We start from the raw sequence: 72,089 nt of genomic DNA, 5'->3' as shown, positions 1-72,089 counted from the left end.
ACAAATGCTAGCTCAAGAAGAGGGTAGAAACAATGTCAGTGGATGTAATAATGGAAGTCATTGGAGGGATTTCGGTAGAGAGATTGGGATGACAGCCAGAGAGGTGAACTAGGTGAAGGAGAAAGTGAGAGATGAGAACATGGGAAACAAGTGTAGACAACTCCACTGAGAAGTTTGGCTGAGAAGATAGAGATGGGGTAGTAGCTAGAAAGTAAAGTAGAGCTGAAGGAGGCAGAACAGTATTTTCACCACCAAAAAAAATTGATATATCAATTCATACAGCTACCTGCTCTGTCCTGGAAATGATCTTTTTCACTTCCAAGGTAGGAAGAACCTGATTGCTTCTGTTAGTTTCAGAAATTCTGCCACTCTGAGCATCTCCTTCATGTCCTTTATAACAATTAATTCAAAATGGAACAAGACACCAAAGACAGTAAACTTTCATTCCTTCCCAGTAGAGACACTGCAGTAAGCTGTAGTTAAACATTAGAGGTTCTGGAATAGCGTTCGTGTAGTTCTCTCTGGAGGAGTATATTAAATACCCTGGGGCTAGGCCATTTACTTTCACTTTTCTAGAATTTAACCATCCAAAAGCCCTAAATGCTTTTTCGTTTTACTTGTAGTAGATAGGCTATAAACCAATATATTTGAGATTGTTTTACATCCTCTAATAGTTTTACATTAAAAGACTCAATAAATTGGAAGGTAATTGATTATAATTATGTGAATAATTTCCATGAGTCTCAAGCAGAAATCATCGCTATAACTACAGTAAGGGGGAAAGGAGACTGTCTCAGAGTTACTTTCTTTTTCTGTTGGAATGTCTCACTAATTTTGAAGCTAAAATCTATTTTGTGATTTCCTTGGTTGTTAAGCATTCAGTATGAGACACTTTTAAGGGTGCAAGAAATTAACTCTGGAGCTATAGGAACACGCGAACGTAACTAATACCTCATCAGGTATGAAGTCTGTGTCTGCACTAGTTATAAATCAAGCAGGTAGGACCTAGATGCAATAGTATCTGACCTGTTTGGCATGAATCAAATTCTTCCTTGAGGATCATAAGAATTTTATATTCCAATAATCTGAATCATCTTTAGCTCTCTTTGGAGTTTCTTCACCTTCGCCACTTTTTCAAAGGATATATTCTTCAAACATTTTCCTCCGTAATTAATCAAGACTAGCAAACTTTAAGATGAATACCATAATAGCTGTATGCTCAGGCTGGTTTTAACCTCAGTTAAATTATTTTCTGAATTGCTTGTGTCTTGTCAGCCATGACTGTTCTCCTTCAGATACCATTACTATTAGACTTTCTGCTTTCAGGGGATGGAGATATTAAAGCTATAGATACTATTATAACAACAATTTTAGCAAACACATTTAACCTTCATTTCCAGATCTGTCAACGATGAATCTGAATTTTATCATTTTATTTTTTTCTTCTACTTTCTCTGATGTTGTACGGTTCAAAGACAGAGATTATACTACTCACTACATGTATGTCCTTGAATGAGTTATTCTAATGAATCGCATTCTAAAAATTAAGAGAGATAATATGAACTTCATGGAATTTCTAAATGAAATAATGTATACAAAATAATTAGAACTTGGCTCCTAAAAAGTATCAGGAATTTCATAAACACTTAACATGGATTATTTCTTGGGAAATAAAAAACATGTACTCAACAGTTTTACTGATCCTAAAATAGTATACACTCAATGGAGAAAACTTGATATATAAAAAAGCATAAATTAGGACCATCTGTAGAACCACCAGACAGATAAAATCATTAATATATGGGTGTGTTAGGTTAAAAAAATAGGTAAAGTCCTAAGATCCAGAATCTAGCACTTAAGTGTTCAAAATATTAAAAAATAAAATAAATAATAAAAATTTAATAAATTTAATTTATAATAAATAAAATAAAATAAAAAAGAGTGGATATATGTATCTGTATAACTGATTCACTTAGCTGTTCACCTGAAACTAACACAATATTGTAAATCAACTATACTCCAATGAAAATTAATTTAAAAAAACAAAAAATACATATCTATCCATATCTCTCTCTCTCTCTCTCTCGATAACACATATATATACACACACAGTAGAATATGGTGATAAAATCAGCCCTTTAAAATATCTACACATTATATATACATCTCTATAACTATAAATACATCTATATCTCTACCTACATCTTGAGGGATAATACGGTTTAAACTGCCAGGCAAGCCTTTTTGTGGAGACTGAAGGTTTGCTACTATCAGGAGTACTGATTTATTCAAGCTACCGTCGGCAGGTACTACTCATAGCAACATGCAAGGCAACTAGTGGGCCAACATCTGAGTAACAGACATATTCCTCTCTCCTGTGTTCTTGACAATTTAGAGAAATGAAAGGGCTATCTTATGGTAGTGTTTTTATCTAAAAGTGTTTTTGTAGAGCCTGTAATACTGGAGGTAGGCAGGATAGTGTGAGGAGTATATCTGCTGGGGGACCTCAAGTTTGCAGTGGTGTAAAGAAAGCATCAACAGGAAATGGATCTCAGCACTGTAGGCAGCACTGTATTTCCCACATCCAGTGGGCTTGCTTTGACCAGTAGTAATTGCACAGGCTCCTGCTGTGTGTAGGAACCTTGAGTCTCAATAATCTGTTCAGGGGCACCAAACTCATAACATCAATCATTTGGGTTTATAGATATACCTCCCACTCATTTTGCTGTATGATCTCAGGCAGGTCATGTCACCTCTCTGGGCTGCAGTTTCTTTAAATTAAGACTCTTGCTTGCAAGCAATGGCAATTTAATATAAAGATGTGTTTAAAAAAAGGAAATGTATTGCCTCTAGGATAATATGAGGATAACTAACATCTGTTGAGACCCTTCTGTTTGCTGAAGCCTTTTTCAAGTATATTTGCTTATTTAATATGTCCACAGTTTAAGGAATACTCCCAAACTCATTCTATGAGACTATCATCACCCTGATACCAAAACCAGACAAAAGATTCCACAGAAAATTACAGGTCAGTATCACTGATGAACATAAACGGAAAAATCCTCAACAAAACAGTAGCAAACCGAATCCAGCAATACATTAAAAGGATCATACACCATGATCAAGTGGCATTCATCCCAGGGATGCAAGGATTTTTGAGTCTCCGCAAATCAATCAGTGTAATACACCACATCAACAAACTGAAGAATAAAAACCATATGATCATCTCAATAGATGCAGAAAAAGCTTTTGACAAAATTCAACACCCATTCTTGATAAAAACTCTCCAGAAAGTGGGCATAGAGGGAACATACCTCAACACAATAAAGGCCATGTATGAGAAACCTACAGCCAACATCATACTCAACGGTGAAAAGCTAGTATGTCCACAGTTTTACATAGCAGGTACTATTATTATTTCCATATGCAGTTACTAAGTATGAAGCTGGGACTCAAATTGATAGCAGATGCTCAACAAATAGGAGCTGTTGAATAAATACATGAAGAGCCAGAAAGTGACGAGTGTAAGTAGATCAGCTGGCTGGAAGTAATAAAACATTTATGAAGCCCAAAGCATGATTTTATTTCCATATGATTCACTTAGTTTATTTCTCTTTCATGGTAATAGTGGCATCCTTATCCTCACCTATCTCTGGCTTCTGGTCACCTGACAAGCCAATGCGTGAAGAGTTCTGTATCATCACTGGGATTAACACCTTTAGCAGGCTCTACACATGGGGGATGGACAGCCTAATCTCATACATGAGATGATCAGCACAGGAATTATCCAATCACTATGTAATTGCTTTCCAAAATGTATTCTAGTCCAAAGCCTGTCAATAATGACAAAAATATGTACTGAGTTCAAAATAGCCAGGAGGATCTGCCTCTACCCATAAAACGATCTTTGTATTTCACTCAACATATTCTTACCTATTTCTGCTTTGCCTTCTTTCAAAAGGAATTTGAAGTGATTGAGACATCTTTTTAAAGTTCCAAGTCTTCTCTAAGAAGTCCACCTTGTAGATACCCCATCTAGAATACAAAACAGCAGCTGGTTACTATAAAATCAAGCTAAAAAGTGTACATACTAAAAGTACAAAAGAGAAACAATAAAAAGCAACCACAGTAAAAAAAACATAAAATGGCAAAAAAATGAGATTAAACTACCCCAAGGGGAGAGAGAAACTTCTTACCTATATTATAATAATTAACAAGAGTATAGAATTCCCTGAGGTTCAGTACTGCTATAATTTATTGAATGACTCTCGTATATTAGGTACTTTTCATTTACTCATTCAACTAATGTTTGTTTGTTTTTTTAAGTGTCTTTTATGTGCCAGGCCCAGTTCTAGGTGCTAGGGACACGACAGTGAACTAAAAAGGTAAAATATCTCATCCTCATAGAACTTACGTTTTAGTGGGGATGCAGAAAATAAACAAGTTAAGGAGGTGAGATAAACAGTATATTAGATAGCAGTAATCATCACAACACTCATAAGAAGAGGTTTTTAAAAATTTTTATTGGATATAGTTGATAACAATGTGGTGTTAGTTTCAGGTGTACAGCAAAGTGATTCAGCTAAACGTATACATCTATTCTTTTTCAAATTATTTTTCCATTTAGGTTATTACAGAATACCGAGCAAAGTTCCCTGCCGCTATACAGTAGGTCCTTGTTGGTTATCCATTTTAAATATAACAGTGTGTATCTGTCAGTCCAAAACTCCCAATCTATCCCTCCCCTCCACCCTTACCCTCTGGTAACCATAAGTTTGTTCTCTAAGTCTGTGAGTCTGTTTCTGTTTTGTAAATAAGTTCATTTGTATCATTTTTTTAGATTCCACATATAAGTGATATCATATGATATCTTTGTCTGACTTAAGAAGTGAGAATTATTACATCACATTTCGGAAGAGGAACATATGAACAAGGTTAGCTATAATTTTTGTCATCTCTTCCCTTCCCCAAAGGCTCTGCTCACCACTTTGTCAATGCTGTGAGTATATAACACGTCCCATCGGGAGGATTAGGGCTGCCACATGGCTGTGGTGGGCCATGACGTTGTGGCACCTTCTACCCACCCGTGGAAGAACAACTTATGGCCCAGCGAGTAGACCCGACGTCCAAATGTTGTGAAATAGCAAGTCTGAAACTGAGTCCTCCTTCAAAGGGCTGGGCAGAAGATGGGAAGAGAAGCTTTAAATGAGGGAATGGTAAGAGTATCATAGGGACTGAAAAAATTTCTGCTGGATTTGGCAAGTCAGAGAAGGTATTTTTTGAAGGTCAGCCTCAGTGGTGTGGAAGAGGCAGAAACCAGAACGCAGCAGCTTGAGCACTGACAGAAAAGCATGTAAAGCTAGGTAACATATAACGGAAGAGTAAATACATAGAGTTACAGAGTGAAAAAAAAAAAAAGGAAATTTAATTATGACTGAAGGAACCAGGGAACCCTCTGTGAAAGAGTAGGCACTGAAAAACTGTGAGGATTCAAATGATTAGAGGAGGAAAAGAGGGGGAAAAAATGAGACGACATTAGAGGAGGAAAAGAGGGGGAAAAAATGAGACGACAGGAACAGTCTGCAAAGATGAAGAAGTAGGAAGTGAAAAGAGAGGCAGTATTTTAATTTGACTGTAGGGTAGAGAATACATTTGGGATTAGAGGTCAGTAAGAATGGGAAAGTAGGCTAGGGACAGGTCCTGAAGCTCCTAAAATACCACAGAAATTTTCCCAAAATAATTACATTTAGTCCTGAAGAATTATACTGTAGCAAATTTTATATATTTTGAAAATATTATTACTTAAAAATGTTAATATGTTTTAACAAAACATTTTAGCTTTGTGGTAATAAGTATTTGGTTAGTCATCCCCGAAATAATAATCACATTTCAATGGAAAAATTGATGAATTTTAAAGCACGTTTACAGGGCACATGAAGTATCTGGTGGGGTTATAAGAACCAATTATACTGTCTATCATAAGATATCACTCTATATGTTTCTGTGACTCTGGCTTTCAATTTTATTTTAAATTACAGTATTTTAACACATACATATTATTCCTTCAACATTTCGTTGGAACTTAAATGAAAGGTGGCCCTATTTATATTGGAAATGTCACCTCTACAGCATTCAATAGGATTTTCTTTTCCAAAGGGCACTGAGAGCTAAGTAACTAATCAAGCATAGTTCATTAAGTAGTAAACCAGTAGTACATCGTATCTTATGCAGGATCTCACCTTGATCTAACAACAGTATTGACCCTTAATACCTAGAAAGCGTAGCTCTCAAATGGAACAACTGCTAGATTTCTTGTAAGTTCTAAAAAGTTAAATAACTTTTTTATATTCTTTCAAACATCCTGCGGCTTTATTCAATTTTAATTATATTTATGGAAAAGATCACTGTAAACATAGGTCATAACATTAACTTGAATGGTACTTAAGGTCTGAAAATATTTCCTAACACCATTCTTGATGTTTTACTATGGCAAATACTACTGCTTGCCTACCCAATACCCACTCCCTTCCCCAGTGTTCCTTGATGGCAAAGCACGACTCATGTAACAGAGGCTGAGAGAGGCCATTAAAGCAATTTATTGACCTGAGTCTCAGGCCCTGCTTCTTGCCATTTTGCCTATATTCTAGCCATGATGAACCTTTTGAACTTCTTGAGATATGTCATCTTCTCTCATGTCTCTTTGTGCTTTCTGATGCTGTTCCCTCTACATGGAACACGTTTCTTCCACATCTTAACTTGGCTAAATCTTAACTGTCTTCAACACGCAGCTCAGGCTTTCAGTACTTCAGGTTGGGATGGGTGGTCTTAGTATGTGCTCCTACAGCCCCCAGGGCATAACCCTCTTCTGGCATGTAAATTATTTAATAACATACATTTAATGATTATGTACCAGGCACTGTTCTAAGTGCTTCACAATTATTAACTCTCTTAATTTTCCTAGCAACCCTTGACATATATGCTACCTCATTATTATCACACTGTTTTATAACCACTGGACTTTTGTTGATCTTCTCCATTCTACCACAGGGCTTGGATCATGTTATAGTCATCTACGAGCCTAGCACAGTGCCTGACCCATAGTAAGTACTCAACAGAGGCTTATAGAATGAATTATCAGCTATGGAAAAAGTTGTTCAGAGTTAAGGTAAGTTTAGATGGGACTGGAGTAGACGATCAAGAGAAGGCTAGCATATCTGGTTCTGAGGGGAATAGGAAGAGTAGGATCCATGCCAGAAGACCCTTTGTAAACAGGGGGCCTCGTGCAGGCACTGGCTCCCCAAAGGGCAACAAACAGGATGAGGAAGCAGCAAATAAGAACAACAAAAGAAACACAAGCATTACCTACTTTATAGTTTTGTCCAGCTTCATCTCTGAGGACAAGGCTGAGGAATTCAAGGCCTGGGAGTTATATTTCCTAGGTTGCCAGGGAATCCAAAGACCTTCAGTCTGTAACAAGCAAAGAATTATTAGGCGGAGGGAACTAGATGCCACGTTCACCCTTTGGTAAGATGGTAGCTTACTTGCTGAAAAGCTGCAAGTCTCTCCCATCATTAAAGACTGCTGCAAAGGACAGTATACCACCTCCCTTAATAGACTGTTTCAGAGTTTTTTCTTACTAGTAGCTAACTTACGTTTCTGATAAACTTTTGAGCTAATGTCTTTAAATAACTTTTGTAGAGATGGAAAACAGCTGATCAATATGTTCAATAAATCCTTCATATTTGCAGAGGATGTTTTCTCAAGCTCTTACAATAGGTAAAACCTCTGCTATTTTCACCTGTAAATTAGTAGTAGCTAACATTTATTTTCAGTTAGGCACTGAATTTTACATGGAAAAAGATTTCATTTAATCCTTACATGATGGTGTGAGTTAACTACTATTATTAAGCTCGTTTTTGTAGATGAGAAAACTTAGCCACAGAGAAGATAAACAACTTGTACAACTTGTCAAATGAATACACAACTAATTTCTCCCTAATTGTTACCACCTCTACCCTTAGTAAAAACTAAATCATTGATTAGGGTTAAAGCTGGAACTGGCTCTGGGAAGTTAATTATTTAAAATGATGATTTCTGAATCCTAAACCAAGATATTCTCTTCTGTAACAAAAGGTCTTCCTATAAAGACTGATAATTAGTCAGCTATTTTAAAAAATGTTAGCAGCCTCTCCAGACATGGTCTATCCAGGAATTAATTGAACTTAAATATTCACTTTTTACATGGGAGTGAGTTAGAGATATTTTAAGAATGCTTATTCTTGGAAATGCAAATCAAAACCACAGTGACGTACCACTTCAAACCCACTAGCATGGCTATAATTAAAGGACAGATAATACCAAGTGTTGGTGAGAACGTGGAGAAATGGGAACGCTCATATATTGCTGCTGGGGATGTAAAATTGTGCAGCCACTGTGGAAAACAGCTTGGTGGCTGCTCAAACAGTTAAGCATAGAGTTACCATATGACCAATCAGTTTCACTACTAGGTATATACTGAAGAGAATTGAAAACACATGTGTACACAAACATGAGTACATGATCATCACAGGATTATTCAAAATAGCCAAAGGGTGGAAACTGAAGTGTCTATCAACTAATGAATGGACAAACAAAATTTGGAATATCTATACAACAGAATATTATTCAGCTACAAAAAGGAATAAAGTACTGATGCATGCTACCATACATGGATAAACATTGAAAATATTATGCTAAATGCAAGAAGCCTGCCACAAAAGACCACATATTGTATGAATCCATTTATATGAAATGTCCAGAATAGGCAAATCTACATAGACGGAAAGTAGATTAGTGCTTGCCTAGGGATGGAAGGATGGGAGAAATGGTAGGAGACTACTAATGGGTATGGGGTTTCTTTTTGAGGTGATGAAAATATTCAAAAATTGATTGTGATTATGGAGGCACAACTCTGTGAGTATACTAAAAACCAAAGAATTGAACAATTTAGTGAATTTGTGGTATGTCAATAAAACTGTTTTTTTAAAAAAGAGTGTTCGTTTACAGACAGTTCTGGGTGTGCTCTGATGCTTTCACAAAAATGTTCCTATAAAAGGGTTGCAAAATAAATAAATAAATAAATAAAATTAAAAAAAAGTGTTCATCTACCTTTACTCCCAACAAAACTTATTAACATCAGGTCATCTGATAGGTTACTATGGCAATGATATGAGAGTTTAGTTGTATTGTGTTTTCAGTACCACTCACCTCAGTTGTTGGACATGAAGCAAAACAATAAAAATAATTCTCCATGGGGAGCAGAGGGCCTGATGTCCTGCTTGGATTGTATAAGTATCAACTCTTCCCCCAGTAATGCAGAGGGCTGCCCTGTCTATAACTAGATTGTTATTAAGAATTCACACAAAGAGGAAGAAGTTGGGAAATGTTCTTTCTTCCATCTTCCTGCTCACGAGACAGCCCCACGCCTTAGACTCTAAAGCTTAGAAGTTTAAATTGTTTTTCCTCGACCCAATGGCAGCAAAGTAATAAGTAATGCCAGGAACTGATTTTAAGAAGGAAACTTCACCTGCAGGGAATTAGATCACAGAACTGGCCTGACAACTCCCTTAACCCCTCAACATACATCCCAGACATTTCCCAAAGAATGGGAAACTATCCTCACGACTTTATCTTATCAGCCCAGAGACATCCCCTTGAATACCAAGTCCTCTTCTTGTTCTTAAGGATACAAGCGATTCTGAATGTCAAAAAGATATGGGAAATATGTATGTTTATACTCACACTTGTATGTAACCCAACTTCAATCAGTGGAGTCTCAAAGGAGAATATGCATCAGCCCAGGGCCAATTCTCAATTACATTTTACATCACAGCTGGATGATCGAGTGGCCTTTCTCCAGGTCAACAGCTGACACAGTGGGAGGCACACTTTGAAATGAACAGTGAGAACAGTTATCCAGCTCCAGGTGGGCAAAATGGAAAGCATGAGAAAAGAAATATTCATTGCATCTTGAATGTGTGTAGAATATTCCAAATTTTCCAGAGAGAGGAGTCAGAAGCCAGGGAGGTAGGCAATTGCTTGACAAGCAATGGGTGGTAGCAGGATACCCTAGGTGGTGCCCCTTTGAGCATTACTGCCTCTTGAGGTCAAAACAATAGCACTTTATTAACAGTATGTACCCAGAACTGTCATTTTTTTCTTCCAGAATGTGGCTTAAGCGTCTCATTAAATGAACATAGTGAATGTTGAATTTTTTGCCATGACTTTCTATGTTTATTGACCATTCCTTCCTTGTCCTAGGATTGCTGGATGCTAATTTGAGAAATACTTAATTGGAGGAATATCTGGAATGTAAATTCATCAGAATTGTTGACTGTTTAGGCGTAGAGTGAGAGAGAAGGTGACGATTCACAAAGATTCCTCTATTTTCAGACGAGAGACTGCCCTGTGCAAAGAAGCTTAAGTTGATTAATTGTACAAGAAGATCAGCTCATCAGAAGATAGTCTGATGCCAGTGCATGGCGCTTATGTGGGAAAGAAAAGGGACTTATCACTTGTGGAATGTTGTTTCTGTGCTGGTCTCCAAGTTGACACTTTACATGCCAATTTCCACTTCATATAACAAAAGTCTTTCTGTAAAACACTATTGTTTGAAAATAAGATGTGTCATTTGGGGAGGAAGAAAATATCTAAGCAATGAAGGGGTTCAAGGAAAGCCTTACTATTAGACTGCCCTTGGGGATGATGCAGACAATGCTTCTCAAACTTTAAGGTGCTGGGAATCACCTGGGGATCTTGTTAAAATGCATATATTGATTCGGTAGTTCTGGGCTGGGGTCTGAGACTACATTTCTAAAAAACTCCTAAGTAATGCTGCTGCTGTTGGTCTATGGGCCATACTTTGTATAGCAAGGATGTAGAGCAAATCTCAATCTATTTGTGGTCATGAAATCAATTTAATGGGTTGTTATGAAGATTAAAAACGGATATAAAGTAGAAAAAGGGGGAAACATCTGAGTTCACTGCACATACTGTTTTATGGGAATTCTGTTTCAGTTATGTGCAGTTATGATCCGGTTTGTATGTGCTATATCATAATGTATTCTATGTATTTCTTTTCTTATCCTGAGTCACAAGCAAAAACACTAGAAAGCTATGACTGTGGAGGAAACTTGCATTAAGAGATTGAATTAGATAACTGCTGAGGTTCCTCCTTACTTTGAAATTCTAAGATTCTGTGCAGTCTTATGTCTCTTATTCAAATCTCTCACTCTAGCATTCATGGAATATTAAAAGAGGCTTGAGCATCATTGAAGCCATTAACTTCATCCTCACACTGGGAACCCAAGATGTTGAACATAGCAAAGCATCATGTAAAGGTGTGTCATTTCCGTGTGGTTAGTGCTTTGATTAAAAAAAAAAAAACCAAAAAAACCCTTGAGATAGTTCCTTCTTGCAGAGTAGATTTTTGTTTCTTATTTCTGTTATTGTTTTGATGCTTTGACACTGGGGTCATTTGTCTAATTACAAGGGACTGTTAAACATCAATTTGTGAATTACAGGTAAAGCTCTTTGGAAGTAAAATAAGAACCTAAAAGAGGTAATGTCATTTCCAAAGCTACCTTATTTACAAGGTCATAATTCAAATTCTAAATAAATCTGGTTCATTATTTTTTAACTGAAGATTGCATTTGAAATTCAATCAAGATACAGTGTCACTTTTCTTATTGCTGTAATTTATAATGTGTACCCAAAATATCTTACTTTGAAAGATTATAGACTTCCCAAGGGTACCAGTACGAACACACAGACACACATACACACTGTTTATAAATTTAGTTTTAGAGCAGAGCAAGTGAAAACAGCCGCAAATATTTTAATGAGATATTTTAGTTTGGAGTTTTACTACCCCAATAGTCAGAAAGGTAAGTTTGATCCTACCACGGCAGTTCTTGTGAGTTCTCTAATAAACGCCTGGTGCTGTTACTTACCTTAATTATATCGATAAAAGTAGTGGATACTACATTTTTAAAAGATATCAAATATCCACTGTTTTTGTATTTTATTTTGTTTTCCTGAATTACCAGATAATTTTTCATTTAAAAACATGAGCTGTTGTTTCAAATAACCCACTGGATAAAATCAACACAGTATTTCCTTCTTAGTTAAAAAATAACTAAGACCAAGTCCAATCCAAGTAATGACTACCAATGCCAGAAACACCTAATTTGATCTTAAGGCATTTCAGCAATATTTTAATGTTGTGATGCAGAAATGGAGTTTGGGAATTCTAGCCACTGAAGCTCAAAATGAAGCAACTTTGGGGAGGAATACAAATAATTGAAGGCCCTCAACAATATCTGAATGGGACACAGAAAATAACTTATCTTGATTCCTTCTCAATCATTCAACTACATTCTTATCTCCACCTACTAAGTCCATACTCAGCTGGGTGCTTGGTGTGTTAGGAATACAGGATAAACACAAACTGAGCCCTGTCTAGAAATCCCTTTCAGCTGGTTTTTCTAAATTGCTAGAATTTCAGAGATGGAAGGTCAAATGGATATATATCCAATTCAATTGAACAAATCTGCATTTAGCTAGTGGTAGATCCTGACATTCTCTTCTTACTGAGTAACATTACCATTTGGCATATCCTTAATGTGGCTAAAAATAAAATTAAGTGTAGTTCATGTTCTAAGGGACCAACAATTAACAAGCTAATAAACTGTTTTTCTATCTACATTTCAAATGCTCAAGCTAAGTGTTTACACGGCAAGCTATGCCTTGATTACAGGTAAGAACACATTACAAAAAAATGGGACTGCCATTGTATGCCTGAATTTCACAAGTTTCACATTTCATATCAGTGAGATAAACTGAGTCAATATTTTCATACTGAAACGTCAGATAACACACTGTCTCATTTGAACATACAGCTAATTAGAACTATTTAGAGTTGGACTTTGGTTGGAAGGATACTTCATGTACATTTTTTTTTTTTTTTGCGGTATGCGGGCCTCTCACTGTTGTGGCCTCTCCCGTTGTGGAGTACAGGCTCCGGATGCGCAGGCTCAGCGGCCATGGCTCACGGGCCCAGCCGCTCCGCGGCATGTGGGATCCTCCCGGACCGGGGCACGAACCCGCGTCCCCTGCATCGGCAGGCGGACTCTCAACCACTACGCCACCAGGGAAGCCCCTTCATGTACATCTTAATTGCCCTACCCTACTTCAGGCAATGGCTCGTCCCTGAATGCGGTATGTGTACCTGTTCCACAGTTGTAGTATTTACCTTTGGATGATATAGTATTTTGAATTTCACTTGTTATTTTTAATTACAAAAAGAAATGGAAGCCGCAAGTAAATTTAGATATTTATCACTAATAGCGCTTCTTCCTTCAACGTACTACTAAAGATGATTTGGTGATTATGGGTGGACCAGGCCTAATCTCAAGAAGCATGCTGGTCAATGAAACCAAGCCTTCATTTCAACTGGGTGTACAAAAATAAGATTAGAATCAACTGGGTCTTAATTACCATGTCTAAAGTCTAAGACTCCATAAGGATCAATACCAAAGAAATGCCGCACATTTTTAGCGAATTCATGCTAGAGTTGTTGATAAATAATAATGACGTAATAAACCCAAATACCATTTACAGTATGACCTAGCACAAAGGTGTAAAAGTGCTAAAAATTTTAGTTACTTGAAGATACCAGTGGTGAAGAGATTTGGGGCAGTGAATCCTCTTAAATAATATATTTATAGATGTCTAAGTAATTAATTGCCTGGAACTGTATGTAAAGGAATATTTGTTAATTGAAAACATTCAAAGCTAGGAAGGAGAAATCCATATTTAACATTTCACTGCCGAGATCCAATCACTTTACGTAATTGTTAAATTAAACCCTGCACTATGTTACATGTTTATGTAGATGATTGCTAAATATATAGAAAATATATTTCTTTTTATTCTGCTTTTTCTTTTTCTTTTCTCATTGTCATCTCGGAGAATGAGAACTACACATGCACCATATATGTAAAAATAATGATTTTTTCCTCTTCTCCAAAATTGACTTCTAAGATTTTTTTCAGTTTCAAGTCATATACAAGATGGAAAGGAAGCAATTCAGAACTTATTATTTTCAATTTTTCCAAGTCATAATTAATTGGAGAAGTACCACTTTATCATCTTTCACAAATAAAAGACAATAAGAAAAATGATTTATGTTTATCACTGCAATTTTCCAGTTGCTATAAAAGAAGCATCTTTTTTCCCAGATAAAGGGTACACAGATACTTACATACACACAAACTGAATTGTAACTTTGGCTTCCATTCAGCACAATAGTTCAGCATGGCTGGACAAAATGTTCACAGTAAAATCCCCTAAGCAGAGCCAGAATACTAAGCCAGTATAGACTTAGCTATGGTTCATTAATCTTTCAGGGAAGCACAAGAGCAAAAGATAAATCAGGAACCATGCCAAACCGTAAAGTTTCACCAGTTTTTAACTTTAAAATGACACAAAAAATAAAAATGACATGTTCAAAAGCATCCAAATACCCACTTGTTGAGTTGATTATTTTGTCATTTGCTACAGATAAAGAAACTGAGGCACCGAGAATATTAACCAGGTCACAGGGCCTGAGCAGTGCCAAGTCCTGACTTCAAGGTTAGTGCTATTTCCTCCAGGATCATGGAAATGGCAAGAACTTAGGAACTGAAGGTGGGAGGAGTGTGAATAAAATTCTGTGCAAGACTCTGCATTTTAGATAGCACTGGAGCATATGTCAATGTCTTTTGCAGAAATAGTAAGATAATGTTGGGATTAAAATTATATTTTTAAAGGTTGAAATGTTCCCTGGAGGATGAGGTGGATATGAGGGAGGTAATAAAAGGCCAAAATCAGACCTGGCAAAATCTCTGTGTGTTGAAATAGTATCCTGTAATGTGAAGTAAATAAAACAGAAAATAGAAAGACCTTGATCATCCTTGGCCTGTTATCTGAAATGAGTTCATTACTAGTTATCATTTACACAGATTAATTCACATCCCTAACTTTTCCTGGATAATGAAGGTTATTCCACACTTACTACACTTTTGCAGAGATCTGGCAACACAAAGAAAGTAGTTTTATGCTATTTTCCATTAAGAAGATACCTATGAACTTTGTATGTCCCTCTCCATTTGTATTCTTTTAAAAGCTAACCTTAGCCTTGTACGTGTTGTTTTGTTTAGTGTCCTTGTGCCTGATTTTAATCTTTAATAAAGGGACAAGAAATGCTACCTTTTTTTTTCCAAAGGGGAAAAATCTGAAAAGCCACTTCAACGAACCCAAATATTGCAACAGTTTTATTCCACTTCACTAACCTCTCCTACTTGTTAGGAGCTTCGATTTGAGCTAACAAGGTTATCAGATTGTATGTCTATTGTCCTGTTATGACTTCCTTGGCTGGGTTCCTGCAGTAAACATTGCTGATGTGATGTTTTGTTCAGGCGGCAGCACAAGAGGGAGTGGGACGAGGAGGGTCTATGGGGGAAGGCGGGGTCACAGAGCTGTCAAGGCCTTCCCAGTGGTGAAGCTGCAGCAACTGCTACCTACGGTCAATTCTAATCAGTGTCTCAATGTGCTGAGCTTAGGGCCAGGTCCCCTGTGACGGCCCGGAAATGGGGACTGAAACTCTGTATGCTTTGTTCTTTTGAAACAAATGCAGAGAACAGCTAAGAGAAGAAACAGAATGAAAGAGGGTGAGGAAGGAGCCAGAGAAACATCAAATCTGGTCAAAGTAAAAGGAGCTCAGGCCTCAATTCAGCACTGACCTATTTTTCTATTAATTCTCAATTCACATAATCACTCACACATTGCTCTAGATAAATCCTCCAGGGGATGAAGGTGATTGTACTTAGCAAAGGAGTTTAAATAAAACAATGTATGAAACCTTACCTAATCAGCTAATGAAAAGTAAAAAGCACATTTGTTCTTATCTCCGCAAGGTTCTTTGTGTCCTACTGTGTCCCTGCTATCTTTGTCAAAAGTGAAGTCTTTGCAGTATGAATAAAAGAGGTGGTTGAGTAGAAGCTGGTTTTACTAACAATCCTAAATAACAATTGTCACACACATGATGTATCAGTTTCCTGTTGCTGCTATAACAAATCACCACAAACTTAGTGGCTTAAATCAACACAAGTTTATTCTCTTACAATTCTGGAGGTCAGAAGTCCAAAATGGGTGTCACTGGACTAAAATCAAGGTGTAGGTGTCGGCAGGGCTGTGTTCCTTCCGGAGGCCACAGGGGAGAATCTGATTTCATGCCTTTTCAAGATTCTAGAGGCTGCCTATATTTCTTAGTTGGTGCTACCCTTCCATCTTTAAAGCCAGGAATGACTAATGGAGTTTTTTTTTTTCATGTTGCCATCTCTTTGGTTTCCGACTGAAAGTGCTCAGGGGTTAACCCCCTTGGGAGCATCCCTCAGCCAATATTGGATGGGAGTACTCTATCTTCCCCCCTCTTGGGTAGGATAATTATCCCTGGTGGTGCAGTGGTTAAGAATCTGCCTGCCAATGCAGGGTACACGGGTTCGAGCCCTGATCCGGGAAGATCCCACATGCCGTGGAGCAACTCAGCCCATGCGCCACAACTACTGAGTCTGCGCTCTAGAGCCCACAAGCCACAACTACTGAGCCCATGCGCCACAACTACTGAGCCCGCATGCCTGGAGACCGTGCTCTGCAACGAGAAGCCACTGCAATGAGAAGCCACTGCAACAAAGCATAGCCCCCGCTCACCGCGACCACAGAAAGCCTGTGCGCAGCAACAAAGACCCAACGCAGCCAAAAATAAAATAATATGGCCATTAAAAAAAATTTAACATCAATACTTCCCAAAATCTTGCAAATATTTGAAGAGAAAGGGAATACTTCCAAACTCATGAAGCCAGCAACCAAATGCCGCCAAAAATAAATAAATAAATTGAAAAATAAAGGTGACACTATTAATCTTTCTAGTCTATCTAAAGTTTTCCCTATAATTTATAGAACACAGACTTGCTGCCAAGGTATAAGTAGAAGTAATTTCCAAATTCTTCTATCTAAACTCACCTCTTTAATTAAATGGTATATTTAACTGGAGAAAATCCCTGGAACATATTTTGGTCTTGGATTTTCCCCATGGCGATTAACATGAATCTTATAATGAGCCTGCCTTTACGTGGTCACCAGGCTTTTGGCTAAATTAGATGATAATTTAAGTGCTTGCTTGAAGGTTGGGACTGAGTGGAAAGTGAAGAAGCTGGATATAACTGGTGACAACTGATAAAAGCCATAAGTTACTCTTTGCTTCATTAAAATTCTCTCTTTTTGGCTAAACATACACTCCCACACTTGTTGAGGCCAACTGATATAATTTCTATCTCATGGCCACAGAGAACAGACAGTTTTTCCAGTAACTGAGATACTGGAGAGAGCACTTATTCACTTCCATCAGTATGTACCAACCCATGATAGCAAGACTGTGGGACAAAATTAGATCCAGGATCTTTTCTTCTCCACCTTCTAAGGCAATTAGTGGAAATAACTATAAAGAAAGCGTGTGTAAATTCTTGTTTTACAAAGGCACATCGGATGTAAAAGAATCTAAAAGAGATCTATAACCAGCACTGCAATCCAAATAATAGTTTTTAATTACGTAAAAACTAGGAGGGGGCTTCCCTGGTGGCACAGTGGTTGAGGGTCCGCCTGCCGATGCAGGGGACGTGGGTTCGTGCCCCGGTCTGGGAGGATCCTGTGTGCCGCAGAGCAGCTGGGCCCGTGAGCCGTGGCTGCTGTGCCTGCGCGTCCGGAGCCTGTGCTCCACCGCGGGAGAGTCCGCAACAGTGAGAGGCCCGCATACCGCAAAAAAAATAAAATAAAATAAAAAATAGGAGGGCTTCCCTGGTGGCGCAGTGGTTGGGAGTCCGCCTGCCGATGCAGGGGACACGGGTTCGTGCCCTGGTCCGGGAAGATCCCACATGCCACGGAGCGGCTGGGCCCGTGAGCCATGGCCGCTGAGCCTGCGCGTCCAGAGCCTGTGCTCCGCAACGGGAGAGCCCACAACAGTGAGAGGCCTGCGCACCGCAAAAATAAATAAATAAATAAATAAAGGTTGTAAGAAATCTCGTCAATTATTAAAAAGCATAAGTCATTTTTTTCATTCAAGCATATCTTGTCTTCGCTGCAACCGTATGAGGAATTTTAGAGTCTTGCAGCATACTCATGAGTCATGGGAAGATTTCACCTAAATCCAAAATAAAAACTTTTATTTAGTGGAAACATCAAACTCTGCTGGACAGCTGAATGTTACTAAGCCTTTTTTGTAGCCCTTGGCAGTGAAATAGGAGATCTTTAGTGTAAGGCCAACTGGCCCGAGGCAGGGGAACACAATCAGATTCACAGGTTGCATCAGACCGAAACTCTCTGGACCACCCAGTTCGAGAAACTGACCTGGAGACTTTCCGGACCACCCAGTTCCAGGAACTGACCTGGGGACTTTGAACCTTCCCGCCTTTCGAGGGGTGGGACCAACGGTCCCCCAGGATACCCGAAAAGACCACCAAACAAGGAATACCCTGAGCCCTCCCAGATTCACCACACCCCTTTCCCTTCTTCCTCTATACAATCTTGCCCAACCCTCGCCCGAGTGCGACTTCTCTGGCCCCTTTCTCTCAGACCAGTGAACCTCGCCCGGGAGCGCTCCCTAATAAAGCTCACTTGAAGCTTTCCTCTGTTTCGCGGTGCCGTTTGTTAAGATCCGACCTTACATTTAGAAGGACTGAAATTGTCATTATGGACCTAAGAGATGTCTCTTTTACACAAGCCTGGGGGTCAACTTCAGTCATCTTGGGACAATTTCAAGACTTTTTCCCTCTTTGCAGAATGGACTATGGGGAGCAGGTTGAGGCAAGAAATTTTGAATACCGAGAACTTACCTCATGTAAGACAATTAGAGCCGTTTAAACATAAAGGTCAATAGGCAAAATTCCGGTCACTTCAATGAAAATCAACCATAATAAAATACAGCGAAGTCTAGTTTTTCAGTTAGTCTATCAACTGGAAATTCCTATTCATGGGTTCTTCTATACAGATCATTGAAAAGTGATATTCTCGTTAGTGACCCTGAGGCCCTGAAACATCCTGGAAGCTTTCCCAAATTATCAAAGAAAGATGGAATGACTTCAGCATTATTTGGATGTTAGACATATTTTGTAGTATTTAAATGCTTTTAAAATTGAGGATTCAAGAATGGCACAGAAGTAGAGAAACTTCATTTCGACAGATTATTTGACTAATGGGAAATATAGTTTTAAGTCATATACAGATTTAATGTATAAGTTCCTCTTGGCATTTAATATAAATTTACTGAGCACCTACAATATGCAAGAAAGTGTACTAGGCTATGTAAAAGCTGAAAAAGAAGAGAACAAAGCCCTTCAGGTCTTTAAAATCTGATGAGACAGAAAGAAATGTACACAGGTAACTGCAATAAAATATATTTCTAAATAAATGTATTAAGATACGTGTAAACCACTGCTGCAGAAGCTCAGAAATGAATAAAGAGAAACATTTTGAAATATCACTGGTCAATATAGACAATGGTCGTGATATTGCAATATATCATGTGAAGAACAATATCTCATCCACCCCAGTGGTTCAGTTTTGCCCTGACATGTAGACTAATAAAACCCTGAGATTTATAATTTAACATTTGATATTTGATAAGTCTTAACTCCCTGAAAGGAGGGACCAGATGTCTTAATATGGGGATATCCGTAGGTTAATCATATCCAACTTATTTCCAGAGCTGATTTTTCTGATTGGTTGTCTATGTAGGTATTCTCTTTCTCTGTGAACCACTGAACACTCCCAAAGCTGTAAAGTGTTTAAAAGAGGCCAGTATTCCCATTTGGAGGAAGGACCATCTTCAGTCATTGGCACACAGGTACTGCGTGCCCCTTTTAGAATGTTACTATTATAAGCACTCAAGGAGCATATCTTAGTTAATACTATATACCGAGCATCTGACATATCATACTTAGCTGTATTTCTTATTAGTTCTTGATTTTGCTGTACCTTAGATGAATAATTGGAAATGTATAGCGGTTTGAGTAGGTATGGAACATTTTAATATCTGAGCTACATCTACTTTCTAATTTTAGCTTTTAATTAAAATGTCCTCAATTTGTCGACTGATAACTTTTCTTTTCCCAATAAAAATCCTTAATAGCTGTCAGGAATTTCCTGGTAGTCTGGTTCATGGAAGGAAGGTTCCTATTTTATTGGCAATGGATGTACTATACAGTCCATCATGATTTTTGTTAGGTGTCTATTGAAAAGTGATAGATATTATGTCTAATTTTTTCTTGCTATGATATTGGGCTCATATCTGTCAGTTGTTCTCTATTGGCCCTCAGATACACCTTTCCTGACCTACTTTATGCCCCCAAGGGTCTGACTACTGTGAATGAAAAAGAATTTCCTGGGCTTCTTTACTGGATGGCTTTAGACTGAGTTTGGCTAACGGGTGTCATCAGCAGATCAGAGACTGGGAGAAGGAAGAGAACAAGGTCATGATATTTCTTCTTTGCTTCATCCCTGCTTTGGCTATGTTTCTGGCAGTAGCTGCTTCCCTCTGCATCTGTTAGCAATATCTCTTCCTTAATTCCAATCCTTTTGGGCTCTCTTTCTTTCCCTTACCCCTTTAGCTCTAGAGGTGGTAATGGCTTTTCACTGTTGCTAGTTTCTGGGTGCCTCATCATGCCTAATTTCCCCCCTTAACGCTGTATTAAAATCTCTTAATTTTGAATCTTGTGGGGGTAAATTATAGTTCCTACTGGGATCCTGAATGATAAAACTTCTTTAAGAAATGTTATAATCCCTAGGAAGAAAATATTAGGCTTTTGTAAGAATCTTGTTTTCTAAAAAATAGAAAAACACTTTAATGTGATTGTTTAGTATTCAAACGCAAGTTCTTTTAATAAGATTAACAACCATAAACAAAATTAAAAGACAACCTACAAAATGGGAGAAAATATTTGCAAACAATGTGACTGACAAGGGCTTAATTTCCACAATATACAAACAGCTCATATAACTCAACAACAAAAAAACAAACAACCCAATCCAAAAATAGGCAGAAGACCTAAATAGACATTTCCTGCAGGTGGTCAACAAGCACATGAAAAAACGCTCAAGACTGCTAATTATTAGAGAAATGCAAATCAAAACTACAATGAGGTATCACCTAATGCCAGTCAGAATGGCCATCATTAAAATGTCTACAAATTACAAATGCCAGAGAGGGTGTGGAGAAAAGGGAACCCTCCTACACTGTTGGTGGGACTATAAATAGGTGCAGCCACTATGAAAAATACTAAGGAGTTTCCTCAGAAAACTAATAGAGTTGCCATATGATCCAGCAATCCCACTCCTGGGCATATATCTGGACGAAACTATAATTCAAAAAGATACATGCACCCCTGTGTTCATAGCAGCACTATTCACAACAGTCAAGACGTGGAAGAAAACTAAATGTCCACCAAGAGGGGAATGGAAAAAGAAGATGTGGTACATATATACACAATGGCATACTACCCAACCATAAAAAAGAACAAAATAACGCCATTTGCAGCAACATGGATGCAACTATAGATTATCATACTAAGTGAAGTAAGCCAAAGAGAGAGGAGACAAACATCATATGATATCATTTATATGTGGAATCTAAAGGAAAAAAAAGGTACAACTAAACTTATTTACAAAACAGAAAGAGACGACAGAAAACAAACTTATGGTTACCAAAGGGGAAGAGGGGGGGATAAATTAGGAGGCTGAGATTAACATATACACACTACTATATATAAAACAGATAACCAAGAAGGACCTACTATATAGCACAGGGAACTATACTCAATATTTTGTAATAACCTTTAGGGGAAAAGAATATGAAAAAGAATATATATATACACACACGTGTGTGTGTGTGTGTGTGTATATATATATAAAACTGAATCACTGTGCTGTACAACTTAAACATGGTATTGTAAATTTGCTTTAATTAAACAAACAAACAATGAACCACCAGGAGACTGTGGGAGTCATAAACAGTCAGACTTGCTCTCTTAGAATTTTGTCATAGACTTCATTCTAGTCTTGCTACATCTAGTCTCACCTAGGCCTTTAAATCCATACTGATGTCAGAGGCAAGGAAATAAACTAGACATGGAGGTAATCATGTTATTCCTCTGCTCAAAACTTATCAAGGGCTGCCCGTCATTCCCAATACCTACACAGCTCTTCAGGACCTGCTTGCTGCCTAAATGGGCAGCATTATCTCCAGACACTACGCTTGTCACACTCAGTGGAACCACTTAGAGTTTTCTAAGCACTCTCTACTCCCCATGCCTCTACAACTAGAATGCTCATCTTATTTATCTGGCCACCTAATTCCCTGAGATGTTTGCCCTGACTTCTCAAGACAAATTTAAGGGTTCCTTTTCCTATGCTTCCATGGTTATTTATAGACTCTTCCATCGTAATATTTTAGATTACTGTAATTGTTGGTTCATTTGTCTGTCCCTCAACAAGACTGTAAGATTCTTGAGGGACCCTACATCTTTCTTGTCATTGAATTCCATGCCTAGCACTGTTGTGCGCATCACTGAAATCTGATCAATCAGTGGTCCTCAATCTTGCTTGCACATTACAATAACCAAGGGAGAATCTTTGAAAAAATCTTGATGCCCAGGCCTTACTTCATCCAGTTGAATCAGAATCCATTAGGATGGGACCCCCGCATCAGCATTTTTTAAATTCTCCAGGTGATTCCAATGTGCAGCTACGGTTGAGAATTATGATAAAGTTGTTGAACGAGTCAGTAACTGTTAAAGGAAATGCAGAACAAAGAAAGGAATACACTACAATGTTAATAGTGATTTTCTCTGGTTAATGGGATAATTTGCTAGCTTTGCATTCTTTGTGCTTTTATTTTCCAGATTTCCTACAATGAATATATATAATTTTATTATTAGAAAAATAAATTTATCATTAAGTGACTTTATCTATTAGCACCATGAAAGCGAAATGTTTCATAAATCACAGTATTTGGGGATTAAACCAAAGATTTTACTTATAAACCTTAGTCCCATCACCTGATGTGTGCCTGTGTGTTCAAGAGGTTAAAAGGACAAGTTCATGCAGTCAGTGACCTGGTATTGCTCCATTCTCTATATTTACTGTTCAGTTCCATTGATCCTTTACAAAAGAAACTTATTCCAGGACTGAAGAGACAGTTTTAACACACATATGGTCACCTTATCTTTGATAAAGGAGGCAGGAATGTACAGTGGAGCTAAGGACAGCCTCTTCAATAAATGGTGCTGGGAAAACTGGACAGCTACATGTAAAAGTATGAGATTAGATCACTCCCTAACACCATACACAAAAATAAGCTCAAAATGGATTAAAGACCTAAACGTAAGACCAGAAACTATCAAACTCTTAGAGGACAACATAGGCAGAACACTCTATGACAGAAATCACAGCAAGATCCTTTTTGACCCACCTCCTAGAGAAATGGAAATAAAAACAAAAATAAACAAATGGGACCTAATGAAACTTCAAAGCTTTTGCACAGCAAAGGAAACCATAAACAAGACCAAAAGACAACCCTCAGAATGGGAGAAAATATTTGCAAATGAAGCAACTGACAAAGGATTAATCTCCAAAATTTATAAGCAGCTCATGCAGCTTAATAACAAAAAAACAAACAACCCAGTCCAAAAATGGGCAGAAGACCTAAACAGACATTTCTCCACAGAAGATAGACAGACCGACAACAAACACATGAAAGAATGCTCAACATCACGAATCATTAGAGAAATGCAAATCAAAACTACAATGAGATACCATCTCACACAAGTCAGAAGGGCCATCATCAAAAAATCTAGAAACAGTAAGTGCTGGAGAGGGTGTGGAGAAAAGGGAACCCTCTTGCACTGTTGGTGGGAATGTGAATTGATACAGCCACTGTGGAGAACAATATGGAGGTTCCTTAAAAAACTACAAATATGGGCCTCCCTGGAGGTGCAGTGGTTGAGAGTCCACCTGCCGATACAGGGGACACGGGTTCGTGCCCCGGTCCGGGAAGATCCCACATGCCGCGGAGCAGCTGGGCCCGTGAGCCATGGCTGCTGGGCCTGCACATCTGGAGCCTGTGCTCTGCGATGGGAGAGGCCACAACAGTGAGAGGCCCGCGTACCGCAAAAACAAAAAACAAAAAACTACAAATAGAACTACCATATGACCCAGCAATCCCACTACTGGGCATATACCCTGAGAAAACCATAATTCAAAAAGAGTCATGTACCAAAACGTTCATTGCAGCTCTATTTACAATAGCGTGGAGATGGAAACAACCTAAGTGTCCATCATCGGATGAATGGATAAAGAAGATGTGGCACATATATACAATGGAATATTACTCAGCCATAAAAAGAAACGAAATTGAGCTATTTGTAATGAGGTGGATAGACCTAGAGCCTGTCATACAGAGTGAAGTAAGTCAGAAAGAGAGAGACAAATACCGTATGCTAACACATATATATGGAATTTAAGAAAAAAAAATGTCATGAAGAGCCTAGGGGTAAGACAGGAATAAAGACACAGACCTACTAGAGAATGGACTTGAGGATATGGGGAGGGGGAAGGGTGAGCTGTGACAAAGCGAGAGAGAGGCATGGACATATATACACTACCAAGCGTAAGGTAGATAGCTAGTGGGAAGCAGCCGCATAGCACAGGGAGATCAGCTCGGTGCTTTGTGACCACCTAGAGGGGTGGGATAGGGAGGGTGGGAGGGAGGGAGACGCAAGAGGGAAGAGATATGGGAACATATGTATATATATAGCTGATTCATTTTGTTGTGGAGCAGAAACTAACACACCATTGTAAAGCAATTATACTCCAATAAAGATGTTAAAAAAATAAATAAATAATGGACATTATCTATCTCACTGCTTTCATATTTTATTTCACAAGTAGGAGATGGTAAACACATGTCCTTTGCTAGGCAGGACTGTGGGATTTGGACAAAAATACTCACATGCTAAAACATGAGAGGGAAACATTGTAATGATAGTGATATAGTTTCATCAGCATTGAGACCACGAATAACCATAAATATCTTTTTTTTTTCTTATCTTAAGAAAAAACAGACATTGTAAGATGTGCCGAGGGGTGAAGACTGCTGTGCCTTTATGGGATGAAGATGGCTGATCTTTAATGATGTGCTCTAGGGACTGGGAACAATCACTGCCCAACTTCTGAAGAAGGGGTGTGGTTTGATTCACAGAGCACACTCCTTGGATACAGGATACAGCTGCAGAATGCAGAGCCACCTTTTGCGTTCTTAACTATGCCTTCATTAGTAAGTCTGTAGTGTGCTAGCCTCTTTTTAATTGGATCAGCTTAGGGGTGTGGTGATAGTAGCAATATATTTAGTAAAACAATTTTTCTGAGTTCCATTGACGGATTGTTTAGTTTAAAGAGAAGCACAGCCCAATCCTTTTGTTTTATATGAAGAAACTATGGCCCTAAGAAAGGGAGCCAACATCCTGAGGTTACCCAGTAAGTTTATGGCAGTATTCTGGATATCCAAGCGCCAGACCGGGCTATCTTGACAGCACTGATATTCTTCCCAGGCAGGAAGTGATGCCACTGAGAGTCACATGCCCCTTGGGATGCTATGGTAGGTACACAGGTGGTGTGTGGGCATGCACTCTTTCTCACTCAGTGGACTGTGTAAGGAAGGAAGACATCCATGGAGGTTCCATCTGTTACTTCCCCAGGGTGGAGATTTTACTTAACAGTAACTCCTACTTAATTTTCAATTTTTAAAGTTTTTTTTTTTATGTGGATCATTTTTAAAGTTGTTATTGAATTTGTTACAATACTGCTTCTGTTTTATGTTTTGGTTTTTTGGCCGCGAGGCATGTGGGATCTTAGCTTCCCGACCAGAGACTGAACCCACACCCCCTGGATTGGAAGGCGAAGTCTTAACCACTGGACCGCCAGGGAAGTCCCTTAATCTTCAATTTTACAATCTTTAATTTAAGTGTATACCCTTCCACAGGGTACCATCTTAGAGCTACAATAACGAATAAAACTGAGGCCCAAAGCCACTGGTGAGATCACGTGGGAGACTTTCTTTCCCTTCTGTATTTGTGGGTTATGTGTACTCTGGTCCATCATTGGAGAAGCAAAGAAAATAAATTACGGAGGTGTTTAACCTTTCTTAATCTCAAGTGTTTGAGGAGTCTCACAGCCTTGGCCAGATAACCTACTACAGGAGCAACGTCTACATACATATATTGAAAGCAACAATTGTTCTAGATCATTAAGAAACATGCACAAAACGCCTAATACTATATCTAGAACAAATTAGGCATGCAATAATTGTAACTACTCCTAATATTTGACAACTAATCAGTTATCTTTCGAAGACTGACAACAGTGGAAGTGAACAAGTTTCTCTCATCAACTACATATTGACAACATTATTTAAATGATGACATAGTCATTTCCAGTAAAATCCAGAAAATCTGGAGGGGAACTTCAAGGATGGACAGCAATAGAGAAAAGTTGTAGTGATGGGTTTTGCCAGAATGTGTATACAAAATACTTAAGTCAGTTCACAGGCTTCAAGATAAAAAGTCAACTAGACTCCTTTAGGGATCAGAAATTCAAGGATGGAGAGGGGCTACAGGTCAAAGACAATAATTTTTCTGGAGCTCTGAATTGAGCATGTTGCTTGAACATTTTTCCCCCCAGAACCTTAGGTAATCATAGTTGCTTTTTTTTCATACAATCTTTATAATTGATTGCAACTAGACAAATCAACATTTTTCTCTCCTCCCCATCTTTTTCAAAGGTTTAAAATGCTTTACAGGTTAAACTGTATATTGTCCCAAGTAAAATTCTTTAGCAGTCAAAAACTGAAATCATGATCTTTACTGCAAAATTTGTCAACTAAGAACAGTGCTTTTAGAGGAAAACACAGGCAGAACACTCTCTGACATAAAGTGCAGCAAGATCTTTTTTGATCCACCTCCTAAAGTAATGAAAATAAAAACAAAAATAAACAAATGGGACCTAAAGTTAAAAGCTTTTGCACAGCAAAGGAAACCATAAAACAAAAAGACAACCCACAGAATGGGAGAAGATATTTGCAAACAAAGCAACGGACAAGGGATTAATCTCCAAAATACATGAACAGCTCGTGCAGCTCAATATCAAAAAAAACCAAACAACCCAACCAAAAAATGGACAGATCTAGACATTTCTCCAAAGAAGACATACAGATGGCTAAGAGGCACATTGAAAAGATGCTCAGCATCACGAATTATCAGAGAAATGCAAATCAAAATGACAATGAAGTATCACCTCACACCGGTCAGATTGGCCATCATCAGAAAGTCTACAAACAGTAAATGCTGGAGAGGGTGTGGAGAAAAGGGAATCCTCCTACACTGTAGGTGGGAATGTAAATTGATACAGTCACTATGGAGAACAGTATGGAGGTTCCTTAAAAATCTAAAAATAGAATTACCATATGATCCAGCAATCCCACTCCTGGGTATATATCCAGAGAAAACCATAATTCAAAAAGATACATTTACCCCAATGTTCATTGCAGCACTATTTACAATAGCCAGGACATGGAAGCAACCTAAATGTCCATCGACAGAGGAATGGATAAAGAAGATGTGGTGTGTGTGTATATGTGTGTGTGTATATATATATATATATATATATACACATATACATACTATGGAATATTACTCAGCCATAAAAAAGAATGAAATAATACCATTTGCAGCAACATGGATGGATCTAGAGATTGTCATACTGAGTGATGTCAGACAGAGAAAGACAAATACCATATGATATTGCTTATATGTGGAATCTAAAAAAATGGTACAAATGAACCTATTTACAAAACAGAAAAATAGAGCCACAGACGTAGAAAACAAACTCATGTTTACCAAATGGGAAAGGTGGGGGAGGGATAAATTGCAAGACTGGGATTGACATATACACACTACTATATAAGAACCTACTGTATAGCACAGGGAACTCTACTCAGTACTCTGCGATGGCCTATATGGGAAGAGAATCTAAAAAGAGTGGATATATGTATAACTGACTCACTTTGCTATATAGCAGAAACTAACACAACATTGTAAATCAACTATATTCCAATAAAAATTAATAAAAAAGAAGAGTGCTTTTTATATACATATAAAATTTGAACCAAGAATCTTGATCGCTATAAGTAGCATTAGGTGGAAACTAACTAGAGTGATTTTATATATTCAGAATATTTTCATGACAATGGTTTTATAGGCAACGATGTGTATGTATGTGTCTTCAGTAAAGCACACCAAAGCGACAAAGAGCTAGAAAATCATGAGAGGTCACTGCATGAGTAAGATACTTTTTATAAAGATAAAACAGCTGAGGGTTTGTCTGTTCTTTTGTTTGTTACATGTACAGCAACTTAGGTGATCATATGGGCCAGTAGAAACAAGAGGGGCAGTTAGATAAATTATAATCATTGGGGCCTTTCTAACCAGGATTTAGACTAAATTATCAAGAAGTCTGGTTTAGGTTCCTAATCTGTTCACATCCTGAATTTGGGATTTAGTGATCCGAAATGTGGAGGATACAAAAGTGATTAAGAACCAGTCCCTGATCCTAAGTTGTTTACTGTTTAGAAGGCATGATTATGTCATCAATATACCCTGCTTGACTAGCTTAGTTACAAAATGAGGTTACATTTCTTTTAAATGTCTGACATACTGTCTTGTCTTCATTAACTTCTGAGACAGTGTTAGGCATTGAGTAAATGATAATAAGTTTGTGATTCGGTTATTATCTGTTTAAATGATATTATAACTGGCTATATAAGACTAGGTTTTCTCAGACAGTATGAAATGAGTTTAAAGGTTTATCCTGTACCTTCTAATATATTGTACACTATTCTTCTTGAGTAGTGAAATACTTAAGGGGAAGTTTTTTTAAGTTAAAAAGAATCAGACTAAGATATGGAAACAACTTAATTGTCCATTAACAGATGAATGGATAAAGAAGATGTAGTATATAAATACACAGTGGAATTATTATTCAGCCATGAGAAAGAAATTCTGCCATTTGTGATAACATGGATGGACCTTGAGGACATTATGCTAAGTGAGATAAGTCAAACAGAGAAAGACAAGTACTGTATGATATCACTTATGTGTGGAATCTAAAAAGGTCAAACTTGTGAAAAACAGAGAGTTAAGTGGTCATTACCAGGGGATGACGGTGGCTGGGAGGGATAAGATTGATGTTGTTTAAGAGTACAGACTTGCAATGAGTAGAAAATAAGCCATAGAGATCTAATGCAGAGTATAATGAATATTGACAATATTTTACTGTAATTATGTAATGTGATAAACAGCGCTACAATGACAATCGTATTACAATATATAAATGTATCAAAGTAACACACTGTACACCTTAAATTTACGTTACGTGTCAAAAATATTCAATAAAAATTAAAGAATAAGAAAAGTTACTTACATGTAGCTCAAAAAACAAAATTCTCAGTGTATTACCTCTTACAAAACCCACCAAGAAAAAGGCAACCTTTTATTATCTGAAAATATAATCTCAATTCTATGGTAAGACTTTATCTTTTTCCTGAAGTTTCTTTTTTGGGATTTTTGTATTTTTTTGGGCTGCGTTGAGTCTTCGTTGCTATGCGTGGGCTTTCTCTAGTTGCGGTGAGCGGGGGATACTCTTCGTGGCCGTGTGCGGGCTTCTCATTGCGGTGGCTTCTCTTGTTGCAGAGCATGGGCTCTAGGCACACGGGCTTCAGTAGTTGCTGCACGCAGGCTCATGGGCTCTAGAGCACAGGCTCTGTAGTTGTGGCACACGGGCTTAGTTGCTCCGTGGCATGTGGGATCTTCCCGGACCAGGGCTCGAACCCGTGTCCCCTGCATTGGCAGGTGGATTCCTAACCACTGCGCTGCCAGGGAAGTCCCCTCTCTTAAGTTTTAGAATTCTTCCAAGCAACTGCTCCTTTCCAAATGTCTTTACGTCTTCCTGTATTTTATTCTATTTAAGGCAGCATATTTGTGAACAGTCTATGTGATCTTAATTGAACTTTGAACCTAGGTTAATTGATAAAATAAAGCTCCATGTCACTTGAATGTGCCTTTTCAGAATTTCTTTGACATAATGAGACAAACTTATTTATAAATAAGCTTATAAGCTTATTTGTTTTGTTATTTATAAATAAATAAGCTTATTTATTTATAAATAACAAAATGAACTTATTTATAAATAAGCAGAGAAAACCAAAAGAGAGGGAAAGACCAGGGAAGTTATTTTTCCCTGGACAAATCTGAATATGCAACTATGCAAAATGCACACAATTCTTTATCTTACAGCTTTTTATTCAGTTTTCAAACTGTATATTCTTCACAACGAATTTCAATGAACTATGTCTTTTTTTCCAGCTTTATTGAGTAAATGACATATAGCATTGTGTAAGTTTAAGGTGTACAACATGTTGATTTAATACACTTACAGACTGCAAAATGGTTAGCACTGTGGCTTAGTCAACATCTCCATCATGTCACATAATTGCCATCTCTTTGTGATGAGATCATTTAAGATTTATTCTCTTAGCAACTTTCAAGTATATATAATAGCGGATTATTAGCTACAGAATATTTTTTGAGAAACATTATGACATAAAGTAACCCCCAACTTCTAACCTCACACTTCACTAGTTATCATTAAATGTCATGCAAATTGGTATTCTTATAATCATGAATAAAGAAATGGGATATGTACAGATTTTGCATTTTCAGTGACAAAGTTTTCTTCATTAAGCAAAACATGTCATTTGTTTTCTAACACCTTCAAATTAACTAGAACATAATCGGATGTTAATAATCTATTACAAAATATAGTGGATAATTTCCCCACTCTTCAGACAAAGGACAGGGTGCCACAGGGAAGTAATAAAAACTAGCTTTAATAAAATAAACTTTAAATGGGCAGTTACACAAGTAAATAAAATAAACCACTGAATTAATTGTAGTCTTTAGCATCTTAACTATTACAGGGTGGTAGGAAACATTTGCCAAATTCAATAGAATGCTATCACTTTAGAAAAAATATTTTATTCATTGTCATTTTATTAACCCCTTTGATCAATTCAATATGATCTTGATATAACTGGCAAAGTCCAGAAATAATTATTTTTTTATAGAATCTAGTTGAATAAGGTGAGGTTTAAGGATGCCTGAAGATGCACTAAACCAAAAGTAAATAAATTTAGGTGCTCCCAAGAACTGTTGAATAACAACTTGAAGAACTTTAGAAGAGGGAGGAATTCACCACTAACAAATGTTAGTGCTTGATTTGTGGGGAGGGTTTGCAGGTAGTTGAACACCATGATTTTAGATCCACGCATTTTCTTGGATCAGATTTGTTATATATGAATTCTCATATTTTTTTAAGTGTATAGTAGTTTAACAGAGAAATAAGCTGCTGTCAGTTTATTTGATTTTGTTAATATTTAATACATCTACTCAAATTTACATGTATCTAAATTTACCATTACTTCGGATTATTTGGAAAAGACTAATGAACTCTCAGCACTGTCTGACTTTGGAAAGTAGTTGATTCTTAGACACAACTGGCAGCACATCTACATTCACATTCTAATGATGGGCTATGGGAGAAATACACTCGATTCCTGGCTATGGCGCCTCACTTATAACATGAGGACAGAAAATCTTGCTTCTTTCACCTGAGTTTATGCACCGCTGTTAATGACAAAAAGGGAAACAGACCATCTGTTTTTATCCTTTATTCCTATTACATCCTTTTTGCCTTAATTTTCACTAGACACGTCCTTATGGGGCTTTACGGGTAGATCAAAGGATATCCTCTCTTTTGAGGACCATTTGGATGTCTATATGGATTCTGACCTAGGCTATGAATAATCCACACGAGGAGCAAATGAGTGGTTTAATGCAGGAATCAATAAAGATGTCTGACTTTTACTACTACATTATTTTTAAAACAGAATAGTACCCAAGCTGAAGGAAAGTGCAGCAAAAAAAATTGCTTAACAAAAACCCGAAGAATAAATTACAACGGATTTATTCAAACAATTTTTGTTCTTTTGTAAAAAGGACGTTTGAGGTTAATGTGACATTATCTATGAAATACTGCAAAATCTCTTGGCCTTGAAAGGTATGTCAACACGCTGCCAGCTTTGGGTTACCTTAGTAACTAATAGAATAAGGCCTTGTGAGTATTTAGTGACCAAGGAAAGTGGAAAGCCATTTAGATGTTCTAAGTGGAACCGAAAGATTTTTTTTCATCGCATTAAACTGGTTTGTGTTCTTTCCTTTCCTCACTAACAAGCTTTCAGGACAGTTAAATTAAAGAGGTTTTGAAAATTATTTGGTTAAAAAATAAGAGCAAAATTAGCACCGGGAAACACAAGGCAAATAATTATGCTTCAGACATAAATGGTAGTTGGATAAAATCCTGACCTTAAATTCACACTAAAATAGAGAATAAGTAACACAGACGAGGTGACATGAAATGCTTGAGGTCATTCTTGGTTACATTTCTGAATTTTGATAAATTCTTTGGTTTAAAACAGTCAAGATAACATTTTTCAGTGATATCTTGGTATAATCATATAACTTGAATGCCATTTTAGTGATTATCTTTATATAAATCTTCAGGCTGAATAAAATATTTAGAATTGTTAGTGACTGGGAATTTACTCAGTTCAATCCCTCCTTTTTTTCCAGGTGATGCTCAGGTTAGAGAGGTCACCAAGTTCTTAGAGGGTGTGCAAGGATAAGAAAACTCACAACTTGACAACTGCTGCTTCTCCCTCTACCATGCTGGGTTTCTTTTTAAAAAAAGTTTAATTTCTTTTTTTATTTTTTTTTGGCCGCACCATGCAGCATGCGGGATCTTAGGCATGCAGGATCTTCGTTCCCCAACTGGGGATCGAACCCATGCCCCCCTGCATTGGGAAAGTGAAGTCTTAACCACTGGACCACCAGGGAAGTGCCCCATGATGCGCTTCTAACATCATCATGAAATGCACCAGATCTGGCCACTGAGTTACGCCAACCAGTGGACTGAATTTTTTTTGGTCTTGTTTCTACAGAACACTTGCTTTCCTACCATGGCCCCAGCAAAACAAAAGAGAAACTAGGCTTTTTTAAAAAACAGCTTAAGTAAATAGAATTTACATACTATAGAATTCGCCTGTTCTAAGTGTGCTAATTAGTGCCTAATTTCCCTCAGAAGAATCCCTGTGCTATTGGCAGTCACACCCCATTTCCACTTCCCACCCCAGGTAAACACTAATCTATTTTCTATTTATATAGATTTGCCAATGCCAGACTTTTCACATAAATGGAATCATATAATATGTGATCTTTTGGAATAGGCTTCTTTCACTTAGCATGTTGTAGCATGTATCAGTACTTCATTCTTTTTTATTGCTGAATAATATTTCATTATACGGATGTACCACGATTTATCTATTCATCAGCTGATGAACATAGGGATTATTTCTACTTTTTGCTTTTATGAATAATGCTGCTATGAACATTCATGTACTAGTTTCTGTGTGGATATATGTTCTAACTTCTCCTGGGTAGATGCCTAGGAGGGAATTGCTGGGCATTATGGTAATCCCATGTTTAATCATTGAGGACCTGCCAGACTGTTTTCCAAAGTGGCTGCACCACTGTACATTTCCACCAGCAATGTATGAGGGTTCAGATGTCTCTGCATCTTTTTATTATAGCCATCCTAGTGGATTTAAAGTGGAGTCTCATCATGGTCTTGATTTGCATTTCCCTGATGACTGATAATGTTGAGCATCTTTTTCATGTATGTATTGGCCTTTGGAGAAATACCTATTCAGATCCTTTGCACATGTCGGTTACTTATCTATTATTGAATTGTAAAAGCTCTAAAAATATTCTGGATACAAGTTTCTTATTACACATACAATTTGCAAATATTTTCTTTCAGTTTATAGGTTGTCTTTTCACTTTCTTGATGGTGTCTTTTGAGGTACAAGGCCTATGCAGAGGATTACAGACCTCGAATGTAATAGGTTGGCCGTGGTATTCCATTTCCATGGAAATTTTGTGTATTAGTTTTATCCTGATGTTTAACAACTGACCACAAACTTAGCAGTTTAGAGCAACACAAACTTATTATCTCATAGTTTCCAAGAGTCAGGAATTTGGCACATTTTAGCTGGGGTCCTCTGCTCAGGGTCTTCAAAGGCTGAAATCAAGATGTTGGCCAGCTGTGTCCCCATATGGAGACTTGACTAGAGAAATATCCCCTTTCCATGTTCCTCAATTTTTGGAAAAAATCATTTCCTTGAGGTTATATGACTAAGATCCCTGTTTTCTTGCTTCCTGTCAGCCAAGGGTAGGTCTCAGCTCCTAGAGGCCACTCTCAGATCCTTGCCATGTGGACCCCTAGTTCAGACAGGCTAGTTCACGACATGAATATTTGCTCCTTCAAGGACAGAAGAATCTTTCTCACACTTTCAAACTCTCTGACTTCAATAAGGGGCAAATTGCTCTTTTAAGAACTCACCTGATTAGGTCAGGCCCACCCAATTCAAAATCAACTTGATTAGCAACCTAACCATGGGAGTTATATGTCATTATATTCACAGGTTCCACCAATAATCAAAGATTGTAAAGGGTGCATCCACCAGAGGGCAGGAATCTTGGGGGCCATTTTAGGATTCTGCCTACCACATCCTGAAAAAGCAACTTTTCTCCTCTATCTCTATATGGAGAGATTTATATGGGAAATGTTTTAGTTATTTCATTTGTGAATTTCACTTCTTTAGAGTAAAAAATACAGTAACATGGAGTTTTTTCACCTATTTTTGTCTTTGAGAAAAAAAAGGTTAAGCGTGTACAGGTAAATGAAAGATTTGTCAAATATACCATATTTCAAATAATTTTACCATAGGATTATTACCAGGGCTAACGGTATTGAAACAGTAGTGTACTCATGAAATGTCTTTATGTGAAAATTCATTTTAAAGGAAAAATATTTTAATTTTTCAAATATTTATGCTAAAATAAAATTTCTCCTCACACTCCCACCCCTTTCCCCCTTCTCACGCCCGCTAAGCAAGCAAGGAATGGAGTAGTTTGCTTATATGATCTCAGAATAAATAAGAGAAAATATTAGTGGAAATAATCATCTTGGATAATGCATAATACGATTTCTCATATTGTTGCCTTATGTAGTATATTATTTTTAATTTCACAATGCTCTGTGGCTTCAAACAACTATGGAAGCTTCTGATAACTGAATCTTCATGGCAAAATAAAACTCCCTTTGCTGGGCTTCCCTGGTGGCGCAATGGTTAAGAACCTGCCTGCCAACGCAGGGGAAAACAGGTTCAAGCCCTGGTCCGGGAAGATCCCACATGCCGCGGAGCAACTAAGCTCATGTGCTACAACTACAGAGCCTGGGCTCTAGAGCCCACGTACCACAACTACTGAAGCCTGAGCGTCTAGAGCCCTTGCTCCGCAACAAGAGAAGCCACCGCAATGAGAAGCCCGCGCACCACAATCAAGAGTAGCCCCCACTTGCCGCAACTAGAGAAAGCCCGCGAGCAGCAACGAAGACCCAATGTGGCCAAAAATAAATAAATAAATTTATATTAAAAAAATCCCTTTGCTATTTTTTGGTTAAAGCAATTTGGTTAATAACACTGAATTGTATAGTTGAAAGTTGCTAAGAGAGGAGAACTTAAATATTCTCACCAAAAGAGCAATTTGGGCTGTGGTGTGGGTACAGGTTGAGTTATCAAGGAAGAATTCTATCATGACTAATGAACTGGTGGGGCTACCCTGCCAGATGAGGGCATGGAAGTATCCTGGAAAAGAACTCAAGCTGTGTCCACTGCTGTGACACAGACATATCTGAAGGCTTCTGATGAGCATGTGACATGACCAAAGATGAGTTTACTTGTAGGGATTGCTAGAATCTTCTTGGGAGAGAACTCATTTGAAGGTGCTTGTCTGTTTTTTTTTTTTCTTCCATATTCGGGTCCTGCAGTAAGAATTCAAGTTCAAGTAGTTCAGTTGGAAAGGGCAGGTAACACTTGTAGACGAATGGGGTCATGAGACAGAGCAGTGAAGGTAGCCAAGACAATAAGCCAACTAAGACTGTGGGCACCCGGAGCTGAAATCCTCTGGGAAACAGTGCATAACACCCACTCAGAGTTGCCAACAGGTGAGGGAGCTGGGAAGTTTATACACCTATCCTGAGAATCAATGGTTGAAGTGTTATGTTAATTCCTCAGCACTTCCTTGCACGGGGGCAGATCCTAAGGCACAGGGATATAGATTTAGGTAGTTGCAAGTCTATGGCAATATACATAAAGTTCAGGGGACACAGGACACTGACAAGATCTGTTACAGGTTTAATCTAGTCTTATGTACTCAAAGGGGAGAAACATTCTACATTTTGAATCCATTTCTCCAGCCGCTTGGATACTTATGTAAGTGCTAAAATGAAAGGACACTTTAAGCAAAGACTGAGGAAGATATTTCATTAAACCTCAGTAACAACATATGGACTAGAAGGAACCCTGCTTCAGAACCCAACTTAACAGAGGGAAAGGATCTGCTCTCTCTTCTCCACTCAGAATAGCATATTCCTGGTAGAGCCTGGTCACAACCTGAGAGTGAACTTGCTCTTGAGCACAGCACTCTTGAGGTTTCCTAAGCGTCCTGGAAAAGTGGGTCAGGCCTAGAAAATCTGTTACTATTGTCAAGGCAACCACATTTCCATAGACTAGTGAGGCCTGGGAACGAGACCTAAGCAATGAAACATTTACAGCCGCCTCACTATTCACCCAATTCTCTCCTATGTCTATTGTGCTCTGTTTATCTCTGTTTCTGCTTATTTATGTATGTGTTTCTGTTTCTGCTCCATTTCATCTCCTGGGGATTGATTGGGAATAATAAGATGAGAACCAACTCTCAGGTTGTATTATGAGATCTGTGATCAGAAACCATCAAATAGAAAAGAAACCCTCTGTCTGCCTATTCATAAACCTCATCCAGTAGTCCTTTCAGGAACACAAAGTACCGAGTTTAATCACTCTATATTTTTTGTTCCTCTTGAATTTTTGGTATCATGTGGCTCAATTAGAGAGAACCAGGCAGATCTCAGTCTTGCTGTTCATTTATCGGCAACAGTACACTGGGTTATACTCCATGCTATATACCAATATGTCATCTCCATGTGCTCTTACCTCTGCCTTTGAAAAGTTTTTTTTTTTTCCCGACTGATGCTTTGTCTTTTATTCTCACATTTTCCACCATTAGAGGCTTTCAATTATAGGGTGCAGCCGTTCTACTACAACGTCCCTCCCAGCAGGCTCTGCCACTCAAGGCCCTTGCTGATGCTCACATGTCCTTGGCATTTACTGTCTAGCTTCCATAGATTCCCACAGTCATCCTCTCTGTCTGGGCCACTGTGGAGAACCACCCAGGAGGCTAACATTTTGAAAAACTAATGCCTGTTATTCTCATCTGGGTAAGATGAACCCAAACCTCAAGGAGATCAGACTTTACTACTCTCTTTAGGATGAGGGTAGATTGGAAAGGAAAAATCCTACTTGTTTATCCATGATGAGTCCTTTGTGGGAATGAGACTCGGGTTATTCTTTAGAAAGCTAATCTGCCTTGTAATGCATAATTCAGTGCATTGGATTTTCACCAAGGCAAAATTTAATCTTTCCATTTTACAGATTAAGAAATGAGACCTAGAGAGGTGGGACAACTCAACCCAGTTTGCCCGTCCAGCAAGTAAGAGAGCTAAGATGTAAAACAAAGACTGAGACAGAAGCACACGTTCTCTGCACTGTTCCACCCCATTTCTCCCAAATAAAGAGCCAGCCATATTTTTTAAAGGTTTGATTTTTTTTCTTGATACAAGTATACACTGTATTTTGAAGCATTTTACAGTTTATGAGTTGGATATATTACCACCTTAAGAAAAAACAATGCGAGAACTCTTACGAACTAATTCTTAGGGAGAAATATGTAAAAATGGACTGCATAAAAGCTAAAGCAAAAAAAGGTAAAAATATTCTTACCACTATGAGTAGGAAACAGATCCATAAGGAGCGACATCCATGACTCTGGGCCTGAGACACTGCTGGTCAATTGCTATTGAAAGTCAGATCATTTGTTGACGATACCCTTCAGCCCACAAGAAGGATTACATTGACAATGACTGCTTTGGGGACACAGAGGGAAATTAACTTCTAGGTTATCCCCGTCAAGGACCATTAACTCCTGAACTATGAGGGACACTGTGAACAAGTCATATTTTAACCTCCCACCAGCACATAGCTGGCAGATTTCACCCCCTCTCCTCCCTTCAACAAATCTGACCTTCACTGAAATTTATGTGAAAATGAAAAGGGAAAAGGAAGCTGTGGCCCTGCCAAATTCTGACGATTTTACTCATTTTAATTATTGGTATTTGGAAATTAAATGGCCTAGGGCTTGCTCGGCAATTTGTTTCAGGAAAAAAATGATTTAAGCAAGCCAGAGTCCCAGCATCTTTTTATAGCAGGTGTTGAACAAGGCGTTCATTTTTCTTTTTACAGAGTGTCCTTGTAAGCATAGTAACAATTAGGAAGCAAGGCCTTCACATGGAAACCTCAGGCTCCTTCTGACATTCTTCCTTTGGCTACTTCATTGCTTATAGTTTCCTTCAGCCAGCTTTGCAAAGGCCTGCACTTGAACGTTTCCTTTAAATAATGTCACACTTTGAAGGCTTTTTTTTTTTTTGGTAAAGATTTTAAAGGATAATATGAAGAGTACATTAAAGTTAATTCAACTGCTTTTTCTGTCCTCATGTTGTAATCTCTAGCTCTGGGTTTAGTTAAAATGTCACTAATTCAATCAATTGAAGCAGTTTAAAAGAAAGGAAGGAGGGGCTATAAATGAAATTTGATTTGAACACATGTTTCTATTGAAATGGATCATCAGCTCATATTTTCCTAGGTTACACTTGGACTACACTATAAAAACAGATTTTTTTAAAAGCTTGGAAAGTTATATGTGAAATCCTCCCAAAGACCAATTGGTTTCAGATCCGTTTTACCTTTTAATAAACTTTTCTCATTCACTCTAAAAAGGCGCTCAAAGTGCCGTGTTTTTGCTACCCTGTTCGGTTTAAGGCCTGCTCAAAAACAACTGTGTATTTCTGAAATGAAACATGAACATGAGCTAAAACTGAATCTCACCTTTTAATGCCAGCATGTATTTACTCACAGAAATTCTCAAGGTAATATGAAAATAGTTTATTTTGTGCACGCAGTGTGTATGGCACAGTAAACTATTAGATATTATACTGTAACTCTCATATGCTACATAGTCTCATATTGTGAAAATTATGACGGTGGTGGCTGATGAGAATCAGCCAGGAAAAAGTATTAAAACAATGTGGCACCCAGTCAGGTGGTAAGGGGACTGACTAAGTTGAATCAGGTCAGAGATATCCAATACTATAAGAGAGGGCTTCTATGTCCTGGCCTTGACTTTTCTGACCACAAATTGAAATTATGGTCCCAAGTCTCAGATCCTTTAGCTGCATCTTTGCAGCTATTAAAGCAGAAAAAAATAACTAAGATCAAAACCACAGTAAAGAGATATGGGAACACTGTATAACTGATTCACTTTGTTATAAAGCAGAAACTAACACACCATTGTAAAGCAATTATACCCCAATAAAGATGTAAAAAAAACACATAGTAATATTACTTTGTATTAAATTTGGGATTACCTTTTGCCAGTTCACTGATGCTCTATGTTCTCTTTTAAGATGCTTAGCACATTTAAAAGAATCTGATGCATTGGAGAATCTGACACGTGAATTGATTTTATTTTAAAATGGTTAATTAATATTAGACTTGTGACATTGACTTGAAAGGTATAAGATAATCTCATTGAGTTTATAAGATTTAAATATGTAAGTGGTCCTGATCTATTATATTAATGTTCCTGATTTATTTGATTCATAGGAGTTGCTTAAGTGAATAGGAAGATTTTGTTTGTACTATTGTCCTAGGAGGCTTTTGAAAAACTTGTGAGAATCAGATATATTAAATTTGTAAATGTAGATTAAAATTCTTAAGGGAATTTAATTAAGTAAAATTGAAGTGAATTGTTTAGGGTAATTTAATCTGTTAAATGTGAACTAGTGAACATCAAAGAATACACATCAATGATTATTTATTGACCTGTAAGCAGTATAACAAGATTTGTAATGGAACTTAAATGCTTAAGAAAATCTGGGTTTTTAATTTTTTACCAAAATATTCATTAAAACATATGCAGCAACAAAAATTTTCTTTTGGGAACAAAAAACCCTACCCTCAGATGTTTAAAAAAATCAAAGATTCCCTATGTGATGAGCATTGATTTTTACATTCATAACTATATTCCAAGTTTTGTAAGGATATGGGTTATATCTAAACTTTTTCTGCATTCCCCCCCCTTTACTCCAAATACCTACCACGTCCTATGAGGACATAAGAAATGTTCAAGGTTTATGTTTTTTGAGACTGAAACTGCCAAATTATCAAATGATAATTATCACTTGTTGCAGCGTGCATGGAGAAAATCAATTCAGTTGAAGATGTTTGTTGAAAATCAGTTTTGAGATGAAAGTAAGACCACTGAAGTTTTCCATATAGGAGTTTTATTAAAAAAAAAAGGGCCATACAGAAGATGCTAAGAGCTCTAAAGGGGACTCTCCCGCCTCACCATTCTGAGATTTTTGAGTAACAAGAAGAAGATAAAATTAAGAAAGAGAAGAGGAACACAGAATAGGAAGAGAGAAGGAAGTGTTGCCTTGGATGGAAAACTGGGGTAAATATTCTCTAAATTTCTTTCTAACTTGGATTATCTTAATGCTAGGGAAGGAGATGGGCCAACAGCACTATAATGTGGATACTGAGGAAACTGAGGCACTGAAAGTTAAGTAACCTGCCCAAAGTCACCCAGTTAGTAAGGCATAGCACTGGGACTCAAGTCCAGGCAGCCTACCCTTATCCACCTCAATCTGCTACTGATAAAGGATTTACTGAATAATTACTATGGAGCAAACAGCAGGTGGCAGCTACTCTTTGAAGAAAAGTAAAGCCAGCTAAAGAGTACAGAGAATGACGGAGTGGGAAGAAACACGTTTAGATACGTTGGTCCTAAAAGATCTCTCTGAGGGGATGAGTGCAGATCTTAAAGAAGAAAAGGAGAGAACAATGAAACAATCAGGAATAACAAAATCCAGGTAGAGGATCCAGGTAGATGGATCTGCCAGTGCAAGGTCCCTAATGTGGGAACAGGCAGAAGGAGTTTCAGGAATTGCAAGAAAGTCAGTGCAGCTAAGGGAAGTGAACAGTTAAAGAGTAGGAAATTAAGTCTCAGAGGTGGCCAGGGACCAAATCACACGGAACCTATAGGCCATAATAAAGATTTTATTTCAAAATAGTGAGGGTATTCGTAGCTATCAGCTTTTGACTGTGTATTTTATGGAAAGTACATGACATTTATTAGCCAGTCTATAAATATCTGGAGAAGAATTCAACAGGAAACTTCTTGGAGTCAATGCCATGTGAGGACAGGGTGATATATATTAGTAGCTGTGACAGCAGAGCTGTCGCAGTTCTTGGGGGCATTTGGACAAATTGTACTTACTGAGAAAATTAAACTCCATGACAGGAAATTGTCAATTTATAAGTCAAATTCATTTATAGAATTCATAAAATTCATTCATAAACTGCATTTTTTACATAAATAAAGTGAAAAGGTGATTAAGAATTATTTAAAAGTTGGTTTCAACAGAAGCTACTCATCTATAAATATAAAGTACAATTAAAATTGCTTTCTCCACTACTGTTAATTAAAATTATCTTCAAAATTCCATTTATCTGTCAGTTTGAAATTATTCTTTCTGTGTGTCTTTGCTCCACTCTCTGACAAAAACCTAGATTTTCTTCCAACCTTAACATGTAGAATTTTTATTCCAGTGGCTCTCAACAGTGGGTGATTTCTATTCCTAAAAAAGCCATTTGTCACAGTGACAGTGGGTAGGATCACTAGACGGCAATGAGTAGCCACTAAATATCCTGCCCTCTGAGAGACAGCTCCTCACAATGACGTGTTCTTTCCAAAATGACAATACTACCCTAGTTGAAAGCACTGCACACAATTGAGATTCCTTTTAATCTATTAAGGAATATGGATTTTTCACCTAATGAATATCTTATGATGAAAATTTCCTGCCCAACATTTTACTAATTTTAATAATTTTCCACAGCCCTTTTTTAAGCTGCCTCATATCAGTAGCCTCTTTTAGTCCTCTACCTAATCAATTAGAAAATGGAGTGTTTTGAAGGATGAGTAGGTATTAAGCAGATGGGGACGTTGGGGAGAGATTTCTGAGCATAAGGAATAGCAAAAGACCCTATAAGAGGAAAGCATATGCTGTGTTGGAGGAACTGGCCAGGAAGATGGGGCTGTTGGGGGAGCATGTGGTTATAATGGAGCTACCAGTGTGGGTAGGAGCTCGATCGTGCAGGCTTATGTTTAAGGTTTCAGACTTTAAGAGTAACAGAAAACCACTGAACGTTTTTTGTTGAAGATATTTGATTGACGTAGAAGGCATGTGGCCAGATGATGCAATTGGATACTGGTGTTTTATCTTTACAAGTTCTCCGTCATTCCATAAGAAAGCTGCCCTTCTTCTGGTTTCATAAGAGATGGTGAACAGTGTTGATCTTCCATGAAAGGGTTTAGAGAGATTCAGAAACTATGCTGCTGCCTCCATCTTTCTGAGGTCCCGCTCAATCTTTTGACATAATTATTTTGAATTTCGATAGTGGTGATGGTCGCACAGAATTGTGAGTGTATTTAATGTCACTGAATTGTATACTTGAAAATGGTTGAAATACTAAATTTTGTTTTATGTATATTTTACCATAATAAAAAAAAGATGAACGAACAGCATAAACCAGAATTAGGTAAGATGATAGAACTCAGGACAGAATTCAAAATAAAAGAAAAAAAATTCAGAAAAAAAAAGAAAATGGAGTGTTTTTTCTAGACCAGATTATAGGGATAATACTACTGAAAGTATTTGTTTGCTCCGACTCAACAGCCGTTTTTATGTATGCATATATTATACAGCTCCATAGAGAAAGGTAAATCCATTCTATTTGAAAAGGTCAAGCAAATATCTACAATGTGATTCCATCACAGGAATATATTTTCACCAAAGATGAAGGATCAAGGCACATTGGTAGCTAAATATGTGTGGCCATTTGTTTTCTAATGGCTAGAGTTCTGTGCTTTCTGCCTGATTGATTAGTAGTTGGAACAGATTGGCAGGAAAGAAATGGATGATTAGACAAATTCTATATAGGGATTAATCTTCAACATCCTCCAGCATCTAACCATTAACACAATTAGCCAACATGGCTCCCCCACGTTTTACTACTCATAGGGCAATAATGGGTACCATTTTTACTTATTAACATGCAGAAGAATAACCCATGAGCATATTTTCTTGATTTTTTTTTCTTTTGCAAATTGCCAATGGCAGACAAAGTAATTTATAGAAAGACATTTCATGCCAAGAGAAGTAGGAAGTCTGAAATGCAGCTAAATCTAATTCCAGTTTGGTAGTTATCTCAATAGCACTTTTCATCTGTTTGGGGTTTTAGATTTTAGAAAGCACTTTCATCCACACTGCCTTCATTGCTTTTCTTTTTTTATTAATTTTTATTACAGTATAGCTACTTTACAATGCTGTGTTGGTTTCTTACTACAGCCCTGTAAGCTAGGCAGGGCAAGTATCATTGTTTCTAAATATTGGTTCTGAGAGGTCATGTAGAACTAACGTACTACTAGTAGGTTAAGTGATTTCCCAGAGGTCACTTGGCTGGTAAGGGTGAGCTCGAAATAAGATTTTTTGGTTCCCAACCCATTCCTTCTGTGTTTTTTGTTTGTTTGTTTTTTTGGCGGTACGCGGGCCTCACACCGTTGTGGCCTCTCCCGTTGCGGAGCACAGGCTCCGGATGCGCAGGCTCAGCGGCCATGGCTCACGGGCCCAGCCGCTCCGCAGCACGTGGGATCCTCCCGGACCGGGGCACGAACCCGTGTCCCCTGCACTGGCAGGCGGAGTCTCAACCACTGTGCCACCAGGGAAGCCCTCCTTCTGTGTTTTTTAGTTCCATCATTGAAATAAAGAAAACTGGGATTGGAAACCCTGCACTTTGTATTTGGATACAATCTGGATAAGACTGTACGCACCCAAGACTACAAATTATTGGCAATTTGCCAGAGTGAGTGAAAAACATTTAAGTAAATTTTCCCACATTTATTTGACCATTTAATGCCTTAAGCTCTGTCTTAAATAAAAATGAAAGCTCATTTGGATATACTTCATAAAATACCCTTTTAAGTTTTGTGATCTGAAGAGATCTAAAAATAAAAAGCCATGAAAAGAGTTAACAATTTCAGATGGGTTGACAAATTACTAAACAGCCAGTAATAGTCCACAGAAGGTTTCTCTGGATGAAAAAGGAAGGTCTGCAGAAAAGATAGCCTCATATTCCGTCTGAGTCAGTCAATTCATTAAACAACACAGCAACAAAACAAAGTTATGCTATTTCTTCCCCAGTTGATGGTGAGTATCTTTTTTTTCTTTTTTCATTTTTTCAGCTGGTGGTTTGGCATCCTAGTAATCCTAGTAGACCCATCAGATATAAATATATAGTTTGACTAAAGCTATTTGTTACAGATACTCCATTTCAGAATACCACGCTTAATTCCTTTATTTAAGGGAATTACATAAATGTGTCCCTTGAAAATGAACATTAGTTTCTAGGGTGGGACTCAATGTATAAAAAGCAAACAAAATTTAAGTTTTAAAGAAACATATAAAAAGAGTGTACATACTTGAGGAATGAAGACACAGCAAAAAGGCAAGGCCAGGTATAACTTTAAGAATGAGCAGCTTACAATGATGTTTAATTTTTCTGAACATTAAAACATGGGTTTTATTAGTAATAAAGTCCCAGAAGAGGGCATTACCCAGGGAAATTACTGACCATGTGAAGTTAATGGACCTCTCCCTTGCCCTGAGCTATGAAACCTTTTAGCTAGTCATCCATCAATCTTGGAAAATGCCTATACCAGGATGATTAATGTGCAAGAAAGTTGAGAAAAGAGTGATGTAGAAATAAAAAAGATACAAAAAGGATACAAAGTTTACATCTAAGGAGTCATCACTAGGAATTTTTACAGAAATGTTCTATCAAGCTAGTATGGAGATTCCCTGTGCCTGCCTGCCTGCCTCTATTTCTTTTTCTTTCCCTCCCTCCCTACCCCACCCCACAACCCCGACCTAAACTACTTCAGAAAAATGCGAAGATAATCATTTAGACTAAATCAGTCCTAAGAAATGTTCAGACATTTGGCAGGGCAGGGAAAGAGGAGGTGGTAGTATACCAGGGAAGAGCTGAATCGGACTCCAGGTTGGATTTGTGTCTTTGACTTTAACCTTTGCTTTCCGTTGCTTTTGTTATTATAATCATACATAATGGCCTGCCTCAGGGAACCCTGTCCCTCTGCTGTTCAGTTCACAAGTAGACAATCTGACCCTGCCCACCTGTGAATGGCTGCAAGAAAGAAGAAACTCACTGAGGCTGGTCATTCCAGGAGATGTTTTGCAAGACTGATGGCCCTTTTACTTTACTTCCTCACTGCCTCCCCCTCTCTGTTCTATAAAAGAAACTGGCATCCAGACCCAGATAAGATGGTTTTTCAGAGACACCTGTCCGCCATCTTCTCGGTCTGCCGGCTTCCCAAATAAAGTTGCATTCCTTGTCTCAACACCTCGTCTCCTATTCTTTGGCCTATCCTGGGGTGAGCAGAGCAGTAACAGTAGGAGGGGATGCAAGGGTTAGGAGAAGGACTTGGAAGCGAAATGCAGCTCTTGATAAAGGAAGAAGCAGCAAGCTGGGGTGCACACTCTAGCCAGCACCTTCCATTGAGTTGTTTCCCCATCACTATGTTGTGTGAGGTGACATAAGGAGCTAATCTTACCTTGCCTCCTACATTCTTTAGATCTGTGTTTGTTTTTTTAATAAATGGTTAAATATTTCATTTTAATAGATCATTTGGGGCTTCCCTGGTGGTTCAGTGATTGAGAATCCGCCTGCCAATGCAGGGGACATGGGTTCGAGCGCTGGTCTGGGAAGATCCCATATGCCGCGGAGCAACTAAGCCCGTGTGCCACAACTACTGAGCCTGCGCTCTAGAGCCTGTGAGCCACAACTACTAAGCCCACGTGCCACAACTACTGAAGCCCACGTGCCTAGAGCCTGTGCTCCGCAACAAGAGAAGCCACCGCAATGAGAAGCCCGCGCACCACAACAAAGAGTAACCCCCACTCACCGCAACTAGAGAAAGCCCGCGTGCAGCAACAAAGACCCAACACAGCCAAAAATAAATAAATGAAATAAATAAATTTATATTAAAAAAAACCAGACCATTTGGGGGGGCATAAAAATGCATGACACCAGCATTTTCAAATTATTTATACAGCTCATCCTGAAAATTCCAAATGGCATTCGAAATACTTCTTAAAGCAATTTGTTATTTCCCATATTTTACACTTATTGTTTTACGTTGAATGGAAAAAAATTAACCTAATAAGAATTACTGTTATTATATTGCAAAATTGAAATGTAGAATGACTGATGGCTAAAATTCGGTTACAGTCTGTGAACAAATCCGTATTGGGAAAAGGTCAAAAAAGGAAAGGCTTGTTTAAAGCAAAAATGACAGTTAAACAGCCAGCATTTATTGTCACTTACAATGGGCTTATGACTGCGCTAAGAAATACTGAAGGCATATTAAAACATGGTACTTGCCCTCGGGCAGCTCACAATATGTTTTGGTAGGAATGATTAACATCCATAGAACAATGATGACAATATGCTAATGCTGGGAATTGCAACGCTAGGCCAGAGAAACTGAAAGGAGACGAAGGTCAGTGAAGACAGAGTAGAGGGGGCTTGTGTGACTCTTGAAGCTGGGTGGAAGTTGAGTCTCTCAAGGAAGGAGGAATGGTATTCCAAAAAAGGGCTAGGATGAACGTACAAACGTGTTTTATTTGTGGAGATACCGTGGATACCAGAATGACCAGTGCCGATTGTATGTGTAGAAAAGTAAGAAGAAATAAGGTTAGAAAGGTAAACAGAGGCAAAATGACTCAGCTGAAAAAGCACACGACAGGGCTTAGAAACTGGCAACCTGAAGTCACACTCCTTCTCTGTCAAATACAGGTTGGTTGTGAGGTCTTGAAAGTCACTGCCCACTCTGAGTCTCAGTTTTCCCATCTGTAAAATTTGCTGAGGATTCAATACAAATATGTGAGCTCATAAATGTTAGCATAGTTCTTATGATTATGGAAAACTGGCATTACAGCAGAAGGACCGAGACTATGTGGTAAGACATTTGTTGAGCAGGAAAGAAGCACAATTACAGTATCCCTTAACAAAAATCACTCCTGTTAGTGACAAAAGAAACTGGCTGGATGGAGACCAGACTCAGGAAAGCAAGCCGTGAAACTACTAAGAAATGGAATATTGCCTGCCATGTCAATAAACAAAGGATATCACAGTCGTCAGCGCCTGCAGCCCTCCAATGTGAGCTGGTGAGTCCTGAGGGAACTCAGGAGGTAAAAACACGGGATACCGGCCCCAGACAGCTGAGGTGCATATCAAAGGAATGATTTCAGTGGGCCCAGACTCTCGCATCTTCCCATACATAGAAAAGCGCTAAATTCCTTACTTTGGGATATCTGGTTTTAATTTACAATAATCTTTTGATGTGCAGACTACCTGCCCTTTATTGCAAAACTTCTATATAACCTGGCTCTCCCCTCGGCTCGGAGCAGTTTTCTCAGGGTCACTTGAGATGCTGCCTCCCAGGCTTGAAGTCCTAAAAATTCCCGCCAAATAAAACATAACTCTCAACTTTTAGGTTGTGAATAATCCCAGGCTGACATATCAAATTTTGGATTATGGCAATAGCAAAGGAATGGTGAAGAAGGGCTGGACTCTAAGTTCTGGAGTATGTGTCATCATTTTGGATTTCCTCACCATAGACGTTTTAAGAGTGTATGAAATCTACCTTGTACAAAAACTATATTTAAAAGTAGATGGAGGGCTTCCCTGGTGACGCAGTGGTTGAGAGTCCGCCTGCCGATGCAGGGGACACGGGTTCGTGCCCCGGTCCGGGAGGATCCCACATGCCGTGGAGCGGCTGGGCCCGTGAGCCATGGCCGCTGGGCCTGCGCGTCTGGAGCCTGTGCTCCGCAACGGGAGAGGCCACAGCAGTGAGAGGCCCGCGTACCGCAAAAAAAAAAAAAAAAAAAAAAAAAAAGTAGATAGATAGGTACCCTCTCTGGTGCTATAACTTGATGATATTATTCTGTTCTTAAATTGTAGACAGTAATAATTCAAATTAAATAAACGCATTTTATTGAGCTTTTATATACAAGACATAACGATAGGCACTAACTTGCACAGAATACAGGGAGGATATATTTTCTAATCTCAGGTTAAGCAGTAAGCACTTAGTTGATGTCAACACACACATACACAAACACAGTGTGTAATCATATGGACAGCTACAAAGTCTAGTAGTTAATATGAAAGAAAAAATCCTCAATCAGACAGGAAACATTTAATGGTGTGATATAGGGACTCCGTAGGTGGTCCACTGGCTAAGACTACATGCTCCCAGTGCAGGGGGCCCAGGTTCGATCCCTGGTCAGGGAACTAGATCCCACATGCCACAACTAAGAGTTTGCATGCCACAACTAAGAGTTCACATGCTGCAACTGAAGAGCTCGCATGCCATGACTGAAGATCTCGTATGCCACAACTAAGACCTGGCACAGTCAAATAAATAATAAATAAGTAATTTTAAAAATGGTGTGATACAATACACATTAGCTATGAATAATTTTCCTTTCTTCTGTTAAACAAACAGCTGAAATCATTTCACTAATCATCAATGGTCAACCAGAACATCAATTACCGTTCAGTGAAATTACAGAATGCAGCGATCACCTGCCTTCATGGAAGTTCACAATTGTAAAGAATGTTTAAAGCAACACCCAATTTTATACTGAGTAATGAAATCCTTTTAGATGTATAAGAACAACTAGCTACATTAGAGAATATTTATGTTCTAATTCCCATTGAGCACTCCCAACTTAGGTCACAAGTAGAAAAGTGCAACGGATACTTATGGTGCATTTTAGGGCTTTGAGTCTTAAAAAACCATCAGATTTGGAATCAAAACACCTGGCTCCACTACTTACTGGCCCTGTGACTGTGGTTGAGAGTTTCATGTTTCCCACAAAGCAAATATTATAATTAAGAGTTCTGGGTCTGCTGCATGAAAACCACCCATACCCATGGAATATTCCTCATTTTTCTTATCCTAAGTATCTAGATATTTACCCCAATTTCATGACAAAGTAGATTCCAGAGATGAGTGGGGCAGAAATATAAGCAACATAACTTCAAGGAGGAATAGCAATGTCTTTTAAGAAATTTTCTTTGGCAAAGGCCACCAGTGACCGACAGTGCTTTTTAGATAAAGCTACGCGGAGCATCTCTGAATAGACATTTCTCTGAAGACATACAAACAGCCAACAAATATATGAAAAGGTTCTTAATATCACTAATCATTAGGGAAATGCACATCAAAACCACAATGAGGTATCATCTCGTCATGGTTAGGATAACTATCATCAAAAAAGATAATGGACAACAAGTGTTGGCAAAGGTGTGGAGAAAAGGGAGCCCTTGTGCATTGTTGGTGGGAATGTAAATTGGTGCAGCCAATATGGAGTTTCCTCAAAAAACTAAAAATCGACCTACCATATGATCCAGCAATTCCACTTCTGGGTATATAACCAAAGGAATCAGTATGACCGATATCCTGAAGAGACATCTGCACTCCCATGCTCTTTGCAACATTATTCACAATAGCCAAGATATGGAAACTTAAGCAGATGGATAAAGAAAATGTGGTATACACATACGACGGAGTATTTTTCAGCTCTGAGAAAAAAGGAAATCTTGCCATTTGTGACAACATGGATGAACCTGGAGAACATTATGCTAAATGAAATAAGCCAAATGCAGGAAAACAAATGTTGTATGATCTCACTCATATGTGGAATCTAAAAGAAGTCAAACTCACAGAAACAGAGAGTAGAACATTGGCTGCTGGAGGAAATGGGGTGATGTTGGTCAGTAGGTACAAACTCTAAGTTTTAAGATGTATAAGTTGTAAGGATCTAATGTACAGCATGGTGACTACAGTTAATAATATTGTATTGTATACTTGAAATTTGCTAAGAGAGTAGATCATAAGTGTTCTCACCACAAACAAAAAAATGGTAATTATGTGGGGTGATTAATGTGTTAATTAGCTTGATATACATATATCAAATCATCAAGTTGTACACCTCAAATATATACAATTTTTATCGATAAATTATATTTCAATAAAAGTTTCTGAAATTTCTGAAACAAAAAAGAAATTTACCTATGAAGAGAAGCCAGATATGAGGCCTATAGATATTTTAAAGATTAAATCTGATCAATGTTACCCAGGCAGACCATTTCTTTCCAATCCAATTGAAAGAAAAATAGGTAAAAGGAAACCTTCAATTCCTCTAAGAATTAGCAATTATTATCGTAAGAAAAAATTGTAAAATGGAAGGGGATAGAGTATATAAAACTCATGTAAGTTGTTCACAGTAAAGCTGTCTTCTTTAATAACAGGAGATCTTAACCTGATATGCATTTCCTTTTTTAGTCTTTTTAAACATTTCCTTTAATTTTTAGTTGCAATTCTCATTTTACCAGTTCTTTTCCCAGACTAACTGCAACATCACATCTCACTTATATAGTTCATAATTCCTACCGCTGCCTTTTTAAAAAAATTTGTTTATTTCATTTTTTTTTGGCTGCGTTGGGTCTTCGTTGCTGCACGCGGGCTTTCTCTAGTTGGGGCGAGTGGGGGCTACTCTTTGTTGCGGTGTGTGGGCTTCTCATTGCAGTGGCTTCTCTTGTTGCAGAGCATGCATGGGCTCTAGGGTGCGTGGGCTTCAGTAGTTGTGGCGCTCAGGCTCAGTAGTTGTGGCTCACAGGCTCCAGAACACAAGCTCAGTAGTTGTGGCGCATGGGCTTAGTTGCTCCGCGGCACGTGGGATCTTCCTGGACCAGGGCTCTAACCCGTGTCCCTTGCACTGACAGGCGGATTCTTAACCACTGCGCCACCAGGGAGGCCCTACCATTGCCTTTAAATTGCATTTAAAACATGAATGTCCAGGTTTCTCCAATGTGCAAGCAGTTTAGACACAAACACAGACACACAACAACAATAACAAAGGAACTACCTTCCTATCATAGCAGTTTGACCCTTTGCCATAAATGAATGTAAACGTAAGACTCTGAATAAAACTGCTGCCCTTCTGATAAAGGTTGGCCTACTTGTGAGAAAACACCAAAAAAGTCATATTAGAATAGGTTTGAGTTCAAAATTTATCTCATTAAAGGGAAGACGCTATAGGCTGATGCCTCGACTGGATCATTTATAAAGAGTGTGACTGAGTGGGAGAGAGAGAAATCCTGTCGTACTTGCCTTCTATATTACACATTGCCATTCCATCAAGTCAAATCTAATATAAATGAATCACATTAATCAGAAAATGTGAATTTTTACATGACAAGCTAAAGGGGCATGCCATTTCCAATTAGATTGGTGATCTAAAATTAGCTAGTGACACAAGCAAGTATACATGGTCAATTTGCCTGCCTGAAACTGAAAATTAAATAAGACATGTTGGATGACAGCCCTAGAGGAGACATGCAGCTGTAATTCACTCATGTTGCTCAGCTGATGTCACAAGCCACCAAAGAATATTCAACCTTGTGCTCATTTTGAGATGGATTTGACTCAAGAAAATACTTGGATCAACTGTCCATTGATTTGGTTCTGTGAATGCTAGGGGGTGAGTACAAGAGAGGACATTCTCTACTGTTTCCATAGAGAAGTAAATTGAGATGGCAAAGGAGAATGGCTCACTGACCGATCAATAGCTCATTATTGATATGCATCAGTACTTTTGAAATTGAGAAACATGTCTTTATACAAACACACTTAAGCTTTCTGTACCTTACTATGTTCAGTTTTACATTGTACAGAATAAACCCACCTAACCCTTCTCACAGGTTGTTGCCAGTCTTGGTGACAATAATGTACATAAATGGGGTTTGAAGAATTAAAAGTGTTTTCATGCTGTTACTACCATTGTTGTTACTTCAAAACATAACTAAGGGCTTCCCTGGTGGCACAGTGCCGATGCAGGGGACACGGGTTCATGCCCCGGTCCGGGAAGATCCCACATGCTGCCGAATGGCTAGGCCTGTGAGCCATGGCCGCTAAGCCTGCGCATCCGGAGCCTGTGCTCCGCAACGGGAGAGGCCACAACAGTGAGAGGCCCGCGTACCACAAAAAAACAAACAAAACAAACAAAAAAACATAACTAAGATTCATTTTTGCAAAGTTTACTTTCTAAATTGTGTATATTTGCACCTTCTATACATCTGATGAGGCAAGAATGCACAATTAACAAAGTCATGTAGGGACTTCTCTGGTGGTCCAGTGGGTAAGAATCCATGCTCCCAATGCAGGGGACCCGGGTTCCATCCCTGGTCAGGGAACTAGATTCCACATGCACGCCGCAACTAGGACCCGGCACAGTGTAAATAAATAAATATTAAAAAAAAAAAAAAGTCTACTGGCATTCTTTAAAAAACAAGTCATGTAAGCAGAATTTCTGTTACTTGTTCTAATGTGAATAATGATTATTTACAAAATTAAGGTTTCATGTCTTGATATCAGGCTCTAGAAGCAAAATGCAAGAGGCAGGAAGTTCTGGAAGAATTTGGCTCTTTTTTTTTTTTTTTTTTTTGCAGTGCCGGGCCTCTCACTGTTGTGGCCTCTCCCGTTGCGGAGCACAGGCTCCGGACGCGCATGCTCAGCAGCCATGGTTCACGGGCCCAGCCGCTCCGTGGCATGTGGGATCTTCCCGGACCGGGGCACGAACCCGTGTCCCCTGCATCGGCAGGCGGACTCTCAACCACTGCGCCACCAGGGAAGCACCGGCTCATTTTTAAGGCTATTTTTTAGAGCACTTTTAGGTTTACAACAAATGTGGGAGGAAAGTACAGAGATTTCATATATAACTGCTGCCCCCACACATGCATAGGCTCCCGTGTTATCAACATCACTGAGCACTAACTACAATGGTACACTTCTTTAAAACAAGGACGAACCAACATTGACGCACCATAATCACCCACAGTCCGTAGTTTACCTTAGGGTTCACTCTTGGTGTTGTATGTTCTATGAGGTAGATAAAAGTATAATGATACATATATATCCATCATTGTATATCATCATTGTATTTTCAATGCCCTAAAAATCCTGTTCTCTATCTACTCATCTCTCCCCCACCATCTCCCTACTCCTGGCAACCACTGATCCTTTTATTGCCTCCACAGTTTTGTCTTTTCCAGAAGGTCATATAGTTGGAATCATACAGTATGAAGCCCTTTTGGATTGGCTTCTTTCACTTAATAATATGGATTTAAGATTCCTCCATGTTTTCTCATGGTTTGATAGCTCATTTCTTTTTAGTGCTGAGTAAGATTCCACTGTCTGGATGTACCACAGCTTATTTATCCAATCACCTACTGAGGAAAATCTTAGTTGCTTCCAAGTTTTGGCAATTATGAATAAAGCGGCTATAAACATCTGTGGGCAGGTTTTTGTGTGGACATAAGTTTTCACCTCCTTTGGGTAAATACCAAGGAGCATGGCTGCTGCACTGTATGGTAAGAGTATATTTAGTTTTGTAAGAATCTGCCAAACTGTCTTCCAAAGTAGCCATCCCATTCTGCCTTCCCACCAGGAATTGATGAGAGTTCCTGATGCTCCACATCCACATCAGTGTTTGATTTTGTCAGTGAATACAGCTCATTTTTACAATGGTAGAATAGGCTTTTAGTTAAAAGAAACAAATAATTATAGTTGATAATGCAAGTTCTTTGACCAATTATTTTTTAAGTGGTACACATACTTTCTCTTTCACGTTACCTCACACATACACATACAAATATTTTATAAAAGAAACTGATGTAGCTCAGCAAATTTCTCATAAAGTGAATGTATGTCAAATTTATTTTATTTTCCAATTGACCTCTATACTTTTGAGGGAAACCACTAGATTACAAATGTAATTAAAAAAACATTAAGAATGCAGCAAGTCAGAGGCTTCCCTGGTTGCACAGTGGTTAAGAATCCGCCTGCCAACGCAGGGGACACGGGTTTGAGCCCTGGTCCGGGAAGATCCCACATGCTGCGGAGCAACTAAGCCCGTGTGCCACAACTACTGAAGCCTGCGTGCCTAGAGCCCGTGCTCTGAAGCAAAGAGAAGCCACCGCAATGAGAAGCCCGTGCACGGCAACAAAGAGTAGACCCCGCTCACCGCACTAGAGAAAGCCCGCGTGCAGCAATGAAGACCCAGTGCAGCCTAAAATAAATAAAATAAATAAATTCATTAACAACAACAAAAAAAGAATGCAGCAAGTTAGAAAATAGGTAACAGATCTGAATTATTTGTTCACAAAAAGGAGATACCCAAGTGGGCAATAAACGTATGTAAAAATTCTCAACATTATTACTCCTCAGAGAAATGCAAAATTAAAACCTCAATGAGATACTATTAAACACCTACCTAACATTAAGACACTGACAACACCCAGTACTGTCCAAGATGTGGAACAACTGGAACTCTCATACGTTGCTGCCAGGAATGCAAATTGGTACAACCATTTTGGAAAAATGTTTGTCAATATCTATTGAAGCTAGACATAATGTTGACCCTATGACCTAGCGGTTGTACTCTTAGACTTATACCCAAGAAACTGAGGGCAAAAGTCAGGTATGAGAATGTTTTTAGCAGCTTTGTTCACAGCAGCCTCAAACCAGAAACAACTCAAATGCCCATCAACAGTAAAATGAATAAACAAATTGTGGTATATTCATTCAGTGGAATACTACCCTGCAATAAACAAGAGTGAACTACTGCTACACTCAACGACATGGATTTCTGTCACAGACATAATGATGAAAACAAACATCCAAACACAAAAGACTAGATTCCGTTTATGTGAGTTTCAATAAGGGGCAAACCAAATGTACAGTGATAGAAGTCAGAGGAGTGATTCCCTCTGGGAGTATGGTATGAATGGCAAGGTCATGAGGGAACCCTCCGAGGTATTGCAAACATTCTGTATCTTGATCTGAGTGGTGGTTACCCTAATGTGTGTATGTGTGTGTATGTGTGCAAAAGTTCATGGAGCTGCAAATTTGAGATTTGTGTGCTTTACTGTCTGTATTTTATACCTCAATAAAAATTTTTAAAAGAATGAACAGGGCTTCCCTGGTGGCGCAGTGGTTGAGAGTCCGCCTGCCAATGCGGGGGACACGGGTTCATGCCCCGGTCCGGGAAGATCCCACATGCCGCGGAGCGGCTGGGCCCGTGAGCCATGGCTGCTGAGCCTGCGCGTCCGGAGCCTGTGCTTCGCAACAGGAGAGGCCACAGCAGTGAGAGGCCCGAGTACCACAAAAAAAAAAAAAAAAAAAAAAAAAAGAACAAATCCTTAAAACCACATATTTAAAGAAAAAAGTTAATTGCTGACAAAGCACAAAACATTAACAAAGAATTGAAATTTCTAGCACTATCATTGAGCAGTACCAAAAAACATCAAAGCAATACTCAAAATGATAAGGTAGTTTTTAAAAACTCTGCCAGTATAACTATTCCATCTTCACACGTACTTTTGCACAAAAAGCTTCAATTCAAACAGGCTTGCCAACTGCTTCTGACGTCCCTGAAGCATTTCAGTTCCCATTCAACATCATTTTAAAAATATCTTCATGCACATTTTATTGATAAGTATACTGGTTTCTCTCCAACCATATTTTTATGTGTGTATGCTGTATTCAATTATGTAAACCTGGGTGACTATTTGCAGGATCATTGAATGGAAAGACAGAGCTATGAACAGATCTACAAGGTACAGAATTTCTCTTTGTACACTGCAGGCCTGAGGCAATGAGGACATAGTTACCTGAAAAACTAGTTAATGCCCAAATGATCAATAAGGATGATTAATTTGTAAATGGTGCTGTTTGCCTCCATATATATTGCTGTATCAACTGATGTCTGAAAAATCAAAATAATGCATACTGAGCTTTCCAAAGTATAGGCTATTCCTTGAGTTCCATAATAAAATAGGTTATCAAGAGAGTAACCCTCTGGCTCTGATAGCACTGGGGACCAAATATCAGGACAAAATAAAGGCAAGAATCCTTCCAAATACCGACTGCTTATGGGCAGAGTTTCTTATTTTACTCGGTCCATTCACTCATTATGTTTAGAATTCTGTTAAGAAATTTCTAAGAAAGGGATTCCTATACTTCACATAACTTATTCTTTTTCATTATGAACATATTAAGGCCCTACTGCCCAGTCTCTAAATGTTTTAAAATTTGATCACACACACAAAATTTTAGATCTAGGGCAACACACCCTAAAAGTAGCAGAGGCTCTTCACATTGTTGATAACTGGTGTTTGGGAGGTCTGGAATGAGGAGCGATTAGACATGGACCATCGTCTAACGGTGGATACGTTCACTTAGGGAAGGGAGAGAAAGCAGAGGATCATGTTCTAGTGATATGCCATGTAGGAGAATTGCTTTTAATCATAAAAAATTGTAGCTTTTATGCCACTGACGTTCCAAAAGCCCAAGAAGGAGCTAACACATAATCTCACTTCATTATAAGATTAAGAACCTGAGATACAAGGAAAATAACTATTCATCCAAAATGAACACATAAACTGAGTCCCGGAAAATCCTGAGTTCTTGACCTCTAAGCTCTGCTCATCCGTTACCTTGGGGAGCTCTACCTTTGGTTGCAGGTAGAATTAAGATTTTTAAGTGAATTTTTTTTTTATTACACAGCACAGTCCCATGTTTCACAATTGAAATGATTTAAAGGGTCTAAGTAAAATTCTCTCTTCTGTTTCTGTCCCTCAGCCACCCTGCTCACCTTCCCAGAAGCAATTAGTGTTACCAGCTTCTTGGGGATCCTTCCAGAGATATTAATACTTAGGAAAGAAAATACACAAACGCACATACAAAGATTTTCAAATTTTGCACAAATGGTAGCATACCATACACATTACTCTGTACCCTGTTGGTTTGATTTCATGTAAGTATATCATGGATATCATTCCAGATCAGCAGTAAAGTTTCTATATGTGCTATTTGTATGCCACCAGTACCATGTATTTTTCCACTTTCAGGAGGATCACGTGGTGAATTAAAAGCACATAGAAACTGGGTTTAAACAGACCATGGCTCCATCACCTACCAACTAGCTTTGAGACGTGGGCAAGGCGCCTAACTCTCTGAACCTCGGATTCTTCACTCAACGATGCTCGTAATGCCTTCCTCACAAGATACTTGTGGCAATTCTAAGAGCCTGAAACTGGGACTCAGACAGCCTGGCTAGCTGAACATTTATATGATCTTGGGCAGTTATTTGATCTCTCTCAGCCTGAGTTTCATTTGTTCCATATGCACTTTCATGGATAACCACAAACAGCAAAGTTCACCGATCTTAAGAGTACGGCCTAAATTATCAAAAAAGAAACACATGCACATAGCATCACATAGGTCAAACAATACATTACCAGAAACCCAGAAGCCCACTCTTCATGCTCTCTTAGTTACTATTCCCTCTCCAAAGGCAGCATTATCCTGACTTCTAATATAATATAGTCATGCATGTTTTTGAATTTTATATAAATGGAATTAACAGGTATGTAACTTTCGTTGTCCAGCTTTTCTTGCTCAACGTTTGGTTCGAGATTCACCCATATTGTTGAAATAGTATTAGTTCCTCAATGTCATTGCTGTATAGTATTTTGTTCTAAGAATTTGCCAGAAATTATATATTCATTTTACATAATGAACAAATGTTGATGTGCTTTTACAAAGACAGACTTATAGATCAATGGAACAGGATAGAAAGCCCAGATGCAAACCCACACACCTACAGTCAATTAATCTACAACAAAGGAGGCAAGACTATACGATGGAGAAAAGACAGTCTCTTCAATAAGTGGTGCTGGGAAAACTGGACAGCTACATGTAAAAGAATGAAATTAGAACACTAACACCATACACAAAAATAAACTCAATGGATTATACACCTAAATGTAAGGCCAGACACTATAAAACTCTTAGAGGAAAACATAGGCAGAACACTCTTTGACATAAATCACAGCAACATCTTTTTGGATCCACCTCCTAGAGTAATGAAAATAAAAGCAAAAACAAACAAATGGGACCTAATGAAACTTAAAAGCTTTTGCACAGCAAAGGAAACCATAAACAAAATGAAAAGACAACACACAGAATGGCAGAAAACATTTGCAAATGAAGTGACTGACAAGGGATTAATCTCCAAAATATACAAACAGCTCACGCAGCTCAATATCAAAAAAAGAAACAACCCAACCAAAAAATGGGCAGAAGATCTAAAGAGACATTTCTCCAAAGAAGACATGCCGATGGCCAAAAAGCACATGAAAAGATACTCAACATCACTAATTATTAGAGGAATGCATATCAAAACTACAAGGAGGTATCATTTCACACCAGTTAGAATGGCCATTATCAAAAAGTCTACAAACAATAAATGCTGCAGAGGGTGTGGAGAAAAGGGAACCCTCCTACAGCATTGGTGGGAATGTAAATTGATACAGCCACTGTGGAGAACAGTATACAGGTTCCTTAAAAAACTAAAAATAGAGTTACCGTATGATCTAGCAATCCCACTCCTGGGCATATACCCGGAGAAAACCATACTTCTAAAATATACATGCACCCCAATGTTCATAGCAGCACTATTTACAACAGCCAAGACATGGAAGCAACCTAAATGTCCACTGACAGGTGAATGGATAAAGAAGATGTGGTGTATATATACAATGGAATATTCCTCAGCCATAAAAAAGAATGAAATAATGTCATCTGCGGCAACATGGATGGACCTAGAGGTTATCATACTAAGTGAAGTAAGTCAGGGAAAGGCAAATATCATGATATCACTCATATGTAGAATCTAATTCAAAAAAATGATATAAATGAACTTATTTACAAAACAGAAACAGACTCACAGATTTTGAAAACAAATTTATGGTTATCAAAGGGGAAAGGTGCAGGGTAGGGATAAATTAGGAGTTCGGGCTTAACATATACACACTACTAGATATAAAATAGATAATCAACAAAGACCTCCTGTATGGCACAGGGAACTCTACTCAATACTTTGTAATAATCTATATGGGAAGAGAATCTGAAAAGGAATGGATATATGTATATGTATAACAATCACTTTGATGTACACCTGAAACTAACACAACATTGTAAATCAGCTATACCCCAATATAAAATAAAAAGTTTTTAAAATGTTGATGTGCTTTCGCATTGTTTTCACTTTTTGTCTTTTATTATAATGCTGCTATAAACATTCTAGTATACGTATGCACTTCTGTTCAATTTACACCTAGGAGTGGAATTGCTGGGTCAGAGGGTAAGCTTGGGTTCAGAATACTCAGAATTGGTGGTATGAGTTTAAAAGTTTCAATCAGGGTTTATAGCTGCAAGCACCAGAAGCCAATTCTGGCAGATTTAAGAAGAAAGGAATTTACTGAAAGGCCATTTAGTAGGCCATAAAATCACTGGGAGGATTTGAGTAATAGGCTCAGGAAAAGGTGAGGAGAAAGCAGGGCCACATGGGCTGAAACACAGCCAACATCACACTATGGAACTAGTATCAGGAGAACAATGTTTTAGTCATGCTATATACCATACCCCACAGTTTGCAGAGTCAACATTGAACTCTTGCCCATAAGGCTACATTCCCCTGGCTGTTAGTGCCAGAAAGAAATGCCTCTGTCTCAGCTTCTTTGCATCTCTAGCTACTGATTCAAAATCTGGTGTGTGCACAGCTGATAGGCCAGGCCCAGATCACATGTCCAGGCCACAGGTGCAAGGGAGCCTGGAAAAGTGATGCGTAAAGTAGGCACTTTCCAAACAGCAGAATAGAACAGGGTGCAGATATTGGGCATCAAAACCTGTTTATAAGACTATTTTTTCCTCAGCTCATTATCTTGGAAAAAAACACAAACAGGGGCTTCGCTAGTGGCGCAGTGGCTAAGAATCCGCCTGCCAACGCAGGGGACAGGGGTTTGAGCCCTGGTCTGGGAAGAACCCACATGCCACGGAGCAACTAAGCCCGCGCGCCACAACTACTGAAGCCCGCGCGCCTAGAGCCTGTGCTCTGCCACAAGAGAAGCCACCACAATGAGAAGCCCACGCACCGCAACGAAGAGTAGCCACCGCTCGCTGCAACTAAACAAAGCCCGCGCGCAACAACAAAGAGCCGACGCAGGCAAAAATAAATAAATAAATATATTAATTTAAAAAACAAAAAAACACAAACAGGTGTTGATCTAATTCCATAGGAAATAAAACAACCTAAGTTCAGCTCTTCAAAAATCAGTTTTTTCCTTGACTACATATTTAATATGACCTGAGTAGTAATTCTGAACACAAATCTGAGGTTTCTAAAATAATTTTTAAAGATTTTGTAGCTTCTAGAAAGCAGAAATCCAGTATTAGACTGACTATACCAGAGATTTCTTATAATGAAGAAAAATGCTTTCTTCCCCCATGTTTTATCATAGTTTTTGAATATATGCATACATGGCTTTACTCACCATCTCATTAAGGCAGATATTGCCTGGCAGTCACCTAGTTCCGGCTCCAAAACCACTTGGTACAAATTTAGAGCATCTAAGGCCAGTTCTTTGCCCCTATATACTCCTTGTTAACTTCTGAACAATAAGCCTCTTTTATTCTCCCTTATATCTTTACCCTCTTGCCATTGTTTTTTTTTAACATCTTTATTGGAGGGTAATTGCTTTACAATGGTGTGTTAGTTTCTGCTTTATAACGAAGTGAATCAGCTATACATATGCATATGTTCCCATATCTCTTCCCTCTTGCGTCTCCCTCCCTCCCACCCTCCCTATACCACCCCTCTAGGTGGTCACAAAGCACCGAGCTGATCTCCCTGTGCTATGTGGCTGCTTCCCACTAGCTATCTATTTTACGTTTGGTAGTGTATATATGAAGAACCTAGGGGTAAGACGGGTATAAAGACACAGACCTACTAGAGAATGGACTTGAAGATATGGGGAGGGGAAGGGTAAGTTGCGACAAAGTGAGAGAGTGGCATGGATATATATACACCCTCTTGCCATTGTATGTTTTCTTCTCCTGATTCCTCTAACTACTAGCCCCATTCAACTGTGAAACCTTTTGAAAACTTCATTCCATTGTTACCAAACTCCTATCCATCTTAAATTTGGGGGAAAGAAAGCTCTCTCTCTTTTGCCTTAACTTTAACTAGCACCTTCCTAAGTCCCCTACTTCCTCCCCTTTAGCCCATTTTAGTAGAGGCTGCCAGGTCTCTCATACAGTGAGCCATGAATCCAAGAGGTGAGTTGGCATTTCAACGCGTTGTCAATGTTGCTTCCGGACATAGTTTTCCCACCCTCTTGTAAAATCGCATTCTATTTAGAGATTCACTACAACTTGTATTCTGTCCTCAATCCCTTGTAACTGTGGCCAATCCACTTGCCACCTGGTTAGCCATTACCTCACCAAAAAAACCTAACTCACAGTCTTCCTCTCCTAGCATGATTCTAGGACATTTTAACATTCACGGACATACATCATCCAACTTAATGGCCTTGCAATTCCTTTAGCTCCTTATTCAAAAACTCACACCCTGAATCTTGTCAGGGCTTAGCAATTGCTCCACTTGACCACAACTTCCTGCTTCTTATCTTTCTCATCACCTTATTCCCACTGGTAGCTTCACTCTGTTAAATTTTAAAATTCTCACACATGATGGTTCCACACACATTTACTGTCTCCAAACTGGGGTGGCTTCCCAGGATACCTTCCAGTCATTTTACTAGGTCTTGGTCAGCTCTCTTTTCCACTCCCATCAGCAAATATCCCGAAACTTACCCCTAGTCCTTCTTCCAAACAACCGTCGATTTCACTCCAGGCAGATGACCTTGCCTTTATATCAGCGGAAAACCTGAGGTCATCAGGGGGTTCTCACTGAATTTCTCTGTAAACATATCTATATTCATTGGTTTTTACTTTCTTTCCTTCACTCTGGAAGTCTGCAATATTCCTTAGCAGTTCAAGGCCAACCCATGCCGGTGGCCCAACTCAATCTGCCTCCGTATCTGCCCTGTCCTTGCCCTGTCAGTCATCTCTTTCTCAGCCTCTTCATTGGATCCTCCCCTCAGTCTACAAACACCTGAAGACCTTTTCGTTTTAAAAGGCCCTTACACCTGTATCCTATTCAACTCTGATCCAGCTTCTCTCTGTTCCTCCACTTTCAGATCTTTGGAAATCTCAGAAAAACTGGCTTTTGGGGGGCTTTTCACCTCAGTTTTACCCCTTGAGCTCTGAAATCTGCCTTCCTTATTCCTTTACTGAAACTTTTCCCTAAGATACATAATGACCTAATTGCCAAATCTAACATACATTTTCCAGTCTTATGTACAGACTTCACTCTGTCTTTGACATTGCTAAGTGCTTTCTCCTTTAATCGTTGTTTTTTTTTTTTCCTGATAATAAAAGCAGTACTTGTTCATTACTGTTTTAGTCTATTCAGGCAGCTATAACAAAATACCACAGTCTGAGTCAACTATAAACAACAAATTCATTTCTTACCATGCTGGAGGCTGAAAGTCTGAGATCAAGGTGCCAGCATGCTCAGGTGAAGGTCCTCTTCCAGGCCGCAGACCTCTCATTGGATCCTCCCCTGGCAGAAAGCGGGAGGGAGCTCTCTGAAGCCTCTTTTATAAAGCACTGATCCCATTTATGAGGGCTCCACCCTTGGGACTTAAGCACCTCCCAAATGCCCCATCTTCTAATATCATCACTTTTGGGGGTTAGAATTTCAACATATGAATTTCGGAGGGATGAAACATTCAGACCATAGCAATTACAGAATATTTGGAAAATACAGGAAAGTACAAAGAAGAAAAATAATATCCCCTGTAATGGCACTAATTGGTGATAACCACTGTTAACATTTTGAAGTATATACATATACATTAATACATATATATATGACACAATTCTGTATAGTAGCTTTTACCTGCTTTCTATAAAACATTATATTGGGCATATGTTCCCATATCCTTAAATATTTTTTGAAAATGCTCATAACTGCTACATAGTATTCTCTAAAGTGGATGAATTGTCATGTATTAGCCATTCCTCTAATATTAGATATTTTACCCATATTTTAAATCTTTTCTATTATAACTAAAATTACTATATACATCCTAGTACATAAATCTTGGGAATGAAATAATAAAGGACATTTCTTTGGGATTATTTCATCAGAATAAGTTATTGAAGAAGAATTACTGGGTGAAAGAGTATAAACATTTTTTAGATTTTGCTGCACAATGCTGAATTGAGTCCCAGGAAAGCTGTAGTGATTCATGTTCTCACTTGCAATGAGTTTGAGTGCTTGTTTTCCTTTTTTGGTCTTAAAACTTTCTACTTGGGGCTTCCCTGGTGGCGCAGTAGTTGAGAGTCCGCCTGCCGATGCAGGGGACGCGGGCGGGTTCGTGCCCCGGTCTGGGAAGAACCCACGTGCCGCGGAGCGGCTGGGCCCATGAGCCATGGCCGCTGAGCCTGCGCGTCCGGAGCCTGTGCTCCGCGACGGGGGAGGCCGCAACAGTGAGAGGCCCGCGTACCCCTCCCCCCAAAAAAAACAACCTTTCTACTCTGTTTCCATTATAATGTTGTTGGGCTGCACCCCGCAGGCCTACAAGGCCTGTACTTGCCGGGCTTCAAGACTGAAGAAAGAGCCCGGAGTCAGCAACACAGACATCAATGGTTTAATGGATGGGGGAGCTGACCTGTCTGAAGCAAGGTCCTGGAGCGGCACCCCAGCGTGTGCGGTAGACGGTGGGCAGGACATGGCGGCAATCTTCTCTCCGCGGTGGAAGGGGAGATTACCAGTTAGAGGGGAATTGACATCAGGTGGGCTCATTAGTTACCAGGGAAACCAGCAGAGGGGCATGCCCCTCACTGCCCCTTTGGTAAGAACAATCACCAGCTGGGGTCTGGGGCAAGTAGGAAGGTCAGTCCTGTGCTTAAGACATAGGGGAAGCAGGCACTGGTCAGGCAGGGGATGTACAGAGAGCAAGAGAACAGCCATCTGGAGTGGGCTGGCCATAAAAAGTCCTCTGTTCTATTTCCTGATAATATCCTCTTCTAGTTTTCCTTGTATTTCTCTGTTTTGTATTTTTTTTTAATCCCCCTTTTGGGACTTTATCTTCCTATAAGTACCCCTTAAAGTTGATGTTCCCTACACTTCTATCCTTAGTCCACTATCTTTCTCACTCTTATTCCCTAGGGTTATTTATTCTACTCCAGTAGTTTGAACTATAATACATCCACTAGGCAAAATATTCCCAAATAGAAGACACCAGACCTGGCCTCCCTCCTGAATTTTAGACTCATGTATAGAACCATCTGTACTGCATCTCTCTTTTTGTTATCCGACAAATAACTAACCCAAAACTCAACCTGTGAAAATGATGAGTTGGTAGTGCAACGAGCCAAGGAGTCACCCAAACTTGAAACGTAGAAAACATAGTTGCCTTTTCTCTTGGTCAACCCCACCACCACTGCCCCCATCACAAGGAGAGAAGATTCACAGTTTAATTGCCATGTACCTGAGTAGAGAACATACTAAAGAGAGAAATATTCTCAAATTTCTTATTCTTTTTCCTGTTTGAGAGAGAAACCTTTGGTGGATTTCGTTATTGGTAGAAGTTAGTTAAGGCCAAAAGTGGGACTATTTCTGACTTTCAGTCCAGAGTAGTACTCTTTTCCTTGGAAGTTATGTTCTAACCTATGTGTGTAAGCTTTTAAAAAAATCAGCAAACCATACAAGGACATTCAAAATATAAAATCATATTCCCTGTAAGCTAGAAGGCATAGTTGACACACCCAGTTGAATGCCATCACTTTGCCTCTTAACAGTCTGGGAGTCACAGATGTTTCATGGCTTACTCAAAGATGCATGGTTAGTTAGTAGCAGATATCACTAAAATCTAATTCTTATAACTCTTGTTCCAGTGTTCATTTCACTACATAAATATTTCTACATGTTCTTAACCCTTGTCTTCTGAGAAACTCTACAAAAAGATGCTCATGCACAAGTAACTGCTGGAAAATCCTGCATATCACACCTTTTTTAGAGATTCATAACCAGGGCTGCGGTATGATGTTCATGGGCTCTAGACACTTTTGCCTTTGTGGGCTACTTTCTCCATATAAAACTATTAAAATATATTTTATGATTACATTGGCAAAAAGATTAAAGTAATCCAGGCTGGATTCATTATTGTATTTTCATTTGTCTTCTTATTTTAAAAGAAATTAAAAGATTTTTGTGGGCTCCTAAAAGTATTGTGGGTCGTAGGCACTATGCCTACAGTGCCTAGTGGATAAATCAGCCCTTAATGCATAGTAAAGACTCGCAGAAGTCTGGCAAAGAGAAAATGTATTTACTTTTTTTTTTTTTTCTTGCGGTACGCGGGCCTCTCACTGTTGTGGCCTCTCCCGTTGCGGAGCACAGGCTCCGGAAGCGCAGGCTCAGCGGCCATGGCTCACGGGTCCAGCCGCTCCGTGGCGTGCGGGATCCTCCCAGACCGGGGCACGAACCTGTGTCCCCTGCATCGGCAGGCAGACTCTCAACCACTGCGCCACCAGGGAAGCCCCTATTTACTTTTGTTTTAGCTAGCATTTCGAAAATTTTTGCTCACAGGGTCCTATTAACATCTCAAAGATCACTAGTGTGCTATAAAATAGTTTAGAAAAAATGTTTTCTGCTCTCAGACTGCAATGATACTCTGCAGAAAGGAACACAGTGATGCAAAAATCAAGCTACTCTACTTGGCCATGGTTGAGATCTCTGAATTAGCTGTAAAATACCCATAAAAGCCTCTTCAAGATGTTTTATAGAGCAGGCAAACACATCAAATTTTCACATATGGTTCACATTAATGTATGGAATAGCTGACAATTACATTTCATTAACACATCTTTCTAGTACATGAGAATGGTAATACACCATTAACTCGCTCTTTTGCTTCTTAAACTAATCAAATCAAATTAGGATGTCTATAAAACTTGATTTCCAACTCATTTTCAGAAGATGGATAACAGAAATTTCATGAATTAGAAATCGAACAGTATTTATTGCATATGGTGACTACTTTAAGACGTGGACGCATTCTCTATGCTTTTATGATTCTTTTGACACATTGATATGGAACAATCAACTAGTATCTCATGTCTTTAACAGTTGTTAATATTCCTTTTAAGAAGAAGGGTTTTTTATGAGTATCACCAGGGAAACCTGGGGCATTATCTGAGGTCTGGAATGAGCCACCCCTAAGAATCCAGAGAAACATCACTTTTCTCAATGGTATGAGTTAGTTGGTGAAGAAACAGATGCCATTTTTGGAGATACATACATCCTTTACATACGTGATTTAAGCAGTTAGGTTCAGTTCAAGCATATTCATTGACTGCCTTCGGTGTGCTAAGTACTAGGCACAAATGAGACACAACCCCTGTGGGTAAAGAGCTCAAATCTAATACGCACACAGCAAATTTTAATACAATGTGGTGAGAGGTATGCACAGGGTGACCTGGAAGCACATGGGGAAACATCTGGAAGCACAACTCAGCCAGTGTAAAAAAGGAAATTGAGAAAGAAAGTGAGGAGGTGAATGGGCTTATTGAGGGGTGGGAGAGGAGCAAAGGACAGGAAACAACTCCTAAAGGAAGTAGTATTTGAAAAATGGGATGCACTCTGTTTCTGTTCCCTAATATAAAGTAAGTAGCAGAATTTGGAACATGCAGACAGCAAAGTTTCATTTTATATTTAGCGAATAATTTGAAGTTGTAGACATGAGAGAGACAAAGAGCTGTTACATGAGAGTTGATCTACTTGTTTGTATAGCAAGAAAAGCACTTCAATATGGGGCTAGGAAGTCTGAAAATCAGAGTTAGAAACTTGCAGTAATCAAATCTCTTCCAGATCTATAGTTTTATAGAGATTCTATGATATACTGGCAGGTGATGAGTCAGGATAGGATAAGCTTATGCCATGGTAACAAACAAACAAACGAACATCTCAGTGGCGTAACACAAAATTTATTTTTCACTCACAAAGTCTGCTGTGGGTCCAGAGACTCTCCATGGTAAACAGTGCCATGAGATGAGCAGAGATGCAGGCTGTTCTGATTTTCTGTCTCCATCAACTCAACGTGAGACCTCCTCCACAACTGCTGCAAATACTAGAAAGTCAAACACTGGCTATGAAATACATTGGTCTGGAAGTGACACCTAATATGTCTGCTCACAATCCACTGGCCAGAACTAATTACATGGTCTGCCCAAGGTGTAATACTCCTCTGTATCTGAAGGAGACGACAGCTATGGAGGAGAAGTGGCACTGGACTGCTGCAGTGTGTGGGAGGGGCGGAGGGGTGGTCCCATGGGGCAGCTGGCCGTGGGAGACACAGGAGAGAGATGAGGCTGCCAGCCGGGCCAGGCAGTTATGTAAACCGCTGCATGATGACGGCACTGGGCAGGTTGGCTTCCTTCAGGGTCTGGCTCTCGTCAGCCAGCTCTTTGTTCGGGAAGGTACTCATGAGGACAAAGCTGGCAGCAGCCATGGCCGGCCGAGCATCCACAATGAAGCGTCAGATATGGAAGAACACAGATGTCTCTACCACAACAGTCTTTAGATAGAAATGTCTTTTTGCATGCTCAAAGGCTTAACTCTCAGAATCAATAATAGTTGGTTGGTGTTCTTTTCAAAAAATTAAAAAACAATAATAGAGTCAGAGTGCTTCAATTTTCTATATGGATTTTCAAGCAGCTAATTAACTGGTTATGTATAATTTTAAGCTTAGAATCTATGACAGCTTTTAGAAAGTAACCACATAATCATCAGAAAGCTAAGGTCAATAGCCACTATGAATATGTAAACTTTCTAGAGTAACAGAATATTTAGTATTTTTTAATGATGATCTAGCTTTCTCAAAGTGGAGCACCCTCATTAAGATTAACTGCGGTACTTGCGAAGAATGAAGATTTCTAGCTCCACCTACAGAATGAAACCCTCTGGAGGTAAGAAAGTACAAGCTTTCCTGGGGATTATTAGGCGCACTAAGGCTTGAGAACCTCTGACCCAGAGGAAGCAGATGGCCAATGCTGGGGAAAGGAAATAATAGGCTTTCTTGATACCCAATTGTGAAGTAGAGCTTGCCCTGAGGCTTTCCTGGTTGAAGGAAAGAAGTAGTTCTGATTTAAGTCATCTTAGTGCTGGTTAGAAGAAATCTGAACAAGCAGGACCCTCCTGGGAGCACCCCAGCTGTCCATTCAGCAGGAAAGCCTTACCATGCTCTTAGTCATTGGACCTAGTTTGAGTACAGAGCTAATTGAAGAATCATGCTTTCATTCTGATGTTTTTATTTTCACCTCTTGTCTTTTCTGGGTACCTGCATCTAGTCTTATTGCTTTAAATACCTTCTACATGCTAACTCTTTGCAAATGTATATTTCTAGACTGAACCTCTTTTCTAACTCCAGACTATTCCCTGCTCAACATCTCCATTCAGCTGGCTAGTAGGCCTTTCAGAGTTAACATGTCTAAAACAGATCCCCTAATGATCTTCCCCTAAACGTGCTCCTCCCATAGACTGACTCTCCATCTCAGTTTACGGCAACTTCGTTCTTTGTTGTTAAAATACTACGACAGATCATAGCCACTCTTGTGCTCAAAATCCTCCAAAGGGCTCCCCATACCACTCAGAGGGAAAAAAATGAAAGTCTAACAATGTTCTGCAAGGTCTTGCAGGATCTGGTCCTTCTTTCCAACCTTATCTCCTTCTACACTTTCCCCTTTTCACTCATTTCAGATACGCTAAACTTTTTTATTTCCTTTAACACACCAGTCTTGGTCTCTCCTTTGTACCTGCCCTTTCACCTGCCTGGTTAATTTTCCTGGGATATTTGCAGGTCATTCTTCAGGTCTCTGTTCAATGGGCATCTTCCCAATGAGGATGCAGTGATAAGTGCTAAGGGGAAAGAGGGGGACTATAATTTGCTGTACTGGAAGAGGGTGGTCCACTGTAGCTAAAATGTCACCCTCCTTCCCATCTAGCACATTATATCCCCTTTCTTTCACCTCAGCACTTATTATAAAATGCACAGTGTGTTTTAATTTATACCTTGTTATCATTTTCCTTCTACATCAGTTTATAAAGGTTCATGACAGCAAGCTTTTTTTTTTTTTTTTGGTTTTGTACACTGATGTATCTCAGCACCTGGAACAGTGCCTATCAACAAATATTTCTTTTTAAAAATTTTTTATTTATTTATTTTTTGGCTGTGTTGGGTCTTCGTTGCTGCACGAGGGCTTTCTCTCATTGTGGTGAGCGGGGGCTACTCTTCGTTGCAGTGCGCGGGCTTCTCATTGCGGTGGCTTCTCTTGCTGCGGAGCACGGGCTCTAGGTGCGTGGACTTCAGTAGTTGAGGCTCACAGGCTCTAGAGCACAGGCTCAGTAGTTGTGGTACATGGGCTTAGTTGCTCTGCGGCATGTGGGATCTTCCCGGACCAGGGCTCAAACCTGTGTCCCCTGCATTGGCAGGCAGATTCTTATCCACTTCGTCACCAGGGAAGCCCAACAAATATTTCTTGAAAGAATGAATTAATATTTATCTTCTAATGATAACCAGTTCTTGGTACACATTGTTCTGATATCCATATTTTATTGAAGTTTTGTGACTTGCTATTTCCCCCGGCTTCCTTTATATCTTGAACTAAAACTTTTCACTCAAAATTGCTAAGTTGGAAAGAATAGCTCAGAGGCAAGTGACACAAAGTGGGCATGATGACCAGTCCTTTGGCCCCCAAGCGGAGAAAATTCCAGGAAAACAAGACAGAGTAAAAATAGTAGGACAAAAATTTATGCAAATATGCAGGTATGTAGCTATGGCAGGCAGCCTCTAAAATGGCTTCCAGTGATCCTTGCTTCCTGGTATTCAAGAGAAATCTCCTTCCTTTCAATTTGGGCGGGACCTAGTGACTCACTTGTAACAAATAGAATATAGCAAAAGTGATGGCATGTCATTTCCAAGATTTGGCTACAAAATGATCTACTTTCCATGTCGTTTAGCCTGTCTTCTTCTCTCTCACTTTCTCACTGTGATGAAGCAAAATGCCATGCTATGAGCTGTTGTGTGGAAAGGTCCATATGACAAGGAACTGAGGAAAGCCTCCACCAATAGGCAGTCTGATTCAGCCTTCACTCTGACTGCCCATGAAGTGAATCCGTCCAATAACCAGAGTGAGCTTGGAAGCATACGCCTCCCCTTTGGAGCCTTGAGATGACTCCTGCCGTGGTCAATACCTTGGTGGGTTGCAGCCTGAGGGACCCTGAGCCAAAGGACGCAGCTAAACCATTCCTAGTTTCCTGATCCACAGAAACTTTGAGATAATTAACGTTTGCTATTTTAAACCATAAGTTTTGGGGGTAATTTGTTATTCAGTCATAAATAACAAATACAGTGGACATATAGTAAAATGTATAATTGCATATAAGAGTATCTTTTTAAGGAAACATGAATTATTAATGATAAATCAGTGGTAATTTTGAATGAGCACCTATGTTCAGAGTAGCATTTATCAAACCGGTTGTATTTATTCATTCATTCCACAAATATTTTATTTAGAACCAACTCAGTGACAGGCAGAATTCAAAATGAAAAAAGACCTACTTTAATAGAGTTTATAATCCAGCATATAGGGTGAGAGTGATAGAAACAAACATCAAGTCCAGAAGCACATGATTAATAATTTCAGGCAAAATAAAACCGCATTACAATATGCAGACAGACTGGCCATGGGACTGGGGCACCTCTTAAGGCCTCTTGGAATCTGTAACCACTGAGTTGAATTCAGACTGATGGGAAAGATTTGGCCATGGGAAAATCTGTGGGCAGAACACTGTAGGCATAAAGAATGGCCAGTGCTGAGCTGGGAATAAGAAGAGTGTGCAGCTAGGGGTTGGATCATGTAGTGTGTTTGGATTTTATTCTAAAGGTAGTAGAAAGCCTTTATAGAGTTTAAACAGGGAGTAGGACATTACATTTTAAACGGTTAGATGGTCATTCTGGCTACTGTACAAAAAATAAATTATGATGGATAGGAGGTTAGGGAAAGAGAGAAAGTTAGGAGACAGTACCAGGTTAGTTACTTTACTGGCAATGGAGTACTGAACCAACAAGTTCTTGTATGAGGGGAGACTGTGAGACTGTGGCAGATTCACAAGTGGGTCTTACTTCTTGTCAGTATAATCTGAATGACTGGCAAATTGGTTCATGCATGGGGTGATGTTAGGGGAATAAAAAGAGGTTACATTTGCAGGCAACTCATTTGTTC

Source organism: Monodon monoceros, unplaced genomic scaffold (genome assembly GCF_005190385.1).
Source record: "Monodon monoceros isolate NGI ecotype Baffin Bay Population unplaced genomic scaffold, NGI_Narwhal_1 Super_Scaffold_22, whole genome shotgun sequence".
Classification (NCBI taxonomy): Eukaryota; Metazoa; Chordata; class Mammalia; order Artiodactyla; family Monodontidae; genus Monodon; species Monodon monoceros.
This window is presented reverse-complemented; position numbering follows the sequence as displayed.